The sequence below is a fragment of the Mesocricetus auratus genome, unplaced genomic scaffold (genome assembly GCF_017639785.1).
Source record: "Mesocricetus auratus isolate SY011 unplaced genomic scaffold, BCM_Maur_2.0 Super-Scaffold_100014, whole genome shotgun sequence".
NCBI classification, from domain to species: Eukaryota; Metazoa; Chordata; class Mammalia; order Rodentia; family Cricetidae; genus Mesocricetus; species Mesocricetus auratus.
The window spans coordinates 192,374-260,238 of NW_024429197.1; the positions used below are offsets into that span (position 1 = coordinate 192,374).

General features: G+C 46.6%; 1 protein-coding gene across 1 annotated transcript; it reads left to right on the forward strand.

Moving 5' to 3' along the window:
- The first annotated feature begins 21,373 nt into the window (after positions 1–21,373).
- On the forward strand, positions 21,374–57,432 carry Pdpn (podoplanin). The gene is made up of 6 exons (XM_040757469.1): positions 21,374–21,648; positions 47,375–47,490; positions 49,419–49,563; positions 53,762–53,800; positions 54,911–55,022; positions 55,836–57,432. Exons 1-6 carry the CDS (start codon positions 21,582–21,584, stop codon positions 55,840–55,842), a joined length of 486 nt encoding a protein of 161 aa, XP_040613403.1. The 5' UTR covers positions 21,374–21,581; the 3' UTR covers positions 55,843–57,432.
- The last annotated feature ends 10,433 nt before the right edge of the window (positions 57,433–67,865 follow it).

The window sequence follows — 67,865 nt, forward strand, 5'->3', positions numbered from 1 at the left end:
CCTTCAAGGGAGTTTTTGCATCAGCATCTATCCCTTCTTCTAATTGTATGTGTGACCAGCTGTCTCCAGTTTCTGCCACCATGCTTTCTCTGCTCGCAAGGACTGGAACCTTCAGCTGTGAGCCCAAACAGACTCTTCCTTCTGGAAGTCTGTCAGGATATATTATCACAGCAACAGGAAAGGAAACCAATACAGGCACTCCTCACCTTCTTCCTTCTCTCCTTTAGTGTTTTGTTGTTGTTGTTGTTTTTGAAGCAGGGTCTTGTGCAATCCTGGCGAGCCTCAACCCTGATAGGTGGGGGTGACATTGAACTTCTAATTCTAACCTAACCCAGCATTCATCTCTCTCCACTTTCTCACTCCCAGGCCCAGCATGAGCAGGTGCTTCTGCTATCACGGTGGACTGTCACCTTGAACTGTGACTCAAACCCTTCTTCCCTAACTTGTTTCTGTTAGAGATTTTGTTCAACACTAAAGACAAAAACAAAAACCTAAAGGCTGAATGGTGATGGTGCACACCTTTAATCCCAGCACTTGGGATGCAGAGGCAGACGGATCTCTGAGTTTGAGACCAGCCTGGTCTATAGAGTGAGTTCTAGGACAGGCTCCAAAGCTACACAGAAATTCTTTTTTTTTTTTCTTTTGTTTTTTCCAGACAGGATTTCTCTGTATTGCTTTGGAGTCTGTCCTAGCACTTGCTCTGTAGACCAGGCTAGTCTTGAACTCACAGAGATCCACCTGCCTCTGCCTCTGGATTGCTGGGATTAAAGGCTTGTGCCATCAACACCCCACTGAAACCCTGCTTCTTAAAACAAACGAACAAAGTAACTAATGGGGTGTGGGAAATAGAACACTTGGCTGCCTGCAGCTCCTGGTGTCCAACTTAGGGTTCTCACTCACACCCTCCTCTTCTTCATCCCTTCCATCCTCACCTCCCTCCTCCCTTCTGAGGTACTTGACACCTTGGACCTTCACCCAGTCTGGTTCTGCATTCCTGCCTGAAGGACCACAGCTCCTCCCAAGCATCCATCTCCCCAGCTCTGAGTTCCCCCTCTTCCTGGTGACCCACAGAGTGTTTACCACATGGTGATACAAGGCCCATTACTGCCATCAAGAGAAGACATTTGTCAATTCAGGCCAAGAAACAGGGCTGTGCTCTAGCCATGCAGATCTGAGCCTAGACCTTGACCTGGAAAAGGAGAGTTTATTTCTAAACACCCAGCACCTCTCCCTCTCATTAAATGTTAAAAAAAAAAAAAAAAGAGTCACAAAAAGAAAGAGAAGAAGCTGAAATCCGAGGCTGTGGCACCCAAATTGTAGGCTGTGACTATTGTTTACGCTATATTTGTCCTGTCTCCAGGCATCATCCTGGGGACAGGAAGGAAAATGTCAAGCCACTAGCTTCTCTGTCCCCAGCGCCTCTAGCAGAGTGAGTTTGTGTTGCCTCCTTGTGGCCATGATGGGAACTGCACTGACCTCCAAAGCAGAAAAAGCAGTCAGAGGTGAAGGTAAATGTTTTCCCCAGAGAGAAGGGTGAGCCATGGTAAGGGCCTCTCAGGCCGGTGGGTTCCATTAGCATGGACCACTCTTTACCCTTTGGGTTGGATCAAAATCCCAGGGCTGCCTCCACAATAGCTAGGAGAGACCTGTCCTAGACAGGCAGCTGGTAGCTCTGGCCCAAGGATGGGAACACATGGCCTTTTAAAATGGCTTTTAATGTCCCCCTTCACAAAACTCTGTTATTTACCTGCTGCGTGGATGAGGCTTCAGAAAAACCCACATTTAACGTGTAATTTAGAGCTAAGTACACAATAGATGTCCAGAGTTTTAAAATTAGCCAAGTGAACTGAACACTGGGGTGTTATTCTTGCTTTCCTGCTCCTGAGTGTCTGTCTTTCAGGGAGACATGGCCAGGGGCAGACTCTTGATAAAATAGTCAGGTTCTGTCATTCCTAGGGGAGAAGGGGGGTGTTGCTCATAACAGGACTTGTTATCTCAAACCTTCTCCAGTTAAGTCAGTGAGAAAGGCTGTCTGTATGTCCAGGGCACACACACCAGGTGCCCTGTGGTTTGCACAGATTGAAGTGAGATCCAGAATGATTTCCAAAAGAGTTTTGAATATCTGATTTTGTGAACATGTCCCATCCACTTAGCTTTCAAAACCGAGACTCTCCTCCGTCCTGATGGGGTGTGTGCAATGAAGAGGAGTATTCCCCAGTGCCTACTGATAATTCATTACAGACCTTTACATTAGCGGTCAGAGCAAAGGATATGGGGATGGCTCAGTAGGTGGTGTGCCTGTCTTGCCAGCATGGGGACCTGAGATGGACCTCCTGGTGTGTGGTGGTACATGCTTTTTAATCCCAGTTCTGTGGAGACACAGAAGGGATGACTCCTGTGGGTTGGGAATAGCCTGTTTGTTGAACTCTTCAATGGTGAGAGGGTCTGTCTCTCAAAATGTGATGGGTTCCAACCTCACATGCACATGCACATGTACATACAAGCATGCGCGCGCGCGCACACACACACACACACACACACACACACACACACACACACACACACAGTACCTGAAGTGTGAGAGGCACGTTCCCCTGTGATCTGCAATCTCAATTGTAACCAGAGGTTCTTTGTCATGGCTGGTCACGCCACCCTTTAGCCCCAAATGAACACGCAGACACTATATTAGCTATAAAACCGTTGGCCAGTAGCTTGAGCTTCTCATGGCTAGCTTTGTCTTAATTATTAACCCATTTCTATTAATCTAAGTATTTCCATGTGGTCTTATCGGAGAAGGGTCTGGACCTGTTACTCCTTTGTCGACCTGCATGGCAACTCCATCTACCTACTTTTCCCAGAATTCTCCTCACTCCTAGCCCTGCCTATACTTCCTTCCTGACCAATGGGTCAATCAGTGTTTTATTCATCAACCATTAAGAGAAACATACATACAGAAGGACAATCCCCATTACTCAGTAATTCATAGAACTTTTACAATGGATTTTCAGGGCCAATATGACCTCCATTTCTCAAAGGAAGGGGCTGAGAAATCAGAGAGGAAAAAAATGTCTACGATCACTGTCTTAGTTAGGGTTTCTATTGCTGTGAAGAGACACCACGACCACGGAAACTCTTAAAAGGAAAGCATTTCATTGGAACTTGCTTACAGGTTCAGAGGTTTGGTCCACTGTTGCCATGGAGGCATGCAGGCAGGCATGGTGCTGGAGAAAGAGCCAAGTTCTACATCCAGATCAGCAGGCAGCAGGAGGAGAGAGTGACACTGGGCTTGACTTGAGCATCTGAAAACCTCAAAGCCCACCCCCAACTTTCTCCAATAACGCCACACCTACTTCAAGAAGACCACACCTCCAACAATGCCACTCCCTATGTGTCTACTGGAGCCATTTCCTTTCAAGCCACCACAATCACAGTGGAGGAAGGTGGGACCAGGGTTCACAGTTGGACATTCCCAAGCACCCTTGGCTATTTTCTCCAAGAGCAGAGTGGAATGCAGCCAGGGGAGGTTACATCTCAGATCATACATGTGTCGTCACTGTAGGGAACCAATCACTGGCAATTCTGCGGAGTTTGATATACACTTGAGAAATATGCACCATGCTCCTGTATCCTCAAATGTGGCAGCTTCAACAACAGATGTTTATTGTCTTAGAGTCCAAAGTGGGAAAGTAGAAGATGATTGGCGGGGGTAATGATGGGACAGTGTATCCTGGGAGGCTGTGGACAAGACTCCAGCCAAGGCCGTAGTGAGCTCGGGGGCTGGGTGATTTGATTCTAAGCTCACTCTCTGGACTATGGGCATGCACCATATGCTATATAGGCTTAGCCCAGGGTGGCTCACGCTTGCAGACTGGTTTCTCCAGAGCAAGTGACAAGGGAGGGTGGGACAGAAAGGAAGGAAGGGAGGAGATTGGCAGGGAGGGAAGGAGAACTCAGAAGTGATCTACTATCTCTATTACCAGGGGAACCACCTTGATACAACATGGCACTCCTCAACAACATGAAAGGTTTTGAATGCCATTTTGGAGGGTGTCCACTTCAGAACCAGAGAGGTTGGAAAGACAGAACAAAACCATGATTTTAAAATACAGTGAACCAGCCATTGTGGCTCAGGACTGTTATTCTGGGACTTGGGAGGCAGAGGCAGGAGGATCACTGTGAGTTGAAGCCCAAGCAGGGCAACAAACTAAGGGAATATCTCAAAATTTAAAGACAAAATAAAATAACAACAACAACAAAACTCCACTAACACACATTCCAGAAGGTTAGACAGGGGAATGACCTTAAGTTTAAAGCCACCCAAGAGTACGTACTGACTACAAAACCAGCCAAGCTACATAGTGAAACTCTGTTTTTGTTTGTTTGGTTGGTTGGTTTTGGAGAGAATTTCTCTGTGTAGCCCTGGCTGTTCTGGAACTCACTCTGTAAACCAGACTAGTCTCAAACTCAGAGATCTGCCTGCCTCTGCCTTCTGAGTACTGGGATTAAAGACATAGTGGGACTCCCATCTCACAAAAATGAATACTGAAAATTAGCACCAAAGGACATGGTGCAATCCCAAGAGGCTGGGGTTGGTCTATTGCAGACCTGTGATCATCAAGACGTCCACCAGGGGATGTTTTTCTCCCTCTCCATCACTGAAGTGGTCTACCCTGTTGTTTCCCACCTCATCTCATCAAGAGCCCCTTCTCACTGGTGTGCGTGTCCCCGGAACTCATTGTGGTACACAGGACAGTTGATACCACCATCATCACCTCCCTCCTGTGCCCCCTCCACCATTGTTTAGCATGTGCTACACCACGGTCTAATTCCTTCTCGGGTGAGATCTCAGTCACTGGAATCCCCTGTGCCGGGAACTTGTGCTGGCTGCTTTCTGCCAACTTGACACAAGCTAGAAAGGGGACCTCAATGTAGAATCGCCGCCACCAGACTGGAATATGCCATGTCTGTGGGAGGTCTTCTTGATTACTGATTGATGTGGGCAGACCTCGCCCACTCTGGGTGGTGCCACGCCTTAAAAATGGAGCCTGGACTGTGTAGGAAAACAGGCTGTGCCAGCCATGAGGAACAAGCCGGTAAGCAGCGTTCTTCTGTGGTCTCTGCCTCAGTTGCTGCCTGCAGTTTTCTGCCTTGGGCCCCTGCCCTAACTTCCCTCAAGGATGGGCTGTGATCCCTAAGACAGATCAACCCCTTCCCCGCAAGCTAGCTTTGACCAGTGGTTTTCATCACAGCAACAAAAAGCAAACTAGACAGTAATACTGCTATCCCCACTTAATGGCTATGACAAGTCAGTATTGTTTTTTCAAGACAGGGTTTCTCTGTGTAGAGCCATGGCTGTCCTGGAACTTTCTGTAGACCAGGGTGGCCTCAAACTCACAGAGTTCCACCTGCCTCTGCCTCCCAAGGGATGTGACTAAAGAACTGAATCATAACCACCCAGCCTGACAAGTCAGTCTTAATAAATTACCTCAGCATGTCCACGCTCACACAGTTAACAGGTGGCTGGCCTGGGGCTGGAAGCCAGTTAGTCTGACTCCACAGTCTCGCTCCAGAGAGAGGCTGTTTTGTACATATTTGTTGAAATAGAAGAGTTGAAAAATATGGCTGAGAGGCCAACAGAGGACTGATCCAGACTCCATGAATCCCAGCAATCAGGAGGCAGAAGCAGTTAGGTCTCTGTGAGTTAGAGACAGCCTGGTCTACACAGGGAATTCCAGGCCAGACAGGGCTACATAGTGAGACCCTGGCTCAAAAAGCCTTTTGAAAGGAGACACATCATGTTACAAGAGGTAAGAGCAGGAGACATGGAGACATACCCTTCCTCTACCCCTTACTTCCAGAGAGGAGGACTGTGCTGCTGACCCCTGGGACCTCAGCAAACCAGGGCAGGCCGGCACTGTAACTCCCCACCCAGACCCAGCGCCATGTTCACACGTGGGCTCTGACCATCGGGAAATAGGGGTGGGCTTCTATTGCCCTTCTCGAGAAGTAAAATTCCACTCAGCAGTGGTGGTGGTGGTGGGTGACCATGAAACAAGAACACAATAGAGTTAGGTTCTAGGGGTTGGGGTATAACTCAGTCACAGAGTACTGGCCTAGCATCCAAAAGGGTCCATGCCCTGGGCTTCATCTCCAGCACCCAAAAGAAAAATAAATAAGTGAATTCAAGCTTAATGTTATTTCTGGTTAAGTTTTTAACCCTTGACAGATCCAAAAGAGAAGTTAAAACACAGAGACAGGTGTGTGGATACAGTTCAGGAGCGGGGTACTGGGACCCCAGGTTCCATCCCCAACTCACAGCCCAGACTAGACTTTCTCCTTGATGCAATACAAAGAGTGAAAATACAATGCCTTCCTCTTCTGGGAATATGGTGGATTTGCCTGAAAGATGTACCTGCTTCTGGGCCTTGGGAAAATCACCACAAATGTTTTCCTGTGCATTGTTAGCTTGGGAGAAAATAAGGACAACGCCCAAGGACAGTGAAGAACGGAAGGGGAACCCTGAATTGACAGTGGTTTGGAAGCCATCAGCCGGCATGGCAGCAGAGTGGACTAAGCACCCTGGGATCCTCAAGCCAAGCGGTGAGCTCCTGTCAGGGTGAAAGAGAATGCCAAGGCTCCTCTCTTAAGCTCTGGCTGATGACAGCTCAAGAGTGCCCTGGCATAGTGACAGTTCGCTGGCATGGTGCCAGTGCCCTAGTATAGTGACAGTGTCCATCTCTTCAGAATAAGTCTTCCAGGAGGAAAGCCTCCCCATGAGAAGTTTCTAGAACCCTACCGATCATGTTCAACCAACACAAGCTCTCGATAAAGAATCCCCAAATGCGCAGAGAAAGGATTGTCCTAGCAGGAGCCCCAGAAGTAACAAATGGCAGCTTTAGGATCTCATGACTTCCAACACCGAGACCTTAGGAATATGAAGTATTGAGTATGTAACATTTACAGAAAATGTCATTAAAAAAAACCAAAAACCTAGCCGGGCAGTAGTGGTGCATGCCTTTGATCCCATCACTCGGGAGGCAGAGGCAGGCAGATCTCTGTGAGTTCGAGACCAAGCCTGGTCTACCGAGCAAGTTCCAGAACAACCTTCAAAACAATACAGAGAAACCCTGTCTCGAAAAACCAAAAAAAAAAAAAAAAAAAAAAAAAAAAAAAAACCTAGACAGCAAGTCATTGAAGAGAACCCTTAAAAATTCTGATAAGGATGATGGCTTCTGTCGGGGTGAGGGCGGGGAAGGACTCAGTTTTCTTTAAGGGCCTGACCTCGGGGAGTTTGACCATGCTCCAGTGACATACGAGCAACACAAATTTAACGTTTTTTCCTTCCTTTTCTTTTCCGAGATAGGGAGGTCACAAGGGTGGAGAGGCACACCTGGGAGGACTGAAAAATGGGTGTGATCGGGGTCCCAAACAATCAGTGAATGATACTAGAAATGGGTGTGATCGGGTTCCCAACAATCAGTAAATGTTACTAAAAATAAAATGACAAAAGTCAAATGAATGCAGAACAAGAGCCCATGAAAACTGACCTGGTTGCCAGGCATTGGTGGCACACGCCTTTAATCCCAGCACTCAGGAGGCAGAGGCAGGAGGGTCTCTGTGAGTTCATGGCCAGCCTGGTCTACAAGAGCTAGTTCTAGGACAGCCTACAAAGTCACAGAGAAACCCTGTCTTAAAAAATCAAAACAACAACAAAAACAACAAAAAACCTGACCAGGCAGCCAGAGGAAGAAGCAAAACAAAAAACACAGAACTTTTAGAGGGCAGGTGGAATTGCTCAGTGGGTAGAGGAGCTTGCCCAAATCCACATGAAAGGAGAGAACTGACTCCTATACACACACACACACACACACACACACACACACACACCATACACACAAACATACACACACCATACACACACACCATACACACCATCCTGTGGCTGAGCAGTGGGAGCATCCCAGATGAGCCATTTCAAGTCCTACCATCCGTCAGTAGCCCCACAGTCGATGTCTGTAGCTCCCTGCTTGTCCACCCACCTCCTGGTCCTCTCTCATCCTCCCCATCCCTCCCCAGAGAGTAACAGCCAGTCCTCCGTCTGTCCATCCTGCCTCAGCGTCTTCCTACTGGCTCCTCCTCCCACCTGCCCATCTCCCTGGTCCTCTGTCACTCAGCAGACTCTGTCCCTCTTCAAAGAGGCCACCCTGCTTCACAAAGTTGTCCCCCATTACACTGCTCTTAGGTTTTTGAGGGGAGGTTGCCTGTTTGATAATTTTTTTATTTTGTTTTTGCCTTTGTGTTTGAAACAAGGTTTCTCTGTGCAGCCCTGGCTGTTCTAGAACTCACTCGGTAGACCAGGTTGATTTTGAACTCAGAGATCCACCTGCCTCTGTCTCCCAAGTGCTGGGATTAAAGTCATGGGCCACCACATCCGGCTTGGGCTTTGTTTTGCATAGAAACATTTTCAAGCAATTTCTAAGTGTTACATACGTACCGTACATACTTTAAAATCCTTATAGATGCCTTTTAGCTGTGGCAGCTATCTTCCTGCAATGCAACAAAACAGCAAATGCAGAGGGACAGAGGAGACCCCTGCTCTGTGTTCTCTAGACCCTCTAGAAAACATGGAGTTATTCCTTTGGCCACAGATATGTGAGACAAAAGGGTTCACATTATAGACATCAGGGGAATGCACACTGTTCAAAAAAGGAACGCCCCATAAATGTCACCAAGGCATACTTGGAGGAGTCTACAGTGTCACTCAGTATGCTGATGGCGTTATAAACAAGCAAGTTACAGGCAGAATTCTTGCCAGGAGAATTAATGTGCAGATTGAGCCTGTTAAGACCTCTAAGAACTGAGGCAGCTTCCACAAGAAGGAAAAGTCACGGAGAAAGCACCCGAGTTCCACTGAAGTGCCGGCCGGCCGGCCGGCTTCTCACAGAGAAACAGCCTTTGTGACAAGGAAAGGAGCCTGAGCAGCTGGAGCCCATTGCCTGTGAATTCACGGCTCATTGCACAAAAGCAACCCTTCAGATTCTCAGCGCTGCAAACACTGGGTATGGCATCCATCTGGGATCCCAGCACCCACTCAGCAAGTGGAGGCAGGAGGGTCAGAAATCCAAGGTCATCCTCTGCTATAGTGAGTTTGAGGACAGTCTGAGCTAAGTTAGAACCTGTCTCTAAGATGGACAGACGGACAGGCAGGCAGGCAGGCAGGCAGACAGACAGACAGACAGACTCCTTCGTCACAAGTTTAATAGCTGAAAAGATGGAACTCTCAGACTGGGCATGTGTTACAGCTTAGCCAGGTTCAAGTCCTCCTATACATCAGCAGTCCATCACTGCTGTCTGCTGTTGAGGACCAGGTCTCTATTACTCTCCCCAAGGCACTTCCCAAAACTCAGGCACCTTCCCACAGATGGCCTGATGCCATAGAGATACCCCATCGCATAGCAAAGCTTCCTTAACACCTGCACTCCCTGGCGGAATCTCCGGCTCATTGCTTATCAAACGCTTCCTGCTTCTGACAGTCCCCTGCCTCATTTCTCAGCGCCTCCTGTCTATCAACCTCCGCCCCATCCAATGCCACATTCCTCTATATAAGCTTGTATGAAACCCTCAACAAACCGGAGCTTGATCAGCCAGTTTGTGTTACTCTCATTCTTTGTGTCTCCTGTCCCCATTTGTCTCCCCCCTGGTTAACCCACGTTGACTTAGCCCCTCGGGTCGGGGCAGTCTGTAGCTGTCTGCTTCTCTGACCACTTTAACTTGTGAGGAGCTGTACTCAGCAAATAAGTAGTGGAATCCTGACCTACATATGTGAGCTCCTGAATTGGATTCTGTGTGTGTGTGTAAGCATACCCCACTATTGTATAAATGTGGACACTTCAAACTGATCTCTTTCAAATGCATCCAAGAGAATCTGAAAAGAAAATCATAGTGATATGATATCTTTCCTTGTCCACTTAAAATCACTTGATTTCTTTTGTAATGAAAAAAATCATACATTGATTATGCTAGTATAGATCTCGAAAGCATGTATTAAATTGAACATTTTAATGGTCCAATATAAAATGTTATAGATGTATTATACAGTTACATCTATAACATCGACAATTATAATCAAGAAAATACAATAATACCAATAATATTAGGACTAGGAATGCTTGCAGTTGAGTGTTTGCCTTGAATGCACAAAACCCTGAGTTCTGTCTACTGCACCACACCAGGTGAGGCGGTACACACTCGGAATCCCAGCACTCCAGAGCAGGAGACTGGAGGATCAGGAGTTCAAGGTCATCCTCTGCTACAAAGTGAATTGGAGGCTATCCTGGGCTACAGCAAACCCTGCCTCAAAAAATAAATAAACAACTCAGGGCCTGGAGAGATGGGCCAGCAGTTAAAAGCGCTTGCTGCTCTTCCAGGGGACCAAAGTTCAGTTCCCAGACCTCGCTTTGAACAGCTTACAACCACCTCTGATGCCAGCTCTAGGGGATCAGGTGCCCTCTCCTAGCCTCTGGGCACCAGCACAGATCACTCACACACACACACACACACACACACACACACACACACACACACTCATACACACACCTAGAAATAAAGTACAATTAATAATACTAATAAACTAATAAATAGTTAATCAAGATAGAAACTTCTTGACCAGACAGAGGGTTGGTTCCATTGTGTAAGGGTCAGAACTCTGAACTCTAAAAATGTGGCCAGAAGAGGGCCTCAGATTCTCTGGAACTTGAATTACAGACCATTATGAGCCACCATGTGGATGCTGGGAACCAAACCCAGATCTTCTAGAAGCGCAGCCCATGCTCTTCACTATTGGGCCCTTTCTCCAGTCTCTAGTCACACATCTTTGGAAGTTTTGTACTATTAGTAGAATAAGGTAGAAGTCGCTGTTTCTGTACATTTTTAACTTGTGACGAGCTATGCTAAAGAAGGCTGTAGGCCGTGGACACAGGCTAATATTAACCAGTTGAATAACATACACAGGCTCAGTGCTCAACCCCAAGAACTCAAAGGGGAAAAGGAAAGAATATTGAGATGGGAGGAATCTTATCTCACACCTTTGAACTCTACTTATCAAAGATAAGTATTTATTGGAGATTACATGGCATAAGTCATTAAATGATCACTTTATATGACAATTAGACTATTCTGCCTGGCTTTATTGTTTTTATTTTTGTTTGAGTGTTTTGCTCGCACGTACATCTGTGCACTGTGTGCATGCAGGGTTTGTGGAGTCCAGGAGAGGGTACCAGATCCCCTGAGACTGGAGTTACAGACAGTTGTGAGTTCTCAATTGGATGCTAGGATTGAACCCAGGTGTTCTGGAAAAAAAATGGCCAGTGCTCTTAACCACTGAGCTCTCCTGGAACTCACTCTGTAGACCAGGCTGGCCTTGAACTCAGAGATCCACCTGCCTCTCCCTCCCAAGTGCTGGGATTAAAGGCCTGTGTTGCTACCACCACCTGGCATTGCTAAGTCATTGTGTTGTTTTCAATTTCCAGAAGGAATACTCCAGGCCAGCAAAATGGCCCAGTGTGTGAAGGTTCTTGTCACCACGCCTGACAGCCTGAGGTGGGAGTCCCCAGGACCCACAGGGAAGGAAAGAACCAACCCCCCAAATGGTCTTCTAACTCTACATGTGGGGCATGGCACATGCATACAGATAAATAAATAAAAATATAGAAGTAATTAAAAAAAATAAAAAGTACAGAGAAAGAATACCTTAGAGGTATTCCCAAGAATTATTAACTGTTCTTCTGCTTAGAACATTTTAACGGATGGTCTTCCCACCCTCCCTGGTTTGTTTGTTTGTTTGTTTTTCCTCGTTTTTCGAGACAGGGTTTCTCTATGGCTTTGGAGGCTGTCCTAGAACTCCCTCTGTAGACCAGGCTGGCCTCAAACTCACAGAGATCCGCCTGCCTCTGCCTCCTGAGTGCTGGAATTAGAGGAGTTAAGTTGTTTTGATCTCCCCAGCCACTTTGCACTTAGTTATCTATTAAGCCATAGACTCTCAATGAAGCAGTAGGAAATTTCTCTTCCTAACACTCTGCTGGCAAAGCAATCTTCCTTATCAAGTGGATTGATGGATCAGACTGTCCCCTTGTCAGTCTGTCTTCACTTCCTGTCCAACATGCCATGTCACATCTCTTCTGAGACCTTTCACAAGACAGACGGCTTAGGCGGAACAGCACTGTGTGGCTCCTGTGAAGCCAGGCTGCCCCCTTCCCTGGCTTCTTGTCATCCTTTCTGCTTTGGCCACCAGAGTGCTAGACCGCCATCAGAGTCCAGAGCCAAGATACAGAAGAGGCCAAGACACAAAGTGAAAGTTATAGCCGTTCTCGCCATCTGCATTAAGAATAACCCGACCTTGGTAAAAATTCCCTATTTCAAAGCCTAATTTCACACTTAGCAGAGACATCTACTTGCCAAGAAACACACACACACACACACACCCCTGCCCCCCAAGCCTATGGAAGCTGTTGGGATACTGTGTTCCTTATGTTGCCAACAACAGGCAATTCCTCAGCCCAGGTAAACATAGTCAAGGGCTGTGTCTGGTGATGACCTTCTGAACGTCAGAATTCCAAGGTAGTATATGACCGGCAAACAGAGAAGGAGCCAAGGGTGTGCTGGTGTGCACATGCGTGCTCATGCCTGTGTGTGTGGCTGTGTGCGTCTGAGTGTGTATATGCACACCTGTGTGGTATATGTGTCTGCTATGTGGTGAGTGTGTAAGCCATGTGGTATGTGTGCACTCCTGTGTGTGTGTCTACATGTGTGGTATGTGTGCACACACCTATTGTGTGTGGCCATGTGGCATGCATGTGTGGTATATGTGGTACATGTGGTGCCTGTCACTGCATGGGTGTGCATACCTGTGTTGTGTGTGTGGTGTGTCTGTCTCTCTCTACATGCACACCTGTGTTGTGTGTGTGTAGTGATTGTGTGTGTGCTCTCTCTCTCTGTGCACATCTTGGTTGTGTGTGTGTGGTTCCTATGTGTGTATGGTGTGTATGTCTATGTATCTCTGTGTGTTCATACTTGTGTGGTGTGTATGTCTGTAGTATGTGTATTTCTGTGTGTGTACATTGTGTGCATGTCTGTGTGTTGTATGTGTGTCTGTGTGTGTTTTTTGTGATATGTGTGTATGTGCCTGTGTGTGTTGTGTGTCAAGGGTGTGCCTGTGTGTGTTGTGTGTCAAGGGTGTGTGTGTGTGTGTGTGTGTGTGTGTGTGTCCTGGGCTCTCCTTGTTACAAAATCACCAGGGTTCCATCAAGGGGCCCCACCCTGACAAGCACTTCTTCACTGCCTTCCAAAGGCGCCACCCCTGAGTGACACAATCCAGTCATTTATCCTCTCAACACCTTACAGGGAAGATGAATTTTCAACGCAGGAATCCTTTGGAGACAATTTCCAAACCACAGCACACAACAATCTTTCAAATTGTACGTTAGGTGCCCTGAGTGGGATCTGCATGCCTGGGGCAATGCTTCATCCTAGGATTAAGCGGAGCTGAGGGCTTTGTGCTTCTGTGGTGGAATCCAGAGAAAAAAGAACAGGGAAGTAGATACATGTTAGGGAAGAGAGTGTGGGTTAGCTGAGACTCTGAAACGGATGCCCTTGACTTCTCCCTGCCTGGGAGCACATTTAGGGGCTGATGCTCCTCTAGGGATTTGGTACCTAACACTCAGAAGAAAGCTGATATCTTCCACTGATGCATTTCTTCAAGGTATTCTTTTCTGCTGTTTCTATTATTGCTTTATATTACTATTTTTGCTTATCTTTTCTATTTCTGTCCCCTTCGTTTGTCTCTTTGAAACACGAGAGGCTCAGAAATGGGAACCTGAAAGGCTGGCCCCTGGCATGTCCTGGGAGCCTAGTACACTGCTGCACACTCTCTCTGCACCAGAGAAGGAAAACAGGAAAGAAAAAAATCACTTAAATAACATTTCCCATGAGACTCCTGGTGCTTCGTGATCGTCTCCAGTAAACACACTGGGGCTGTGCAAAGCAAGGGAGGCCTTGCTCATTTTACGGCCTGAAGGCTGCTGGGTAGCAAGAACCCTGCTCACACAAAGCCCACCCCCCTCCCGCTTTATTAACTTCTAAGCCTTTTCCTGTTTGCCTGTCATGGCCAAACCCACCTCTTGGCAGACAGTAAGTCTGAGTGCTTGAATCAGATTCCTGAGCAGTGATTAAAACAGATTTGGGCCCTTAACAAAGGAGGTTCTAAAACAACAACAGCAGGGGCCAGGCTATGCTGTAGGGATTGCACTCCAGCCGGTGGACCTGGGACCTGATCTCTGGGTAAGACGCTGTGTGCACTGAGGAGAACCCTCCAGGGTTGGATGAGGTCTGTGATACTGGCACTCAGCTGTCCTTGTGACAGACAGCAGCTGGCAGAATCAAGCCTTCAGTATGCAGTTGCTCCTCCAACGGGGACACCCTTGGGGACACAGAGTCATTGCCATGTTCATTTTCACAAAGTCTGCTTTCCACCCAGGGAAAGAAAGACTTCACGCGTGAAGTCTCTTCCTTTCCAGAGAGCAGTGGGGTAAACAGTAGCCCTGATGCTCTCCAGCCCATCTCACATGCTCTCCTAATCTCACCCACCCAGAAGCAGTCCCTCAGCAGAGCTTAAATCTTCACCTCACCCTGACAGGAGCCTGCTCTGATTTAGTCTGCACTGTGACAAGCGTCTACCTTCCCGGTGCTTGTCTGCTGATTTGAACTCAGCTTTGGCTCTGTGTGGCTGTGAACACTCGTCATCCCTGCCCTGGGAAGGCTGAGGCAAGCGAAGCAGAAGTTCCAGGCTAAAATGAGTTTTTTTTTTAAATTTCTCAAAGCAAAAAACCACAAACTCAGTATTCACCTCAGCCAAGTGAGCCCAGCCTGACTGGCTTCCAACCTACTCCGGGGACTCTTTCCACCCGAACCATCAGAGACCTCTGAATTCAAAGTGAATTCAGACAAGGTCTCCTTTCAGTTGGGGGAAGGGTAGTGTGTAAGTAAACAAGCCATGAGTTGCTATGACAACAACCATCAACAGCCAAGGGAGTCTTTGCCTTTCTTTGGTGCCCTGAGAAGCCAGCCTGGGTCCTTGAGTCTCCAAGATGGGGGTCTCTCACCTTCTCTTCAACGGCTCTGTTCACCTCACTGCGCCCGCCCACACAGTGTGTCCCACCTCGAGGACAAGGGCTTCCCCAGGAGTGTGAACAGCACAGAGGCCTGTTTGTCTGGATTTGAATAATTTCCTCCTCATCCCAAGTAGATATCAAACTCTTTTAGTAGATCATAGAAAGACTCCACACATTACCTCCTTCCTATGACAGCCACAGGGACTCACCTCAGTCACCAAAGACTGGGAAGACTCAACCACAGGGCTGGAGGAGTAGCATATTTGGTGTTTTTTTAAATTTCTTTTTATGTGTGTCAGTGTATTTTGCCTGAGGTATGTCTGTGTACTATGTGTGTACAGTGTCCGTAGAGACCAGAAGAGGGCGTTAGATCCTCTGGGACTGTGAGCTGCCATTGGATACTGGGAAATGGAACCTAGGTCCCCCGGAAGAGCAGCAAACACTCTTACCTGATGAGCCGTCCCTCCCTTCACACCTTATTTCTTTTTATGAAATGCTTAAGACTCTCAGCGTCTTGTTCAATCGTTCCCCTGGATCCATGGCTTCAACTAATCGCAGACTAATATTTAGAGAGCTAGGCATAGTGATGCTCACCTTTAATCCCTGCATACCTGAGACAGAAGCAGACGGATCTCCGTGATGGAGCCAGACTGGTCTCCATAGGAAGTTCCAGGCTAGTCAGAGCTCCAGTGAGACTCTGTCTCAAAAACAAGTGAGTATAGAACTTATACAGACATTTTCCTCTTTCTCTTCCCCTCTAGACAACATATTCCAGTAGGTAGTTATTAATGCATAGTATTGGTATCACTTTAGTTCTAAGATCATGGGAAGATAACCTGCAAATAAAACCCCTGTTATTTCCGCACTCACTACAAAGACTGCACCTTAAGCAGCACTGTCCCAACAGGCAACTCCACAGCTACCAGCAGCAGTTTAGGCTCAGGGCTGCAGCCAGACAGGAATTCTGTTCCCTCAGGCACCAGCTCTATCACAGTCACTAAAGGAAACCTTATCTAAAATCGCTACCCTATAAAACTCAGGATTCAAAGGTTGAGGTGAAATCCTGCTAGCTCAGAGGCTGAATAATAAATAACTCACCTTCTCTCCTTGCTCACATCTTGCGGGGGTGGGGACATCTTTCTGCTTAGCCACCACTAAAGAACCCTGGCTACACATGGTTCCTCCCTGTCACTTCCTGTCAGTTAGTTGCTGATTCAGCCTCCTGACCCCTCCCTCCCCATTAGTTTTATTTACTCAAACCAATGTAACATGTCTTTGCATGGTTAACAAAAGCAGGAGAAACAAATGTGATACACCTTTACCCAGTTAAAATAATATTCCACAACAAATCCCATTGTCCGTAGGGACTTGAGCATCTGGGGGTTATAGCATCCCTGGAACCCACCTCCGCACATACCGAAGGATGACTGTGCTTATCCAACTCTGTGATGTAAAATAGGTACCCAGCTTTTCAAAAATTCTTTGGGGAGTCTGAAAGTGAAATTGTTGTGCAACCCCACTGGAATGGAGGCATGAGATGACTTTGACAGCAAGAGGAGCAGTTGGCATCAGGGAGATCTCACAGAAGCAATGGGCTTCCTGGCACTTAGACGACAGAAGTGGGTCAGAATTCAAGCCAGTCCCCACTCACGGGACAGCAGAAGTTGGCTTCCTGGCAGGGGTCTCAGTGCAGAGTACCAGTTCATGGGTGGAACTGGGAATAAATCTAGTTCCCTTGGACTGGGCAGATTGGGAGGACCTCATAAACCAGGGTCAGGTGAAGGATGGCCAAGAAGAGAGAATGATCCCCATGCTTAACATAGTTCTCGGTAATGATCCATACCCTAGGTCAAAGAAACCAGTCCCCATAGAGCCATTTTAAAAACTTCTGCTCCTGACACCAGTGTTTGGTGACTGAGTTTCCTGGTGGACACAAACAGAGGTGGAAAGAGCCTGAGAACTCATCAGGGCCTAGTAGATACAGCCACCATCAGGATCAGGTCCTAGCTGGATGCAGAGCTCTCTGGAGTGGGAATGACACTTGTTTTAAGAATGCAGATGCAGACTCTGGTCGGGTTGTGGTAGTGCAGGCCTTTAATCTCAGCCCTTGGGAGGCAGGAGCAGGTGGATCTATGTGAGTTTGAGGCCAGCCTGGTCTACAGAGCGAGTTCCAGGACTGGTTCCATAGCTACTGAGAAACCCTGTCTTGAAAAACCAAAACAACAACAACAACAACAAAAATGCAGACTCTGGGGCTCATGTGGCCCCAGGCTCTTTCCAGCAAACCAAGGTGTCTGTCAATTCACAGCCCCAGCCCCAGCCCTAAGAAAAGACCTATTCAGGGGTCACAGAGATGCGTCATGCCCTTGAGAGTTTCAGTCCCAGAATTCTCTCTCCCCAGGCAGCCTGCAAAAGTTCAGTCAGTTCCTCTCCAGGATGGGCAGAGACCTCAAAGAATGTACCAGAGACCCAACACCAACCTCTAGCATCCCCCAGGACAAAGGGTCCCATGCTGTCTCTGTCATCTCAGCTTCTTCTATCTCATTTAAGACCCAGGATTAGCAATAGGCTCCAGACCTGTCAGCCACAGAGAGACACATCCTCCTTCCCCATCCATTTTCTGTGGGACTTGATGTGTTTTGTGGTGTGATCTAAAGAGTTGGTCTCCACGCGGGACCCCAGCTCTCCTCCTTTCAAAGAACGATAACTTTGGAATGACTGGAATGACAGAGGTGCTAGGCAGCCCTCCAGGTGAATGAGTACTAAGCCGTTTTCCTAGAATACTGTGAGCCTAGATCAAAGGTCACTGGAAGGTCAGATGAGATTGCAAGGTAAGATTTGCAAACAGTGCGTCTGTGAGGGTTATCTCAAGGTAGGCGCCTGTCTTTCTACCTCCACCTCTTTTGTTTACTTAGTTTTCACACAAGCTGTGTCAGAAGTAGGAAGCCCCCCCCTCTCCCCCCATCCCCCCCCTGCACGTAGTCAGGTCTGTCCCTGTTGTCCCTGCCTTGTCATGTGTGGTCCCCTGCTCCTCCAAGCTGGATTTCACCTTTGAGGCTTTACTGGCTGTGTATCCCTCCTGGGCATCTTTCTGCCCAGGATCAACGCATCTTCAATTTGCTGTTTGCATTGTTGTGGAATGTAACTGCCCCCCCCCCCACCTCTGTCCTTCTGTGACCCTTCTTGGGCCCAGCCACACACCTGGTTATTCAGAAGGACAACATGCAGAACCATTGTAGACTTCTCCAGTCCTGTGTCCTCTCCTTGCCCCCAGGCCCCCGACAGGATTCTGTTTCCACTTATATCGCCCTTCTCCATCCTCTACAAGAAGGTAGGGGACCAGCCTTCTACAACGTAGACACATCCCTATGACATAGCGAGAGAGGAGCAGGGGATGGATTTATTTCCCGGATTCCCAATCTACCCCTAAAATTCCCCCTATATAAGCTGTGTGTTAATGTTTCAGTTGCTAAGGTGAGCCCGTTTGCCTCTGTTACTTTGTCTAAGAGTGCATGGCACTCAGTCTATGGTACACATTACTCACACAGAAGAAATGATGTTGCAACACCAATCCAGCCAGCAGATTTCTGTTTCTCACTTCCAGAATCCACTTCATTCCTATCTTGCAGCCCCAGGACAAGCCACTGTCCCTTGAGCAATCCCTAGACATGTAAAACCTCCTGGCTACCCAGTTACACCTGCTGCTGCTGGGCTGCAGCCTCTCTCTCACCGTGGTGCTGGACACAGAAGCGCTGCTAAAAGGTACAGCTTGATAACTGACCCTGTGGGCGAGTTTTCCAGGGACACTGGTTTAAAGTAGCATTTCCCCACAAGGTCTTATTAATTAGTGAGTGGGGTGGAAGCTGAGTCTGAGCTTTCTGGTTTTTCTTTTTTTTTTTTTTCTTTCTTTTTTTTTTTTTTTTTTTGGTTTTTCGAGACAGGGTTTCTCTGTATTGTTTGGAGGCTGTCCTGGAACTCGCTCTGTAGACCAGGTTGGCCTCGAACTCACAGAGATCCACCTGCCTCTGCCTCCCGAGTGCTGGGATTAAAGGCGTGTGCCACCAACGTCCGGCTGTTTTTTCTTTTTGTTTTCTTTTCTTTCTTTCTTTCTTTTTTCTTTGAGACAGGGTTTCTCTGTGTAGTCTCCTGACTGTCCTGGAATCTCACTCCGTAAACCTGGTTGGCCTGGAACTTGCAGAGATCTGTTTGCCTCTCCTCTCTTACTGGGACTAAAGGTGTGAGCCACCATCTGCTATTAAAATAATCTTGGCACAGGAGATAAAAGGGTTTGCCTGGCAACCTGGTTTGAGCTTCAGAACCCATGTAAAGGCAGGATAGAGCTGTCCTCTGACCTCACACACATACATGGGTGCCCACACACACCATGCACACACATGTGCATGTACACACAGTAATTTCTTTTCTTTTTTTCTTTTTTCCTGAGATAGGGTTTCTCTGTGGCTTTGGAGGCTGTCCTGGAACTAGCTCTTGTAGACCAGGCTGGTCTTGACACACAGTAATTTTTAAAATCTACTCTTGTACGTCTTAAGATGAAGTCTGTTTGGAACCCAGGTCAAAGATGAAACAGCCCATTTTCTCACCCATTGGGTCACTTTGAGGAGTTTCATACTTAAGTCCTGACTTTCATTTTTTACATTGTGTGTGTATGTGTGTGAGAAAGAGAGAGAGACAGAGAGACAGAGAGACAGAGAGAGAGACAGAGAGACAGAGAGAGAGACAGAGAGACAGAGAGACAGAGAGAGACAGAGAGAGAGACAGAGAGACAGAGACTGAGACAGAGACAGAGAGAAAGACAGAGACAGAGAGACAGAGAGACAGAGAGACAGAGAGAGAGACAGAGAGACAGAGAGACAGAGAGACAGAGAGACAGAGAGACAGAGAGACAGAGAGACAGAGAGAGAGACAGAGACTGAGACAGAGAGAAAGACAGAGACAGAGAGACAGAGAGACAGAGACTGAGACAGAGACAGAGAGAAAGACAGAGACAGAGAGACAGAGAGACAGAGAGACAGAGAGACAGAGAGACAGAGAGACAGAGAGAGAGAGAGACAGAGAGACAGAGAGACAGAGAGAGAGACAGAGAGACAGAGAGACAGAGAGACAGAGAGACAGAGAGAGAGACAGAGACTGAGACAGAGACAGAGACTGAGACAGAGACAGAGAGACAGAGAGGAAGAGGCACCGCTCTGCGGTCAGTTCTTTCCTTTCACCATCGTGTGGGTCACCAGATTTTGTGACTGCATCATCTCCTCAGCCATCTTGAGATGCTTCTGTTGAATGGAATTTATGGCATCTGGGCGTGGCGCCAAGACCACCTCCCCAACCCTGCTCTTAAATTCTAACAGGTTAGAAGTGCTGATACCCACTCCCTGAGACCAAGGAGAGATTGTTTAAACAAGGAAGGGGGATTACTGGTTAAACCCTGGGATTAGCATAGATGAGCTGGAACTCTTAATCAGATGACACAGCTGCTCACATCCCCAGGTGAAGCCACAGTGTCCCCAGTATCAGGAGATCAGGAGGTATCTTGTCCTCTGCCTTTCAAAGCAAGTCTATGGAGCCAAGCACCCTGCATGGCCAAGTGCCCCACCCAGACCAGTACCCATCCTAGACAAGTATCCACAAGGCCAAGTATTGCACTGTCGGCCAGCTGTGTGTGTGTGTGTGTTGGGGGAGGCATTACCAGCCACATATCCAAGTGCCTTACTTGAGGGCTAAATTAACACGAACCGCCCCTCACCCACCCAAAGAGCCATCATTGTTTTTTCAAAACATCAGATTCAGTATTTACAAAAAAGCTTAAAAAATCCAATGTGTGGTTCTAAAACCCAAGAAAGAGCCACACAGGTCACGGTGTGAGTCTCTCTTTAGCTCAGTAAAAAAGAAAACGTAGGTTTTTGTGCTTTCCCCTTCAAAACTGAATGATAAACATAGTAGAAAAATAAATAAAATTGTAAAGCAAAACTGTTTACTACATGTGGCCTCTCTGCTGTGGTGGAACCATCAAAAAGCTTTTTTTTGATCTGGGCTGAGCTGAGCCCCAGTGACTGAGGCCCTGTAACTTTAAACCTGTCCTGAGGTCATCTTGTGATGCTGGCCAAACAGAGTCGGGGGTGGGGGCGGGGGGCGGTCCTAGATCTCTGGGCCGGGACCACCTGACGCCCACCCGCCCACCCGTTCCCGCCCCTGTCGGGAGACATAAATGCTAACTGCGCGCGGATAAGTTGCCAGCTGCCGAGTTTGCCGTGCCTTTTGTGGGGAGCGCTCTCCGGCTTTTGCTCACCGCCTTCCAGCCTTCCGCCGAGTTCTTCCCGGCTGGGTCTGTAGTTGCGAAGCCTTTTTCATCTTTTCAAAACCACAAAAACCTCTAGCTGCTGAGGCTCCCGAGAGATCAAGATGTGGACGGCGCCAGCGTTGTTCTGGGTTTTGGGGAGCGCGTGGCTGTGGCACTTTGCGCAGGGAGGTAAGCGCCCCGGCATGAGTGACTAGCAGCACTTGCCGGTGGGGATGGAGGGAGGCGGGGGATGCCTGGGATCTGAGAGTGCCCAGGAGAGGGCTGGGGCCGCTCAGATGGGGCCAAGTCCCCGGGAAGAGCCAGTGAGTGTGGCGGGAGTCGTCTGAATCCACAGGTGGTAGGGGTGCAGAAAGTGTCATGTCACGTGTCCCGTCCTTCCCCCCCATCCCTACCCTCGCTAATGGTATAGGGTGGCATGGTGACTGGACTGGCCCAAAGAGCAGTGTATGAGAGTAATGAAGAAGAGAAGAACAGGCAGGGGGACATAGGTTGGAACTCCGGGGTCCGTACCATCCTTGGAGACAGACCTGAAGACGCCTAGCTAATTAGGATGGTAACACGGGGGGGGAGGCAGGCGGAACAGCTTGGGGAAGAGTAGGGGAAGCCTAAAACCGCTGTCTTCCTAGCAGCCTTGTCTTCTCTGCCTCCTTCCTGCTTTTCTCCAGCACTGGGAATGGATGGAACCCAGGGCATCCAGCATGCTAAAGCTGTACCTCCTAGCCTGGAGGACTGCTGTGAGCATTGAGGTGTAAGTGTGTTTGAAGTCATGTATTGAACTTGGCCAAGGACTCACTGGCTGAATTAGCGTTAGTAAAAGACCAATGGAGCCTAAATGTTGGCAGAGTCCTTCCCTTGCCTGCGTGATGCCCTGGGTTTCATCCCCAGCAAGGTACAAAAGGCCAGCATAGTGATGTTCACCTGAGTGCTCTCAGCATGGGGGAAACAGAGGCAGGGGGATGAGAGTTTTCAAAACCAGCCTGGGCTTCCAGATGGTACCTGCCCTGTTCTATTTTTTGCCTTGCGTTTTTAGTTGTGTCTGTTTCCCTGGTGGAATATAAGCTCTAACCTTGTTCCAAAACATCACCTGACAAGTAAGTACAGGTGCTCACTGAATACCGACTGAAGCCTCCTCAGCACACTAGTGGTCTTTAGAGACCGGCCTTCCTGGTGAGGGAAGTGGTCTGTGTGAGACGGGTGGGCCTGGACTCCGCTTCTATAATTCTCCACAGACAACACCTTCCTAGTCTTAGGGAAATTATACAGCATGCACCGGGTGGGGCTGTCGGCTGCAGAGACACGAAGCTACTCTTTATGGGCCCCTGGGCTATTCCTGGCAGTCCTGTCTTTGAAACTTCTCCTTGTACTACGATATATACAGTTCTGCATTCCAATTTTATTTCCGGTTTGGCGAGACAGGGTGTGTAAATGGCACGACTTTTCACTCACCCGAACCACATCCGAGGAAAGCCAGAGGCTGGCAAGGGTAGGCTACGACTCTCTTAAGCCAGCTCCCAAAGTGCCCCTAGATGTAACTGCTGTTTGGTCTTGTCTAGGAAAAGTCATCTTTGTGCTATGCTAGAAACTGCCCGGCTAAAGAAAGAGAGGCCTTGCAAAGAAAGGAGTGGCCGAAGGGGATGGCCTTGTGGCCAGCTGTATGCAGCCTGTTCTGCTGCAAGATTGAGGCCTGCAGGGTTTTTGTCTGAGAATGATGAATATGGATGAGTAGCTCCATTGAGCTGAGCTGTTATTGGGGAGCCAGACTGGAGGTGATTGTGGTGTGCTGCGTCTTCTGTCGGGGGCAGGTGCCATACTGATTTACTATTATAATGCAACCCCCTTTGCTGTCTCCACGGAGGTAGTGATTCCAAAGAGGCCTGTCAACCTCACACCTGCATCTTCCTCCGTTGCCAGGCCCCATCCTCACTCTGAACTTTCATCCGAAGCCTGTCCGGTAGACAATTTTTGTAAGATTCTGAACACTGCTGCTAGCCGCTAACCCACGAGTGCTCTTCCGGGACCAGCCCAAACAGGATTAATCATGTGGTAAAGAAATCACTCTGTGATTTCCCTGAAGTCCTTGCCAGTTTTGAGGGCCCTGGAATCCTCACGGCTTGCCGAGGGTTTTTGTGGCAGAGGCCCCTGAATAAAGCTGGCTCTGAGAGGGGAAGCTTGGGCTCCTGACCCCAGACTGAGTTCAGACGAGGAAAGCATGTAGCGAGTGTCCTGCAGCAGAAAGCTGAGTGTACCTGTGACCACTAACTCAATGCTGGCACAGATAGAGACCCCAATCTTGGCATGACTGAGCATGGTCCTACCTAGTGGACAGGACGCCACTTTGCTGCGTCCCCCCCCCACTTTCTAGGAATGTCACCAGACTACTCCCTTTAATCCCCAGCAACTCCTGTAAATTATACACTATTATCTCAGAAGCTGCCGGAACCAGGATTCAAAAGCAAAGTCAAGCCCTTCACCACTGCTGATCTTAAAAAAAAAAAAGGCTGAACTTGACACCAAAGGTGGACTCACTTTCAGTCCCTTAAAACACAAATACAAACTCTCCAGACCTCCTTCAGTTATACACTCCCCAAGTTAGAAGCTGTGCTTAAAATAATTGCCTTAACTCATCCTGCATGCAGGTGCTAAATACCTCCAAGAGGGTGCGGCAGGTTGCTGGGTACAGAAAAGCCAAAAGTGTGCTCTGCCATCCTCAACAACTGAGAATGAACCTGTGCTCCGGATCACAGAATTATCTGAATTTTTGACATAGTTCTGGCTTCTGAGAGCAAGCATTCCAGGTTACAACTTGTGGAAGTATTTCGGGGGAGGCCAAGGAGGGAGCAAAATCAAATACCAGTCTTTCCTGGGAACTTGCAGAGGCTCCCAGCCCATCCCTTTGTTCAAGGAAACCCTCCTATCCTGAAAGCCCTCAGGGAAGAAACCAATGTAATCTTGTTAGAAGAGGGTCCATGATTGTGGAGAGGTTTAGATACCCCTTTAAAAAATAATTTATTTAACTTTATTTTATGTGCCTTGATGTGAGATCTCCTGGAACTGGAGTTATAGACAGTTGTGAGCTGCCATGTACGTGCTGGAAATTGAATTTAGGACCTCTCTGGAAGAGCAACCAGTGCTCTTAAACCACAAAGCCACCTGGTCAGCCCCAGTTAAGATATAATTAAAGCTGATGAGGTTGTTCACAGGATGATCATGGGGGAACACCACAGATAAATCTCCCCTTGCCTGCAATTTTGAGTAATTTCTCAAAAATTTCTTGGTGTGTGTGTGAGAGAGAAATCTTCCTCAATTCCTCTCTACCCATATTTTTTGAGACACTGTCTCATTGACCCTGGAGTTCACCAATTGCTAGACTTACTGGGCAGTGACCTTGGGGACCTGGTTACCTCTGCCTCACCAGTGTTGAGGTAAGAGATGCACACCACTTAACCCCGCTTTTTATGAGTCGGGGCTGGAACTCAGATCCTCATGTTTGCATGAAGAACACTTTACTGGGTGAGCCATCTCTCCATCCCCTGGAACGTTTTGGGAAAAGAAAGTGATTAGGCTTTTCATCCAAGATCTAACACAGGATAGAGCCAGGTTAGGAAACAGCTGGCATTCTGCCAAGCTCGTCCAGTGCAGGAAATAGAGGTGGCTGTTTCCTCCCACATGTCTAACCACAGCGCCTGGCTGTCCATCATCCTAGTCCATTCATGGCCAGCCAGGTGATAGGAAACTTTTGAACATCAACAGAAAGAGTAGAGCAGGGTTAGAGAGACAGCTGGGTGGGTAAAATGCTTGCTGTGCCAACACGAAAACCTGAGTTTACAGAACCCTTGTAAGAAAGCTGGGTAGTAGCAAGGATTTGTAATACCAGTGTAGGAGTGCAAGACACAGGGCATCCCTGAGGCTCTCTCTAGCCAGTTAGTCTAGCCCAGTCCATAAGCTCCAGGCCATTCATTGAGACACCCTGTCTCCAAAAAAATAAAAATACCTGAGGTTATCACTTGACTTGACTATACCACACACACACACACACACACACACACACACACACACACACACACAGGTAGATGGACACGTCTGTGTTTGGTCCAGTGTCTGTGCCTCAGAGAACAGTTTGTGTTTGGAGATGAGTCAGGCTAAGTTCAAAGGAAGGCTTTCAGCCTTGGCCAGCCGATCACTTACTTGGAGAAACAGAAGACAAACATTGTGGAGGCAAGGCAGAATGGATGCAGTTTCAAAAAAAACAAAAACATACGGAGAGGACAGTTGCCTTCCCAGGTAAAGATGAGCTCCAGACAACTGTCCGCATGGGCAGAAATGGCAGAAATGCCCAGAGAGGTATGGGCGGGTCAATCCTCGTCACACCAGGGCTCTGAGAGCATCTGTTAAATTGGCAGGGCACAGAGGAATGCCAATAGTGGGGAGTACAGTTGGAGACCAGGGAAGGGGGGGTGCAAAATTCGTAAACAGTACTGACGAGAGCAGGGTATTTCCCAGAGTTCATCATTGTGTTTCCACCAGAAAGAATAAGACACAGCAAACAAAGCTGTGAGCTGGAGCAGAGTGCCCTACTGGAGGGAGGGAGAGAGGACTTAGCTTGCCTGGGATCTCTAGAAAGGGAGAGACAAGGAACACTGTTTGTTGCCATGAAAGCTGCCCTGCCCAAGGAATTTGCTTACTTGACAAGTATTTATTGAGCTCTGCTGTGTGTTCAGGCTTTGGAGCTTGGTGTTGTCCTGCTTTGAGCTCCTACCGGGCTGTCCTATTTGGCAGCCTTGGATATCTGACCTCACTTTGGGTGGGTTCCTGAGAATCACAGATCTTCATTCCCTTAGTCTGGCAACGCATTCCATCCAATGTGTTTGCTCTACAGAAAACCAAACATCCCGGAACCTTTTCCACTTAAGAAGGGCATGCCACAGGTAGCGGACAAGCACATAAAGTGCAGAAAAACACGTGTGTGTGTGTGTGTCTGTGTGTGTGTGTCTGTGTGTGTACATGCGCTCGCACACACATATGCAGAGGTCAGAGGAAAATCTTTATCTTGTCGTCCTTGTTTTTCTTTTCATTTTAGGTTTGCTTTTATTTTTTTTAAGGCTCTGTGTATGCATCTGTGTCTGTGTGCACATGATTGCAGGTGACCCTAGGTCAGAGGAGTCAGATCTCTCAAGAGATGGAGTTACTGAGAATTGTGAACAATACAAATTGGTGCTTTGGAAGAAGAATAGTTTGAACTCTCAACCACTGAGCTATCTTTCCAGCCTCTACCTGGTTTCCTTGAGACAGGTTCTCTCACTGTCAAGCACATCAGGCTGGGTGGCCAGCAAGTCCCAGGGAACCACCTTGTCTCTTCTTCAGAACTAGAATAAAAGTCACACACCATCACACCCATTTGGGGGGGGGCGGCTTGGTTCTGGGGATCCAAATGAGGTTTCCATATGTGGTGCTTTGAATGAGAATGGTCCCAGAGGTTCATATGTTTGAATGTTTGGGAAGGATTAGGAGGCATGGTGTTGTTGGAAGAGGTGTGTCACAGGGTTGTGGTGGGCTTTGAGCTTTCAAAAGACCCTGCCAGGTCCAGTCTCCATCTCTCTCTGCCTCATGCTTGTGGATCAGTCTCTCAGCTACGGCTTCATTCAGCACCATGGCTGCCTGCCTTCCGCCACGCTCCCCACCATGGTGGTTAGCCTCTGGAACCAGGAATCCCTAAATTAACTGCTTTATTTTATGAAGTGCCTTGGTTACCGTGTTTTGTCACAATGATAGAAAAGTAACCAAGACAGGGGATGTGGATGGAGAAAGGATGGATGGTTAATAGGTGCACGAGTGTAGTTCATGGGCATGAGTTCTAGTGTCCTACAGCTCAGAGGGTTAGCTATGATCGGCAGCAAACGCCTGTGTGTGTAGATGCAGACAGTGGAGAGCATTTTGAGTGTTCCTGACAAGTGACACGTGTTTGAGATGATGGCAGCTAGCAGTCCTGCTGATTGTTACATACTATGGAAAAGCATTGAAATATTGTACTGTACCCCATGAATAGATTTAAGTGTATCAACTATTATTACTATCATTATTATATCATTTTTGTTTCCAGGCCTTTCTTTTTTGGTTTTGTTATTGTTTTTAAAGTGTTGCTTCCCAAATTTTATTCTTTCAAAAAGAATTTCATACACGAGTACTGTATCCATGTTATTTCCACCCTCCTTCCGTGTGTGTGTGTGTGTGTGTGTGTGTGTGTGTGTGTGTGTGCAAGCATGCACCAAAAAAAGGACATCAGTTACAGGCGGTTGTAAGGCACCCAACAAGGGTGCTGGGAACAAACTTGGTCTCTATGGAAGAGTAGCAAGTGCTCTTAACTGCTGAACCATCCCAAATTCACTATGTAATTAAACTTGACCTTAGACTCCTGATTCTCCTGCCTCTATCTCTAGTTTATGAGGCTCTGGGTATGGAACCTGGGGTTTTGTGCATGCTAGAAAAGCACTCTACCAACCAAAACAACCCTAATCTCTCTCTCTCTCTCTCTCTCTCTCTCTCTCTCTCTCTCTCTCTCTCTCTCTCTCTCTCTCTCTCTCCCTCCCTCCCTCCCTCCCTCCCTCCCTCCTTCCCTCTCTCTCTCTCTCTCTCTCTCTCTGTCTCTCTCCCTCCCTCCCTCCCTCCCTCCCTCCCTCCCTCCCTCCCTCCCTCTCTCTCTCTCTCTCTCTCTCTGTCTCTCTCCATTCTAATGAGTAGTGGGTATCTCATAATAGTTATGAATTGTCTTTCCTTCCCTAATGACAAATGAACTTGAACACCTTCTCATACTGAACATCTTGGGGAATTGTTCAACCCCTTGGCCATTTTATTTGTTTTTTTTTTGTTGTTGTTGTTGTTGTTGTTGTTGTTTTTCCGAGACAGGGTTTCTCTGTGGCTTTGGAGGCTGTTCTGGAACTCGCTTGGTAGTCCAGGCTGGTCTCGAACTCACAGAGATCCGCCTGCCTCTGCCTCCCGAGTGCTGGGATTAAACGCCCGGCCCCTTGGCCATTTTAAATTGAGATGTATTTTACTTCAATTATTTTACTAATTTGCTTTCAAGAAATTAGAGTGTATTGATTATGTGATACATATACATACATGAAAAGAGCGGGCTAAGGCTTCAGCCATTTTTAAGAGAATTATGTCAGGTGATTATGAATAGACAAATGGTTTGCACACAGGGAACAGTATTCTCTCAGGCCAAAGTGGAAGTTGGGACTAAACTGTTAAAAAAAAAAAAGCAAAGAAACAAATAATAAAATTTTGTTTCTTGGTAATCAATTTATTTCTCTAGTTTCCCCTCTGAATATCGATTACTGGCTGCACATTTTGACTTTTGGCACTTTCATTATCAATAAGTAATGCATTGTTCTTTAGAATGAGTTCTATAGATTATTTCTAGCTGTAAGATAGGAAAATTTCATGTGTCTTTGTTTTTAGTGTTGACTCATAAATTGATTTCATGGAGGCAAGCCGAAGAACAGATTATCCCCAATGTTCATTATTTCAGATTTGGGAAGCCCTAGTTGTCCTGGACCTCACTCTATAGACCAGGCTGGCCTCCCAAGTGATGAGCTTAAGGTGTGTGCCACCACTGCCCGGCTTTTCCTTTCAGATTTATTGAGGCCTGATTCGTATGGATAACATGGGGCTGGGGAAACAGCTTCAGGACTAGGAGCGCTCGCAGTGAAGGGATGAGGATCTGAATGCAAATTCCTAGAACCTGCATGAAAAGCTGAATGTGGCGACATGTTCACACCCACAGTGCACCTGTAACTCCAGGACTGGAAGGTGAGGCAGGAGGCTCTGCGGCTTGCTGGCTTGCCAGCCTTGCTCCAGGTGCAGCAAGAGACGCAAACTCAAGGGAATGAGGTAAAAAGTGGTGGGGTAGGGCTACTGATATCCTCCTCTGACCTACCTGTGCACACACGGGTGCACACGTCACACCCGCCACACACACACACTCGTTAAACTTTGTGAACGCTAAGAGAAAATGCTTTTCATGTGTCCCTGCGAATTTCACTCCAATAAAAGAAGTAGTGTGTACATTCGATTTTTTTGTTTAGTTTTGTTTTTCGAGACAGGGTTTCTCTGTGTAAGTTATTTCTGGCTGTCCTGGAACTCGCTTTTTAGACCAGGCTAGCCTTGAACTTGCAGAGATCTGCCTGCCTCTGCCTTCTGAGTGCTGGACTTAAAGGCACGTGACACCACCACCCAGCTGCATTCAATTATTTAATAATGGGATGTCTTTTAATTGTTGATCATAAAACACACTTTAACAATTTTAGGTACTGGACAGGTGTGATGGTGCATGCTTTTAATTCTAGCACTTGAGAGGCAGAGGTAGGGAGGGAGGTCTCTGTGAGTTTAAAGCTAGCCTGGTCTGGTCTATACAGTGAGTTCCAAATCAGCCAGGGCAACATAGTGAGACCCCCCATTTCAAAAAAGAAAAAGAAAAAGAAATTAAAAGTTACTGGACTGTTATTGGATAGCTAAAGACAATTCTTCCATTCCATGAATTGGGTTATTTTTTTTTAAAGTGTTCATTAAAGTACCAGGCTGACCTCTAACTCACAGAGACCCACCTGCCTCTGCCTCTCCAGTGCTGGGATTAAGGAGTGCATTACCAACACTCGGCTTTAGTCTGCTTTCTTATATACCCAGGCTAAAGCACAAGTCTTTAAGAATTTGAAGTCTGGCTTGTCTTATCTCTGCTTTTGCTGTTGGTGAAAAGTTTCTGCACCCAGATAAGCCTCTCCACCAATACAGCAATCCAAATCAGACCAAGTCAAACCTAATTTAAAAGCCCATGTTTAATGGCTAAAAGCGCTCCCAGATGGCCTTCCAGTCCCCCAGAGAGAAGATGGAAAGAGAGACCAGAAAACCACCTGTCTATTTCCTGGGGGTGGTGGGAGAGTTTAAATACCCTGTAGGAGTGGTCTTGAGCATCTCTGGGCCAGGGGGTCATCATTTGGTGGGCTTTCTGAGATGCAGCAGGGTTTGGAGGGAGATAGAGGAGGGACTTGGGAACTTCCACCTTAACAGTTGGTATCAGTGGAAGGCTGCAAAGGTTGACTCTTACATAGCATTGTTAGTTCCGGCAGCTGGGCGTTGATGTCTTTTCAATGGATTTTCGATGGTGTGAGCCATGAATTAATGACTCAGCTCCATTCTTTCCCTTGTTGCTATTCAGTTGACCCAGCACCTTCTGAGATGAAAAGATAACTCTTCCCCACTTAAGTATCGAGATGCTTTTACCCCAAATCAGCTGCCCGTGAGTTTAAAGGTTTATGTCTGGACTTGCCATTCTGTTCTGTTTGGCCTACATGCTTACCCTTATGCAAAATCTGCAGTCATTTGTAAAAACATTTCCCCATTGCTGGAATAAACGCTGGGCCTCTACAGGACGCACAAGTGCTGTGCTACTGAGCTCTGCCCCGAGCCTGTTTATATTTTATTATTTTTCTCAGATAGGGCTCTCCCTGTGCTGCATATGCTGGCCTTGAATCCCTGGCTTGATGAGATGTTCTGCTGGGCCCACAGGGACACCGTGTCCAGTTATAATCAGCCGTTTGTTTGTTTTTTCCCTGCAGATTTGTTTCACGTTTTAAAATCAGAGTACACGAGTTCTTTCTTCCACTTTGTCCTTTGAAATCAGAATACACGAGTTAGTCCACGTTGTCCCTCATCAGGATTGCTTTGTCTCTTCTAGTCACTATATTTTATTTATTTAAATATATATTTTATTTATTTTATAACCCAACCACTGTTTTCCCTCCTTCTTCTCCTCCAAGTTCCTCTCCCCATCTCCTCTTTCCCCCTCCCCCACCCACTCCTCTGCTTCATTTAGAGGAGGGCGGTCCTCTCATGGATAACAACCAAACATGGCCTATCATGGTTGGACGAGGCAACCCTGTATGAATGATAAAGGTTCCAAAAGCTGGCAAAAGAGTCAGAGACAGCCCCTGCTCCCACTGTTAGGAGTCTTACAAGACGGCCAAGCCACACGACTGTAACATATATGAGGGTGTGTGTGTGTGTGTGTGTGTGTGTGTGTGTGTGTGTGTGTGTGTGCGCGCGCCTAGGTCAGTCCCGTGCAGGCTCCCTGGTTGTCAGTTCAGTCTCTGTGAGTCCAGGTTTCATATTTTTTTAAGTGTCTGTGGCCTGTTCTGGCCTCTAAGAGAAGGGAATCATTAAAAGAACACTGGGGCTGGAGTGTAGCTCAACAGCAGGCCACTTGCCTGGCATGGGAGGCCCCACGTAAAAGCATCTGCTCAGACTCTAGTCACCATCTGTCGGGACAGAGGGCGAGCACGGAAGTGGTGTTATCCACACCTCTTAGGAAAGGCGAGCACGGAAGTGGTGTTATCCACACCTCTTAGGAAAGGCGATGAGGAAAGTAGAGTGCAGACGACAGCTCAGTAGTTCCACGCACTTCCTGCTTTTCCAGAAGACCGGACACACGTTTCCCAGAAGCCACATGGAAGTCACAACCACCAATACCTCTAGTTCTGGGGGATCCAATGTCCTCTTCTGACCTCTGACGGCACCGGGCACGTGTGCAGTACACACACATACATGTAGGCAACCATTCATGTACACAAAACGAAAATAGATGTATTTTAAAGGAAGGCAGATGCAGTGGTTACTTTTTCACCGCTATGACCAGATACCTGACTGAAAGCAACTCCGGGGAGGAAGAATTTATTTTGGCCCCTAGTTTGAGGGAGCGAGATCCATCACGGGAGGGAAGATGTGGGGACAGGAGTGTGAGGTAACCGGCCACACTGATGGTCAGGGAGCAGAGGTAGGGAGAGACGGGTGCCGTTGCTTAGCTGGCTTCCTCCTTGGCTCTTCTTATTGAGTTTCAACTCTCACTTACAGTACATGTTCCCTCCCAGGTCACTCTTCTCTATAAATACCTTTGGGGACATAGCCACAGATGTGTCTCCTGGTTGGCTCCACATTCAGTCAGGTTGACAACGAACCCATCTATGAAAATCAGGTAGGGTTGGTAAGAATGGCAGGTGTTTGCTTTTCAGGGTTAGGTTGTGAGGTGATGGAAGACATCCACCACGATACATCTTGGGGGCTCATGGAGGCCAGTGTTCCAAGAGGGTGTGAGCAGTGAACCTGGAGATGGGGCTGGATGCATGAACTTCCCACGTGCCAGGACAAAGGGAGAAAGACAGCAAGGGAAGTTCAGAAGACACCCTACTAGCCAAAGCAACTTAAAAAAAATCTAACCTACAAAGGGTGGAGATGGTTGCCTAGCACACACAAGGCCCTGGGTTTGATTCCCCAGCCCTATGGAAACAAAAGTGAGATTATCCTACAGCAAAATAAAAATCTCCCAAGATGCAGCTTCCAAGCCAGGCTGAGGAGCTAGGCCAAGGGCAGCCGTGGTCTGTACCTTCTCAAAGGCTTCCCTGTGCCCACAGCTGGGGTGTCTACACCGCAGGTCCCGTCTGAAGGGGCTCTCCTTCCTCTCTTTCGAAATCCCAGCCACTCAGCAGACTGCCCTGAGTAATCAGAGCTCAGAGTCCCCGCTCCATTCCCGGCAGATGGCAAGTGTTCCCACCCTACTGTCATGTGATACTCTGGGCAGCACCCTTAAAACATCCTCTGAGGTCAGCGCTCAGCAATCTTCCCTAGAAGGTGGCCTTTCGTGCGTGTGTCCAGCTCCTGCTGGGTTCCAGAAAAATCCTTAGGAGCTATGATTCCTGCCCACAAAACTGAGAACTCATTTCCCCTTTTACAGGAAAACCGTCTGCTCTTAGTCAAGAGCAGAATGGTCTCCCCGAGTTGAGTAATCAAGCTGAAAGCTGGTCTCAGCTGTCTCTGTTTCGCTGCTGAGGTAGTTAGGGTGAGCCGCACACTCATTCACTTCCTGGAGCCCTGAAGTGTAGCTTCACTCACCTAGTCATTCTGTGTCCTCAGGCTGTGAGAGTGACTGGGCAGCAAACTCAGGAGAATGGCAGGTTGCTTAAAAGAAGGTCTACAATAGCATAGGGAGGAAATAGTGACCGGCCCAGTGAGTGACAGGCCGGGCAGCAGAGCTCACCATCACAGGTGGATTGTTCTGCCTTTGTCCCTGCTGCCCTACAGTAGGGAAAGACGCTCACCAGCTCTACCGTGAAAGCCATGCACCCTGGGAGGGAAACAAACCCAAGGCGTAATTCAAAAGGAACCAGTTCCTTGACTGTACATATGCTTACCCATCAGTCACCCAACAGACACCTGTCAAGAACCTACCAAGGCTCTGTTAAAGTGCACCATGGTCTCCCAGAGGGAAATAAGTGAAGGCATGTCTGTGGGTGCCCAGGGTGACAGGACCAAGCCTTCCAAGAGTTGTCTAGAATAATAGAGTTGTTTAGCCCAAGTATGCTGGCTCCCAGTCTCAAAAGTCTGTGGCAGGAGGATCATGAATTCAAGACTAGCCTGTGCTAGTCTTTTGAACCTTGTCTCAAAAAGGCAGAGTGGGTTGGAGACATAGCTCGGTTAATAGTGCATTTAGTGTGAAAGGCTGAGAACCTGAGCATGAGCCCCAGAACTTGTGGAAAAATTAAAAACTTCCAGGCATGCAAGTTTAGAATCCCAGCGCTGGGGAGGAAGAAGTAGGCAGGCTTATGGCTTCCTGGCTACTCAGCTTAGTAGAATCGGCAAGTCCCCATCCAGTGAGAGACCCTGTCTCTAAAAATAAGGCAGACTATCCTGAAGAATGACCCTGAGGTTGATCTCAGATCTACACACGTGCACATGCACACACACAGACACACAAGCACACACACGCACACATGCACACACATGCACACAGGCACGCACACACACGCACACACACATTCTCACACACAAGAACATGACACTCGTACAGACACTCAAAGGAGAGAGGAGGAGGAAATTTTCCAGCGCCAATCTCTTGATCAGGTGAACAGTTTGCCAAGATGTGTGGAAAGAGAAGAGACTTTTAAAAGAAAATCCTTGACCACGCCAGGGCTGATTCTGGCTACACTGAGCAACTACCTGGTGTTGTGTTGAGGAGCATGGCTTCTGGGGAATGGCTTTTCATAACAAAGGAGCTCTATAAATATCAGCTGCAGCACTCTTATTCCAAAGAATGACTTCAACAGAGGCTGGGAGCAGGGCTAACCCACAGGCACTGAGAAGAGCGGCAAAGCTTGGTAAGCAGAGGAGAGTTCCAGGCTCTCCTCCTGGCTGCACAAACCCACTTCAGGGTAGCTGAGGGAAGAGGCAGGAGCTCCTGGGGACCCACCCAGTGAGAGGCCAGCAAGTTGATACCATCTACAGTGTGAGGCACTTTTATGTTGAGACTTGACACATTTTTAGGACACGATAGGGGAATAGGATGCAAAAGCCTCTGTTGGGGTAAAAGGAATAGAAGAGAGAGGTTGTTTTTCAAAATGGATTCTATGTGTGAGATGTAAGTGTCCGTGTGTGTGTGAGTACTGTACACACACGTGGAGGCCAAACATGCGTGGCAGCTGCCTTTCTGGATCATTCTCCACTTTTTAAAAACGATGTTGCACATGACTGAAGGAATCCAGAGTCAGAGCCCCTGGGGCTGGAGTTTCAGTCCAGCTGAATTCAATTCAACTGGATTCAATCCAGAGGGTAAAGGTGTTTTTTTGGTGGTTGTTGTTTTAGTGTTTCCTGTTAGTATTGTGTTAGTATTCTGTTAGTTTGTGTTAGATGTACATGATAAAGGTTTCATTATGGCATTTCCATACATGTAATAGTGTGTTCTGGTCATTTTTATCTCTTGCTGATCCCTTTCACAGTCCTTCGGTAGTCTCTGTTTTCTTCCAAACTAATGAACTACTCCTTTTCTGATTTCATATCCCCTCCTCTGTCTCTGTCTCTCTGTCTCTGTCTCTGTCTCACTCTCTCTCTCTCTCTCTCTCTCTCTCTGTGTGTGTGTGTGTGTGTGTGTGTGTGAGAGAGAGAGAGAGAGAGAGAGAGAGAGAGAGAGAGAGAGAGACCCAGTGAGTTTCACCAGGGCTTCCTACAGGAGCAACAGGTGGGGGTTTGCTTATGGGAGTGTGAGTACCTTACCAGTAGCTACATCACTGAAGAGATGACTGTGATTGTCCCACGGGATGCTTAGCTTTTAGGCAGGCATTGCTTGTCTGGAAAAAGGACATTAAACATCTGTCTACTCCGCAGGAATAATCCCTGCCCTCAGCCCACAGTAGCAAATGAGTCCCGAGTCAGAGCCCCTGGGGCTGGAGTTTCGGGCAGTTGTGAGTTACCCAACCTGGATGCTGAGAGTCAAACCCTGATCCTCTGAAGAGCAAGCGGTGTGCTCACTTAGCCTCAGAGTCGTCTCTCCAGCCCCTCTACCTCACTTGTTTGAGATAGGGTCTCTCAGTGGAACTCACTGATCGGCTAGCTCAGTGCTGGGATGACAGGCACATGGCCACACTGCATTTTCACTTGGGTCCTGTGTGGCAAACACTTTACTGAGACACCTCTCAAGACTTGAACATGATCTTTATCTTTTTTCTCTTTTACTCAAAAATTTTTATTGGATTTTTTTCATTTATTTTACATACCAACCACAGTTCTTCATCCCCTCCCCCCACCTCCCATCCACCACGTCCATCCACTTATCCTCTGTTCAGAAAGGGACAGGCCTCCCATGAGAGTCAGCAAAGCACGTCATACCACGTTGAAGCAGAACCAAGCTGTCTGTCTGTCTACCTACCTACCTATCCATCCATCCATCCATCCATCCATCCATCCCCGACAGGGTTTCTCTATGTAGCCCTGGCTGTCCTGGAACTCACTCTGTAGATCAGGTTGACCTGGAACTCAGAGATCTGCCTGCCTCTGTTTCCTCAAGTGCTGGGGGTTGAAGATGGTTGCCACCATCGTCCAGTTTAGGCTTACTTCTTTTTTTTTAAAGACTTTATTTATTTTATGTATGTTAGTACTCTGTCTGCATGTACACCTTTATGCCAGAAGAGGGCATAAAATCCCACTATAGATGGTTTTGAGCCACCTTGTGGTTGCTGGGAATTGAACTCAGTACTCTTAACCACTCTCCAGCTCCTTGACTTACTTTTTTAAACACTTATTTATTTACTGGGGGAGGGGCACATGCATGCCACAGGGTGTACATGGAGGTCATAGGACAACCTTTGGGAGCCATCTTGCCTTCACTGTATGGGTCCTAGGGATTAAACTCAGGTCCTAAGTCCTGGTTACAAAGTTCCTTTATTCACTGAGCCATCTCACTAACCCGGGGACTTGTTTTTCCTAATTAAAAATTTCAGGTTAGCATAGGAAATCGATGGGCATCACCATGGTGTCTGAAAACATACATGACATTTTGTTTTGTTTTCATGCTCCTCTCTATTGGCCCGCACCCCTCCAGCTGGTTCCCTTTCCTCCCCCAGTGAGTTCCTCTTTTGCTCTCCTACTATTACTATTACGTGTGTTTCTTTGCTGTCTTCATTTTCCACCTCTCCTAAGACACCTCCTCTCCCCCTCACAATTCTCTTTCGAGTTTTGTGACCTGCAAACACACACACACACACACACACACACACACACACACACACACACACACAGGAAAACAAACACACATAGAATTCTATGCTTAGGTTTAGCCCATGAGAGCAAGCATGCTGTGTGTCTTTCTAAGGCTGATTTATTTCACTAAACATAATGGTTTCCAAAGAAAACAAACCTTTAATTTTATTGTTTTTGGGTTTTGCAGGTGAGGTTGTTTTGGTCTGATTTGTCTTGTTTAAGACAAGCTCTTCCTCTGTAGCCCAGACGAGGCTCAAACTCAGTGTCCTCCTGCTTTTGCCTCCTGAATGCTGGGATCATAGGCAGGTGCCACCGAGGCCACTGATAAATGTTTTCCAAAGACACTACTTTGGAATTCAAATTGCTCCGTATGAATAGAACTTTTGAAATGTTTTAATAAGAATTATTATTTTTAATAATTTGTTTTTATTTTATGTGCATTGGTGTGCTGCCTGCATGCATGTCTGTGTGAGGGTGTCAGATCATGGAGTGACAGACAGGTGTGAGCTGCCATGTGGGTGCTGAGAATTGAACCTGAGTCCTCTGGAAGAGCAGTCAGTGCTCTTAACCACTTAGCCATAGCTCCAGCCCTGAATAAGGATTGTTTTATAAGCTTGTGTTTAATAGACTTCATCTTATGTATGTGTTTGTTTTGTTTAGAAACAGTCTTCTCTGTGTAGCTCCGGCTGCCTTGAAGTCCTTATATTCTTACCTCAGCCTCTGGGAGTGTCAGGAATTATAGATGTGCCCTACCTACCCCACCAGACCTATTTTTCAAATCTTTTCTTCAGAATTTTTAAAAAATCTTTTCAAATTCATTTTTCTATCCCATATGCAACTGGGAGCAAATAGCTTTCTTGTTGTTGTTGTTTAGCTTGCCGTTTTTTCTAAAATGCAAGACCAAAACTTGCTGATATTTTTTTTAAAGCAATCTACTTCTTTCAATAACCACAGAATCATTTCAAAGCCATTTAATCACCAGTATTCGCAGGCACGACTGCATTGAGGTGCGGTGTAGCCTTGAACGTGAAAGGCAGCCCCACTCTGTTGGCCAGCAACCACAGGTTGTCTTTGAAGATCCTGGAAGTGACTCAGCTCCTGACTCATCATTTTTAAAACCATCTTTACATTTCAAGACACGGTGCTTGGGAAACTCCCCCTCTAGTGGTCAGATTCTAACGTTACAGGGTGACCTACAGGAGGAGCCCAGTAGACAGTGAGATGACTTCAGGAGTGGAGCTGCAGCCAGCGGTGGTGACACACCTCTTTAATCCCAGCACTCAGGAGCTGGAGGCAGGTGGTCTCTGAGTTTGAGATTAGCCTGGTCTACAGAGAAACTTCCAGGGCTACACGGAGAAACCCTGTCTCAAGCCTGGTGGGGGAGCAGGGGAGGGTTGATGGTGCCTGGACCTCCAAGACTCCAGAGTTATCCTCTGACTTCTATATGCACATGGTGGCATTCATATGGCCCCTACAACAAACATATAAACAATCATAATAACAATAGCTACTTTATTAAAAAGATAAAAAAAGAAAGACACAATATTAGGGCACCCCTCGTCAGGTGGAGTTGGGAATAGAATTGGGGTTGTTTGACCTAAACTTAACTTTTCAAATCAGAGTTAACCCTCCTAAGTGACGCAGTATGGCTCCTTAGGGCGGCTGGCTTTGTGTGGGCACTCCTGAGAGATGTTAGCGGCAGAGCTGCGTCGGCTGAGTTCTCTCCAGCTCCTGGCCATGTGTATGTTTCTGTACAGAGTGATGACAGTCCCTGCCCCCCTGCCGTTGGCCTGCCCAGGTTCTTTCCTGGCTCATTCTTTCTTCAGGGCAATACACCAGTGTTTTTGTTGCAGGACATGTGATGTACAAGATTCTGGATCCTGGACGCTTTGGACCTGGGTTTCTTACCTTCGTTGTTAAGGGCTTTCTGACTGCATATTGGCAGGTATCTTCTTCCTTAGAGAGACTGAAGGGCTTTAGGGTTCTGCTAGCTCTCTTAGGCCCCAGACACAGTAGTATCAGTCAGTTCAGGAACATCCTTCTCTGCTTTTATTTTTTTTTAAACAACCACCAAGTAAAGAACACTCAGATTTTGTTGTTGTTGTTTTTGTTTTGTTGTTTCGAAACAGGGTTTCTCTGTATCTTTGGAGCCTATCCTGGCACTTGCTCTGCAGACCAGGCTGGCCTCGAACTTAAAGAGATCCACCTGCCTCTGCCTCCCGAGTGCTGGGATTATAAAGGAATGTGCCACCACCGTCTGGCCAGAACACTCAGATTGGCATTCTCCATGCATCCTTTAACAGATGCACTCTGCTGTGGACCAAGGCACCTTGCTTTGTGGGAAAACATGGCTTGTCATTCCCACAGATTTGGACTACATAACCCTTCCACTCTTCACCCAAAGCATCAGCTGCTACTTCTGTGGCCAGGCACTTGCTTATCATGGAAAGTACGAAATCTGGGTTCATCATTCACTTCAGTGAGCCTCTGACAGTCGTGGCTGGGGTGGAGAGATTCAGTTTCATCTTGGCACAGCTGTCAGTCCAGGAGGTAGCGCAGAAAAGACCCCTTCCTTACACAGATGTTTTTGCTGTTTGCTTTGAGACGGGATTTTACAGTGTGGCTTAGGGTGATCCTGAACTCACACGTTTCCTGCCTCAGCCTCCTACACTTGTGAGATTACAGGCATCAGCAGTCACCACACCCAGCTTTAAAAAAAGGCTCTTTTTCGTTTTGTTGTATGCGTGCACACAAGCAAGCATTGCTGGTTTATTTCATGTGATGCTAGGGCGTGAACCCAGACGCTGGGCAAGTGTTTGCGCTACAGATGAGCTCCATGCCTAGTCCCATGAGCTCCTGTCTTCACAGTGACAGAGAAGCAAAGGACTGTCTCTCTAAGGCTTGCAAGCTCTTAGCATACAGAACATCTTCCCTGTAGTTCAATTCCCACATACACAGGAATGTGTGGCACTGGGACACGTGACAGCTACGGCGCCACATTCGAGCGCCGTTGTAATTTTACGGACAAAGGTTGCTGTGGACTGAATCTTGTTATGTAAGGCATGCCTACACATTCCTGTTTTATGGACCACATCAAATAAACACAGACAATCAAACTATTAAATATGCAAACAGAGACTTGGGGAAGTAGGCGTGAATATTTACATAACCGGAGGAAGGGCTTTGTGAGTATGGTGTCAGAGGGAGAAAATACGATGTTTGATTACTGGCTGGGCTTGCCTTTTGCAAAAAAGATGCAAATTCCATCTATAGAAAACAGGCCGGTTGTGGTGGCGCTCACCGGTAGGATTTGCTGAAGGAGGCAGAGGCAGGAGGATCATGAGTTCGAGGCCAACCTGGACTACACTTGCCGGGCGTTGGTGGCGCATGCCTTTAATCCCAGCACTTGGGAGGCAGAGGCAGGTGGATCTCTGAGTTCGAGGCCAGCCTGGTCTACAGAGCGAGTTCCAGGACAGCTTCCAAAACAATACAGAGATACCCTGTCTTCAAAAAACCAAAAAAAAAAAAAAAAAAAAGAAAGAAAGAAAGAAAGAAAGAAAAAGAAAAACAGGCTATAGCATCTAATGTAAAGAGTAGTGTGTGTGCATGCACACGTGTGCACGCGTGTGTGCGTGTGCCTGTATACTTGTACATGTATAAGGCTGATATTGGGTTTCTATCTCAGGTACTCTATTTTCTATTTTTGAGACAGTGTCTCTCACTGAGACTGGTTCTGCTAGACTGGATGGCCTGTAAGCTCCAGGGATCCTCCCATCTCTTCTTTCCACTAGCACTGAGGTTACAAATGTGTGTCACCATACTCAGCATTCTTTTTTTAAGATGTATTTATTTATTTTATGTGTATGCGTGTGCCTTTATGTGATGTGTATATGCATGTGAGTGTAATATCCATGGAGGCCAGAAGAGGGCATCAGATCCCATAGAACTGGAATTACAGGCAGGTGTGAGCTGCCACACAGGTGCTGAGAACTGAACCTGAGTTCCCTTCAAGAACAGCAAGTGCCCTTAGACACTGAGCTACCTGCCCAACCTCCATTTTCAGCTTTTGTGTGGGTGCTGGGGATCAGTGCTCAAGTCCCCCCATGCTTTCATAGCAAGCACTTTACCAACTGAGCCTTCTCTCCAGAGAAAATGTCACTGAAGAAGACATTCCTGATGGCCAGAAGACACATGGGACCACTTGTTACCATAAATTAAAGAAATATAAGTCAAATAAAAAGACTGAACTGTGGCACGAATTCTAATTGGTGTTAATAATAAAAAAAAAACCTAGAATCAGATATTGGGGAGGGAGGAGCTGAAAGATATGAGAAGCAAGCCCCCCACTAGTTTTTTTTTTTTTTTTTTTTGGTTTTACAAGACAGGGTTTCTCTGTTTTGGAGGCTGTCGGTCCAGCCTGGCCTCGAACTCACAGAGATCCGCCTGCCTCTGCCTCCCGAGTGCTGGGATTAAAGGCGTGCGCCACCAACGCCCGGCCAGCCACTAGTTCTTACCTCTATGGAATCCTCAGACCAAAGGGGCGATCCTGTCTCTGGGAATCCTCAGACTGATTGCCTAGACTGCATCTGTCTTGTCTCCTCCCTCTCTGCTTCGTCATATCACTCCTGTCTCCATCTCCCTAGTGCTAGGATTAAAGGGGTGGGATCCCCTTTGTTTGAGCTATGTTGTTCTTTTATACAGATTCAATCTTGTATGGCTTGGGGTGGCCTTGAACTCACAGAGATCCATCTGTCTGTGTCTCCCAAGTGCTGGGATTAAAGGTGCCTGGCCTCTATGGTTACCTAGTGTGGCTAGCTTTGCACTCTGATCTTCAGGCAAGCTTTATTTGTTAGATCATAAACAAAACAACACCACACTGAACACAAATTCAAAATATTTTAATAAAGATTTGTGACTGCAACATTGTGCCTACTACAATCTCCAGTATAACAAACTATCAGATTCTACAACTTTTAAAACAAATATCAGCACCAGGTATGGTAAAAACTTGTAATCCAGCACTTAACAGGCTGAGGCAGGAGGATTTCTAGGAGTTTAAGGCCAGCCTGAACTACATAGAGAGATCCCATCCCCAAGCAAATGAAAAGATGAAAAGAAATGCTATTGGAAAATATGTCCTTATTTGAATAATTTAAGATTTATTTTTTGTTATTTTAGTAGTAGTAGTGTGTGTGTGTGTGTGTGTGTGTGTGTGTGTGTGTGTGTGTGTGTGTGTGTGTATGAATGTCATGTGTATGCAGATGTCCTCAAGCCAGAAGTGGACATGGGAGCCCCAGGAATTTTAAGTTACAGGTGGTTATAAGCTGCCTAATATGGATGCTGGGAACTGAGCCTGGTCCCTCCACATGAGCAGTAAACGCCCTTAACTGCTGAGCTATCTCTCCAGCCCCTTAAATAATTTATTAAAACTCTTTTAGATAGAAATGTTTCCAGAACTTTCCTGGCTAGGTAGGCTGTGAGCATTGGTTGACTATAGATCCTTCACTCTCCACCTACATAAGCATTTGTATGCGAACATGGACGTGCAACCCTGAATGTGTGTCTGTGCTGGTGTATGTATCCTAGGAGGACACGTGAGTGCGAAGACATCAATCCATGACTTGAAGGTTATAAGAAAAGAGAAAAGGAGATGTCAACTGCTGGCTGGAAACTCGGCAGCTGGCCTAGTAGACACTCTCCATCAGGGAAAACCTTCTGCCAAAATAATTGAGAATCTTGTAAAGATAACTTTCCCATGGAGCCAAAAAGAATGCTGGGCCAGAGAGACAAAAGACACGCATGGTAATCTTAACGGTCATTCATAAAACACCCTTTGTCTATTCAGGGAGACTTCTGTACTGAGCTCTGTGGGCCAAGGGGAAGAAAGAACAAGGAGGAATTTTTATCGAGTTACTCTTTCAGTGAACTGAGCTTTCTATGAAGGAATTGAAGCCAACTTCATTCATTCAGTACTTTTGCTTTTAAAGCAAAGCTTGTTTTAAGTTAAGAGATACCATATATGGAAAATGAATTTTCTGAATGGTTCCTGGAAACTTTTTAACAGTTGATAGTTTTTAAAAACTGAATTCAATCCAGGGGATAAAGTTTTTTTTGTTGCTGTTGTTTTAGTGTTCTATTATTATTGTGTTAATATTCTGTTAGCTTGTATTAACTGTACATGATAAATGTTTCATTATGACATTTTCATACATGTAGTAGTGTGTTCTGGCCATATTTACTCTTGCTGATCCCTTTCACAGTCCTTCTATAGTCTCTGTTCTTCTGTTCTCTCCCAAACTAATGAACTACCCCCTTTCTGATCCTCTCTGTCTCTCTCTGTCTCCCTCTCTCTCTCTCTCTCTCTCTCTCTCTCTCTCTCTCTCTCTCTCTCTCTCTCTCTCTCTCTCTCTCTCTCTGTGTGTGTGTGTGTGTGTGTGTGTGTGTGTTGTGAGACCCAGTGAGTTGCAACAGGTGGGGGTTTGCTTATGGGAGTGTGAGTACCTTACCAGTAGCTACATCACTGAAGAGATGACTGTGACTGTCCCACGGGATGCTTAGCTTTTAGGTAGGGATTGCTTGTCTGGAAAAAGGACATTAAACATCTGTCTACTCCACAGACATACTCCCTGCCCTCAGCCCACAGTAGCAAATGATCACAAGAGGAAGCCTGCCATTTGAATGCACTGAGTTTTTAAAGGTTTCGAGGCTTTTTCCTGAGTGTTTTTTAATTAAATTTATGAGTTTTTCTTTAATTAAATTTATTTATTTGACATCCCAACCGCAGTTTCCTGTCCCTCCTTTCCTCCTGTTCCTTTCCCCCATCTTCCCCTGCTTCTGTTAGAAAAGGACAGACCTCCTATAGGTATCAACAAAGCATGGCGTATCAAGTTGCAGTAAGACTAAGCACCTCCCCTGTATTAAGGCGGGACAAAGCAAAGCAGCCAAAGTGTTAGGGACAGCCTCTGCTCCCACTTTTAGGAATACCACAAGTAGACCAAGCTGCACAACTATCACATATATGTAGAGGGACTCAGTCAGTTCCATGCGGGCTCTATTGCTGGTGAGAGTGAAAAACTGTATAATCACTTTGGAAATCAATATGGTGGTTTCTCAGAAATTTGAGAACCAATGTACCTCAAGGCACAGTTTTTTTGTTGGTTTTGTTTTGGCTTTTTGGGTTTGCTGTTGTTTGTTTTGGTTTTTTTCTCTTTTTTTAAGGATTCATATCTTTAAGAATTCATATGCTAGGTAGTTCATCTGAAGCTATCCATCTGCAACAGGAAGGAGGCCAGCTTCAAAGAGAAGTCTCTGGAACAGAGCAGCATTCCTCCAGAGGCCTCCCACCCTGTTGGCCTCAGCAGTGGAGTTATGAGCAAATAGTTATTAGTCGTGCCTCTGGCTGGGCTCCCAGCAGAGGAGAAATAAAGTATAGAAGGAAGGACTGCTCATCAGAGCAGCATCCCAGACGTGGGCGACCGTCTACTCTTTAATGCCACCGGGCACTTTCCAGGCACCCCTCCCTCCTGTTCTCGTGATGCCTGCTTTTCTTTCACAACTGCATTTAGTTAGTCATGGCATTTCCAGAGCAGCTCCATCTAGGGAGGAAGCCGGCAGCCAGTGAGTCAGATTTGTAACTCGTGAAAGGGATTACATGAATTAAGAGCAGATGCCCTGGTGTAGTTAGTCTAGAGGCAGTTAGAGGATGGCACTCTCGTCTCGCACACCATTTGAGTCCATCTTATTTCCCATTGCTGTAACAAAATCCCCCAAACCATGAGATTTACGAAGAACAGATGTTTCTTCTCCCCATGGCTCTGAAGGCTGGGAAGTTCAATTGCATGGTGCCCGTCTCTGCTAGCACCTTCTTAAGGTCGTAGCTTTGCAGAAGACGTCACAGTAAGAGTGCATGTGTCAGGTCAGGTCTACCTTCCTCTTACTCACCCACCAGTCACCTCTTGAGGACCCCGTCCTGATGGCCTCATTCAGTCCTTACACACACCCCAACCACCCAAGCCCCGCAAGCCCTAGCCTCAAACACCATTGACCTATGAGTGTGGGGATTCAATTTCTACCCCTTGGGATCTGCGGAGGTAGATGCAAGCTGTGACACCCCACCACAGTGGAATTCTACCTGCTGCTGCCCCATCCCATCCACCAGTCCCCAGTCATTCATCCAAGTGCGAGTTCCAGCAAGTCAGGGTCAGAGCTGGGGAGGTGACTCGGTGGATAAGTCACTTGCCAATCACTTGCCGCGTGTCTCAGCTTGCCTCTCTGCTGTTATGAGAAACCGTCGACCGAAGTACAGTGTGGAGAGGAAAGGGTTTACATATTACAACCATCATCAAGGGATGCTTCAGGGCAGAAACCTAGAGGCTGCAACTCCACTGCTCCACTGCTTACTGGCTTGCTCTCCAAGGCCCACTTTCTCCCCCCCCCATCCTTTTCTCGTAAAACAGAGTTTCTGGGTGGTGGTGGCACACATCTTTAATCCCACTGCCACTTGGGAGGCAGAGGCAGGCATATCTTTGTGAGTTCCAGGGAAAAAAAAAGGCAGGGTCTCTCTGTGTAGCCCCTAGCTGGCCAGGAAGGCACTATAAGTCACTATGTAGGCCCAAGTCTGCCTTCTTATACAACCCAGGACTATCTGCCCAGGGGTAGCACCTTCCACAGTGTACTGGACTATACCACATCCATCTTTAACGAAGAAGATGCCCTATAGACATGCACAGGGACCAGTCTGGCAGAGGTAGTTCCTTCCCTGGATGACTCTACTTTATGTCAGATGGACAGAAACTAACTATCGTGTCATGCCAGCATGGCAATCTGAGTTTGAAGCCCCAGAGCCCACAGATGCAGTAGCACATATCTGTGGCTTTAGTGCGTCCACAAAGAGATGGAGACAGGAGAATCCACAACTCACAGGTCAGCTAGCTTGACATGTACAGTAGCAAACAGCAAGAGACCCTGTCTCAAACACTGTAGAAGCAGAGAACTGACAACTGAGGCTGCCCTCTGACCTCTACATACACACAGCACACCATATGTTTGCCTACACACTCACACACTTTCATATAAGCTAGGGAGGGCAGTGGGGTCAAATAAGTTTAGCTTTTGATACTAAGCATCCTCTTGGCATTTCAGCATCTTTAAGTGTACTGCCGACTCCATTTGTAATTTGGTGGTGCATGCATTTAATCCCAGCACTCAGAAGGCAGAGGCAGGTGGATCTCTGTGAGTTCAAGGTCAGCCTGGTCTCCACAATGAGTTTCAGGACAGCCAAGGATGTGTAGAGAAACCCTGTCTCAAAAAAGTTGAAATCAATCTATGAGGTCAGTGGGTTGGTGATATGAATTATCCAAGTGAGCAGCAATCTCAGTTAAATGGTTATGGAGATTAGGATCATTGTTGTTGTCTTAAATTTTATTACACCCTATTTTTTTTTTTTTTTTTTTTTTTTTTGGTTTTTCGAGACAGGGTTTCTCTGTATTGTTTTGGAGGCTCTCCTGGAACTCGCTTTGTAGACCAGGATGGCCTCGAACTCACAGAGACCCGCCTGCCTCTGCCTCCCCAGTGCTGTGATTAAAGGTGTGCGCCACCAACGCCCAGCTTACACCCTGTTTCTTTATTGGGGAGGGGCATGTGTTACGGCACACATGTGACCATCGGAGAACAACTTGCAAAATTTGGTCCTAGGTTTGAACTCAGATTACCAGGCTTAGCAGCAAGCACCTTTACCTTCTCAGCCATTTTGCCAGTCCTGTGATTTTTCTTTTGATTGATTAATTAATGTTTTGGTGCTGGGAATTGAGACCAGCACCTTGGGCAAACCAAGCATGTGCTCTACTGCTAGGCTACACCCCTAACCCTGAGATTTTGATTGTAAAAATCGAACAGACATTTATTTTGTTGGACACCGTAGGTTTGCACAGAACATGGAGCCAGGTATACTAAAAAAAAACTTTGTAAATGATTCTATGGAGTTTTTCTGGTCTACACAATACTCTGCCCAACTGAATGCATTAGTCGGGAAGACACTGGCTCTTTACTGGAAAGGGAAGAGTAGGCATGTACTTGTCCAGCTCTATCTGGCAGCTTCACCATGTGTCTCCGTTTTCCTTTGCATCTTAGTGGAGACAACCAGGCCATGGAGTATGTCAGAGGCACCCCAAGGACAGTGGTGTGGGCCCTGGTACTGTAACAGGTCAGAAAGGACCACACTGTACACAGTGCAAGAAACATAATTGGGTGTGGCTCTAGGTGACCAATTGCCTTCACCCACATTGTTTGAGTACTGCATCCCTGACTGGCCTTTCTTTTTCAGGGCTAGAAGATGATATTGTGACCCCAGGTGCAAGAGATGGCATGGTGACCCCAGGGCTAGAAGACAGAACCACAACCACAGGAGGACTGAATGAACCTACTGGCAAGGCACCTCTGGTGAGTGTCTAGGGAAAGGGGGAGTTGGCTCGAAAGGCAGGCTGTCACATGTCACAGTATGATGGATACTTACATATGAAATCAGCTGCTGTACAACAGAATAGTGGTGTGGCTCAGGACAGAAGGTACGTCTCATCCAGGGACACGGGAGCTGGTGTGGTGGGCACAGGCAATTTGAGAGCAGTAGACCATGTCGTCTCAAAGCAGTAAGAAATCAGCTGAAGCCAGGTCTAGTGGCACATGTGTTTAATTCCACTACCGGGTGGAGGGGTGGGCAGAGACAGGCAGATCTATGTAAATATGGGCCAGCCTGGTCTACATGGTGAGTTCCAGAACAGCCAGAGATACACAGTGAGGCTCTGTCACATAAATAAACACACAAACAAACAAACTAAAAAGGTCTAGATTCAGGGACATTTGGTAGGTCCTTGGGGAGGTGGGAGGGGTTCTCCCAGAGGAAGCATGAAAGCCCCAAGCCAGTTGCTCCACAATCTAACTCTGTGTATCTCTTCATCCAGATCATTTGCTCTGTCCTCAGTGATGAACAATGAAAACGTTAAAAAGCCAACATCGGGCTGGGGAAATGGCTCAGTTAGTAACATGCATGCCTTGCAAGCATGAGGACCTGAGTTCAATCCCTAGAACCCATGAAAAAGCCAGAGAGGATGGTACCCTCGCTCTGGAGATGCAGAGAAAGGAGGATCTCTAGGGTCTGCTGGCCAGCTAGTGTAGCCTAATAAGCATGCCCCAGGCCAGCGGTAGACCTGTCTCTTGAAACAACAAACACACATTCACACATGTCCACTGTGTAGATGGATTTTTTTTCTTTGAGCCAGCAGCTCACAAAAACTGACATGGAGACTTATTAATTATGAAAGCTTGGCCTAGAGTTTAGGATTATCCCACTAGCTCTTACAACTTAAATAAACCCATTTTTTATGAATCTACATTTTGTCTCATGGCTTTTTAACCTCTGTTCCATCTTGTACCTCCTGTGTCCTCTCAGTCTCCCGGTGTCCCTCTTGTGCCTGGATTCATCTCCTCTTCTTTTCTCTCTATCCAGAAGTCCCGCCTAACCTCTTCCTGCCTAGCTATTGGCCATTCAGCTCCTGATTAAACCAATCACAGTGACGCATCTTTACACAACATAAAGGAATATTCCACAACAGCCCACCCCCTCTCCTACATGCAGTTACAGCTAAAATCAGAAGCACTTCCTAGCCTCCGCTGTCACAGAATGTCTGTGAGGGATCTTTCCTGCAGGAAGTCAGCTCACAATGATGAAACCTTCAGCTTTGTTATTGAGTTTACTCTAAAAGTTGCCTGTGGTATACTGAGAATATTGAGAATGTATTTAAAGGGCCTGGTGCAAAGGAAACTGTCATGTCCCCCTTCACATAGTTCTGACAAATCGATGCTACGAGAGGAAAGCGCTATTCCAATTCTAGGGAGAGGAGATATAAGGTGTGTGTGAGCCAGGGTTTTGTTTTTTGTTTTTTTGTTTTTTGTTTTTTGTTTTTTTTAGGAACTAAGGGACAGGAACTATGCATGCTGAACATTTAAAAGTTTATTTCTGGGTTGAACCTGGTTTTACCCCATCTCTTTTTTTTTTTTTTTTTTTTTTTTTTTTTTTTGGTCAAGAACAGGGTTTTTCTGTGTAGCCCTAGCTGTCCTGGAACTCACTCTGTAGATTAGGCTGTCCTTGAACTCCCAGAGGTCCGCCTGCCCCCGGTTCCCAAGTAGTGGGATCAAAGGCGTGCGCCACCACTGCCCGGCCCCATCTCCACTCTTGTTTGTTTGTTTGTTTGCTTGTTTCCATCTGGGATTTATTCCTGTGTGTTTTGAATACATGCTACCTTGAAATATTTCCACTGTATGTTTTAAACCCGAGGCTTTATTTTCTCTCTTGCCTCGCTCACTCCTAACAGGTACCAACACACGCAAAGATTCCCTTTGAGGAACTGTCAACCCCAGGAGTCTCAGACCATGATGACAAAGAACATAAGAGTACAACCACTGTCAGAATGGTGACTAGTCACTCTTCGGACAAGGAAACAAGTCACCCCAACATAGGTGAGTCCACTCTTACAGAATCTATGAAACCCAGAAACAGAAGAGTCAGAGACTTGAGGGACTGAGAGTATAAATTCCATGCTGGTCTTTGTGTGCTGGGTACAGAATCCAATATCAACTTTAGTTTACTGGCTTTCTGGGAATATCTCTCAACCTTGAATAGTAACTAGTGGCAACTCCCTGCAAGGGCCTGTTGCACTGCTGACTCCGTGGTAAGAACCTTGTGTTAATGCATATTTCCAGGTCCAGTCACCAGTTTGGCTTTAAGAACTCTACAGTACTTCTAAGGATTTAAAAAGCGATCTTGCATCCAGGTGTGGTGGCACATGTCCATAATGCTCACGTTCTAAGGCACAAGGATGGCAAATTAGACACCAGCCTGGGCTACATAGTAAGAGTTCATTTGTCAAGACAAAATAATGGCATGGGACTACATGAGATGCTGCTTCAAGTACAAAACAAAACCTTTCACATTGGTTTGCCTGTGTACAGACCACTACCCACAATATTTAACACATGGAAGCAACTCAGTATTCACAAACAAGTGAATGGATAAGAAAATATAATACGTACGTACACACACACACACACACACACACACACACACACACACACACACACACACAGTGGAATATTGCTTATCCCTAAAAGAGAAATGGATGCGGACAGATGCTATAACATATGTGAGGCAAGTTTAGCCAGACAACAAGAACAATATGGTATGAGTCCACTTGCATAAGGTACCTAGAGGTGCTGAAATCAGACAAGTGTAGACAGCAGAATGGTGCCTTCTAGGAGCTAAGGGAGGGGTAAGTGAAGAGTTACCGTTTAGTGTGTGTAATGTCCCCACTTTGCACAATGGGAAGGATCCGTGTTTTGAGAATGTGGTTCAGTAGCAGAATGCTTGCCTAGCATGGCTGAGGTCTTGGGTCCGGGCCCTGGCGCGCGCGCACGCGCGCACACACACACACACAGAAGTTCAGTAAATGGATGGAAGTGATGGTTGTACATGACTGAGCTGCACCCTTAAAAAATTAATATTGGCCAGGCATGGTAGTACACAGCTTTAATCCCTGCACTCAGGAGGCAGAGGCAGATAGATCTCTGTGAGTGTGAGGGCAGTATGGTCTACAAAGTGAGTTCTAGGCGAACCGGGGCTGCACAGTGTGATCCTGTCTCAAAACAAAAATGTCATAACTTTCTTGTCATGTATATTTTGTTCCTATTGTTTTTGTCAAGTGGGGTGGGGGGCTTGTTTACATGCTTGGTTGGTTGGGAATTTTGGGGTTCTCTGGATCTAATCTAGCACCTTCCTCGTGGCTAGGCAAGTACTCTACCATTGAGCTACATCCTTCAAAGTACTTTGAAGTGAATGAAAATCTTGCTGCATGCTGTTAAGAAAATGCTAACATTAACTACCAGGCAGAGCCAAGTCAGCCTCAGCAAGGAAAGAATATGAATGTCAGAACAGACCTCAAAATTGTAGAGGATTTCTCTTATTCAATAGGAGTCAGCAGCCAATTAGCAGAAAACACAGCTTTCCCCATTTGTTGAGCATTCCTGCTATCGAGCCAGCTCTTGGGTGCTGGAAGCAAGCCTCAGTGTTTGAGAAGACTTGCTGTTTTGCAGAGGATCCTGGTTCAGCTCCCAGAAACCACATAACTGTAACCACCAGTTATTCCAGTTCCTGGAGATCCCGAACCCTTTTCTGGCCACTGCAGGCAAATGACGCACATTAACTCATGCAGGTGCACGTATGTGTGCATGTGAGTGCACAGACACACACATTATAAATAAACCTTTAAAATAAGAAATAGTTGGGCATAGTGGTATAACTTGTAATCCCAGCATGGAGAAGAGGAGGCAGAAAGATCAGGAGGTCAAGGTCAGCCTCAGCTGCATAGGGAGTTAGAATCTAGCCTGGGCTACAGTAGAAAGATGCCTAACTTCTACACCCTCTTCTGGCTATACCCTCTTCAGGGTCCATGTGTTCAGCTATCTAAAAGTTCTCCAAACTCTCCTTTCAGGTTTTTGTGGATATGGTATTGCAGATGTATGATTAAAGTATGGGCAGCCATGTCGAACTGTGATTGAGCAAGCAGTCTGATTTATGCTAACAGACTGGGCAGGGACCCAGTAGGCAGGCTGGCCTATTTCTACTCTCCTTGATCTCTCCGTACAGCATTCGTTTGCCCAGAGTCCAAGTATATGAGGCAGGACCCCTCTGGAATAAGGAAGGTCTTTAAACTTGCTGTGGCTCAGCTAGGAGGTGGCATACGCCTTTAACCTCAGCACTTGGGAGGCAGAGACAGGTAGATCTCTCTGAGTTCCAGGGCAGCCTGGTCTACAAAGTGAGTTCCAGGATAACCAAGGACGGCTACGCAAAGAAACCTTGTCTCCAAAAACCAAAACAAAACAAAACTTACTATGACACGAAAGGAGAGAGAGTTTCTTTGTGGCCTGTTCCAAGATAGAAAACCTGTGGGGTAGGGTTAGAGTTTGGATTAATCCTTGCCTCACTGCTGGCTCAAACTATCTGATGAGAAGCAGCTTAAGGGAGGAAGGGTTTGTTCCGATTTACAGGTCAAGGGGATGTGGTTCGTCATGGCAGGCAAGGCATGGAGGCAGGAGGGGTAGGATGCTAGCCACATTGCATCTGCAGGTAGGAGGCAGAGCGCAGACCGGAAATGGAGTAGGGTATACATCTCAAGCCTGCCCTTAGTAACCAACTTCCTCTAGCAAAGCCTTGTGCCCTAGAGATTTCACAACTTCCCTAATGATGCCACCGATGGGGGGAGGGGGAACGGGACAGGGATGGGACGGGACAGTGTCAGACTCAACAGCCTATTGGGGAGACTTCACATCTAAACCACTACATTTTCTTAGGACTTTTTTTTCCTCACATGTGCGGTGCTAAGTCTGAGATGCACTTGGCATGCTAGGATGCTAACTTAGCATTCTATCTCTGTCCCGTATCCTTAGCCTGTGAGTACAGCTTTGTTAGTCGGCCTTGGAAAAGAATTCTAGTTCATACGACTTGCTTCAGGAAGGGTGTTAAGAGCCAAGAACTATGAATGAAAGTCGCCCCCCCCACACACACCACACACAGCACATCATAGCCAGTTTTACTTTTGAAAACTGTTGAACCTCTAGGGCACTGGTTCTCAACCTTCCTAATGCTGTGACCCTTTAATACAGTTCCCCAAGTTGTGATGACCTCAACCACTAAATTATTTCATTGCTACTTCATAACTAATTTTGCTACTGCTATGAATTGTAATGTAAATATCTGATATTCGACCCCTTTGGGGTCGAGACCCACAGGTTGAGAACCTTTGCTCTAGGGTATTTTTGAAAGCTGTGAGCTAAGATTGTAGAGAAAGTCTGATCTTCCCATCTCTCCAGCTTCTCACCGGATGGTGGTCATCGTCTACAGCCGAGGCAAATAGCCACCCTCAACTCCACAGAATTAAGGGGCTCTGTGTAAAGTGACTAATGGGAGAGACTAAGTAAAGCACCTTTGTTCTGAAAGAGGGGTGTGGGAAACTATTCACGAGGAACTCAGGTGGAGAGTATGTGTTGTGGCTATCAGGCTGGACTAGAATGCTGCTGGAAACCCTCGCTAATGGGTGGGAGTCACAAAGGACCAGTTTTCATTCATCCTAGCAGGGCAGGCTGCTGCCCCATGATGTACAGATCTGACCACCAAAGAAGAGCAGAGGAATAGATAACAGATGACCCACAGCCCGGGCTACCTCTTCCCAAATGTACAGCCTGCTCTGAAAATGCTTAGATGACCTTACACTTCCTGGGTTTGCCAGGATCTTGATAACAGGTGAAGTAGCCACACCTGTATTCCTTTGCTCTCCCGGTATCTCAAAGTTCCCAACCATTCATTTCGCAGCTCTGTGGCTCGGTGGCCTTGACACTTAAAAGATAAAATCCAGTCAGTGGGTGCAAAGGTACAGAGAACCCGTAGGTGGGAAGTAACAGTCGCCAATTGACGATAAACGATAATCCTTACAAGGACAGCCATCTGTCAGAGCTGGCTTCCGAACTCTCTATCAGGTTTGTGGAGGAAATTGTCCTCCTTGCATTTGTTTTGTTACATTCCACTTAAGGTAAATTCATCTGCCAACTGTTAAATTATAGTCATTAGATCCTAATGATTCTCTATCATGCATTTTTCTCTTTCCAGATAACACAGCTGACGAAACACAGACAACAGATAAGAGAGGTAAATGAGAGTGTGGTCCTTTGGGAGCTGAAAAGAAAGTTTCTTTGAACCTAATTTTCGAGAAGCATCTTCCAAAAAAGATGATGTCTTTCCTCCTTCCTTTCATTCCTCCTCCCCCTCCCTCCTCTCTTCCTTGCTTTTTGAAGTGCTGGGGATTGAACCCAGCTCCTTATGCATACTAAATTGATTCTCTACCACTAAGTAACATCCCCAGCCCACTTTAACTTTTTTACTTTGAGACAGAATATCACTAAGTTTTGCCCAGGCTGGCCACTCTGTAGCCCAGGCTACAGAGATTGAATTTGCAATCCCCCTGCCTCATCTTCACAGATAGCAGGAGCATAGGACTGATCTGCAGGCCTGGTACCTTCAATTTTATAATTATTAAGAGAGAAAAGGAAATTCCATATATTTGAAAGGAAGTAGGACTAAAGGAATACTTCAGTTGTAAAGCGCTTTGATGGTATGGGACCCCATATGCATACACACAGACACTCTCTGTCCCCAGCCCACGAACACCTTTCTCTTCTCTGTCTCTCTCACATACATGCAACTCTCTCTCTCTCTGTCTCTCTCTCTGTCTCTGTCTCTGTCTCTCTCTCTCTCTCACGCACACACAGTGTATTTACTTAATGACAGCTGTGGAGAATGACAACACATCACAGTTTAGTGTTATTTTATTGTATTGAATAAGCCAGGCATCCTTGTACTTCATTGTTATGGAAATAATTTGAGGTTTTCCCACTTAAATGATGTTAGCTGTGGGTTTGTCATACAGAGCCTTTATTATGTTGACTAACCATATTGTCATTGACTAGCCATAAAAAAGCGTGCCCATCAAGAGTGAAGCCAGCGGGTTATGTGTGACAAATTCAGAGACTGAGAAGCCTCTTGGGATTAGATTGGAGCAGGGGCTGGAGCCTGGTGGCACCGTGCACACTCAAGACTGGGGTTTGCTCCCTGGCACCAAGAAGAGAAAAATGGCTTCTGCACTTGACTTGGGCTCAGCTGTATTTGGGAGATGAGCAGAGACCCCTCAGTGCTGAGCATGGCAGGGCAGTGCCATTGTTTGCATCTGTTAAACTCATGGTTCTTTTCCCTTCCATTCAGATGGCTTGGCAGTAGTGACCCTGGTTGGAATCATAGTTGGAGTCTTGCTAGCCATTGGCTTCGTTGGAGGGATCATCATTTTGGTTATGAGGAAAATTTCTGGAAGGTTCTCGTAAGTAACTTCTTATCCCATGTGATACGTGAACACAGGCAGTCCTGCTCACCACTCTAGAAACCTCTGCACATCTTCAGCACCCATCACCCCCACAGGTGCAGCCTCTGATATTTTCCAGGGACAGATGTCAGTGTTTCTAAAAACACACTCAAAGCCCGAAACTGACTTTCCTTGGAGGTCTGAGCAGATTGGATCTCTCATCTTATTTTTCCAACTACCCAAACTTGAAAGAAAATCCAAACCAAGTTTTAACTTGTTTCCTAATCTCCTTGTGCTGGGGGAAAGCACCTGTCACAGTGCCAGGCCCCCACTCTGATGAGTTGGAGTGTGTGTGTGAGTGTGTGAGTGTGTGTGTGTGTGTTGGGGGGGTCTTTTGTATTTCTATCGCTCCATCACACCTGTTGTGCACACCCTACAACCACACAGGTCAGGTCATTGCGTCTTCCTGACATTGGCTTTAGGAGGGAAGAGCCTTACTCCTGGCTTAGCTTCCTTCGCGATGCTCCAACTCAGCACCACAGAAAAACCAGAGAAATATGATGATGGGAGGGGAGGGGAGAGGATGAGTCATCTACGACTGGGAGGTACCCTGATAGACATCTGTCAATGCATCGTGTTTGGAAATGTCTGGACTCCTGACCCTGCCTTTGTAAGGATTAGGTGTGGAGGGGAATATCCTGGGAAGAGGGGCACAGGGTTCTGGGACAGAAACCACAGAACAGGACAATAGGCTCAGTGACTATGGGGCAGGTGGTGACTAGTCCCAACAACAGTAAAAGGAGTAATAAATAATTCTCTTTATTTTCACAGGCCCTAAGGAACTGAACAGATCAAGCTGTTCTCCCAACATATCTGAAAATAAGAGTGCTTCCAATTTCCCCTGCTCCCCATCCTCTGCTTGTGGAGGAAGATGACCCATGGGATGCCCCCTGCAGCCATGGTGACTCCTCCACTTGCCAGAGGTGCCAAAGGACAGACACGTGATAAGCCATGGCCCCTGGAGTCATATGCCTTTGGAAGATAGACATTTTTAATATAAGTTTTGTAATAAATGGTTCAAAAGACAACATGCGTAGAAAATGGAACAAAACTATGTAAACTGACTTGTAACCAAGACAGTATAATCAGTTGGCTATAGCTGATTTAAGAGGCAAAAGAGTCTGGAAATGTTTATTAAATCTGTGAAGTAGTTGGCTCCGGTGTTATGTCAGAGAAGCACGGGCCTTTTTGCAGTTACTGACCTGTTGATATGTACACAGTCCGGGCTGGTGGGGTCTGTGTTTAAATATGTTTGAGTCATAGAGTTGAAAATGTAAACTTAAAGTCAGGCATGATGAGCCACCCCTTATGGGAGTCTGGCTGGACCATTTCAGAAGCATTGATTGTGGCTTCACTTCCAGGAAGATACTTCGCTGTTTACAATTCTCTAAGCCATGATGCCTTCGTGGCCCAGAGGTCTGTCCCCTCCACTTCCATTGGGTAATAGAAAACCCAAGTTAAGGAGTCACGTCCTTACCTCCCTAGACCCAGATCTTCAGAGGATCTGCTTCTTTCTGGACTGTGGAGGTCTTATCCCAGATGCTGAGAAGGCTGTTGGATGTTGCAGGATGCCAGAGGCTCAGCAGCTATAGCCCCAAGAACGGAACTTGGTCCTTAAGCAAAGGAGACTCCTGAGCGCACTTTGGTGTAGGAAATAAACCGACCAGTTTCTAGCATCTGCCTTCTGCCACTGAGGAAAGTCAGGGAAAGCAAAAAGAAATCTCGTGCAATCTTAGTTGCTTTTATGCAGCTGGGATGTCAAGGTCTGGTTTTAAGATAATGACGCTTCCGGTCTTCATGGCATACCACATCTTGCCGTGGGTTCAATTGAAAAGGTCCCAGTAATGATCCACAGGGACATCCTGTCTCTACCACCCAGCTCGACACTTCTCTTCCTGTGGATGTATTGAGTTCTGCTGCACAGTATTGAACACTGGCCTGGCCAGATACTCTGAAGACTGTGATTATACGACCTTTACTCCTCTAGCCTAGGAGAGTCCACAAGATGGGGAGAAAAGTAAATCAATGTGGCTGTGTGTTGACCCGCCCAGCTGGCCCAGCAGGTTGCAGACTCACCCATCAGCTGGCTAAGAGAAGCAGATTAGAGGGGTCCTGTGAATGAAACATCTTCTATCCCATCAGTCAGATTCCAAACTGGAGTTAAGAATAATGCCCATTTCTTCTTTCTATCCTTTCCCTTCTCGCCTCCACCCCACCCCCTCACTGTGGAAAAATAACAGTCCAACCCAAGCTATACATGGGAGTTGGTGCCTGCTGGGACAGGGCTGTGTTTGTGTTGTCTTGTTCACCTGTGTTACTCTCAATACAGTGTAGAAATCTTTTCAAATAAAACATGATTGTGTACAAACATGAGTCCGACCTTTGGATAATTCCACCGAGTCTGGATGTCATCTCTGCTAATACTATAACACACATTGATTTGTTTGTTTATGGTTTTTTGAGACAGGGTTTCTCTGTGTAGCCCCTGCCTATCCTGGAACTTTCTTTGTAGACCAGGTTGGCCAGGAACTGCCACACAGCCACTAAGATTATACCTTTTATATCCAGCTGCCCATTGACTTAAGGGAGAAAGAGTATCCATGATCACGGGACGTTTATCCCTGGGAAAGAAAGGCAACCACAGCTTTCACCAATATCTACTGAAGTAGAGAGTCCAAGGCCAAGGAGAGAAATAGATGAAAAGTAGGTGACATCTTAGGTCTTTGAGCAATTTTATCTTGCTTTCAACACTCCAGGCCTCCCTAGGAACCTGACTTTGGATCCAGGGCTCAGAACAGAAGGTGATAGAAGGGAAGGCCCCACAGACCTGGGCAGTGATACCACCATACTGAACCCGCTTCTCACTTGTTCCCCTGCACGGGGGGGGGCTGGTTCCTCTGATATCCACTCATACTCACATCTGCACACAATAATAAATGAAGTCTTAAATCAATAAAAGAAATATAGCTTGGATATCACTTATTTCTAAAACACCTAGGATCTTTTTTTTTTAGTGTCCTCAGGTTTTATCCAGTTGGGGACTGTTGAGCTTGCTGGACATCAGGAATCCCAGCTGCCACCTAGGATCTTTTTTTTTTAGTGTCCTCAGGTTTTATCCAGTTGGGGACTGTTGAGCTTGCTGGACATCAGGAATCCCAGCTGCCAGGTTCCGAAGGGAAGACTGAGATTTTGGTCCACCCATTGCCATTTTTATAGATGCAACTCCATGGGCAGGCCATTTAACCTTTGAGGTTCATTTGTAACTACTTCTGGAGACAATGCAGAAAGGTCTTGTCTCATGGAAGACTAACCATGCCTTCTCCTCTCACGACCCCCCAAAGGGAAAGTGGACCCTCCAGTTTGTCTGGTGCACTTTTGTTTTCCATTGTAAACACTCCCAGGGGAGTGCTAGAAAGCAGCGGGTCTGCCAAGGACATGGAATGTTTAAGGAAATGACTTTGCTCCTCCATCCCAGACATGCGCATGTCTGTAACCTACCATTGTAGTAAGAGTCCATGAAAGCCCGAATAAAGGGAAGTCAGTATTTACTGGGGAATCTTATGATAACAAAGCAAGGCAGAGAACCACAGAGGTCTCCTGCCCTTAGGTGATGAATGCTGCCAGGATATAGCACCAAGGGGCTCAGTACCTCAACAAATCTGTGTACATGTGATCTGGTGCCTACAGAAACCAGAAGAGAGTGTTGAATCCCCTGGACTGAAGTTACAGGTGGTTGTGGGCCAACCAACGGAGGTGTCAGGAACTGAGCTCAAGTCTTCTGTAAAAGCAAAAGGTGTTCCTAACTGCTGAGCCACCTCCAGCACCTGCCACGCAACTGAAAAAAAAAAAATACACATTCAGCATCTTTCTTGTAAACTTGCTTCTAAGGTCTGAATTAACTGGACTTCCACAGCCAATAACTTCATAATGATCCTTTCTATTTCCCTTTATATGAATATCTGTGTGACTGTTTTTATATGAACTTATTTGGCTAAAACATGTTTATTATTTCTTTTCAAAATGATACAAATGTCTTATTTACATTCCATAAAATTCGTTTTGGGCTGGTAACTTAATATAATTACAACTCAGTGAAATTGAAGGACTGCATTTGTTTTTAAAGTATAATTTATCAAAAACTGGGAGAGATTTTCTTCCGTTTGGCAGGGGTTGTGTGAGTGTGTGTGTGTGAGAGAGAATTTGTGTGGTGTATACACACATGCTTGATGTGTGTGTGAATTTGTGTGGTATATACACATATGTTTGGCGTGTGTGTGTGTGTGTGTGTGTGTGTGTGTGTGTGTGTGTGTGCTTGCTGTGTGTGTGGTGCTGTGTGTGAATGTATATCAGGCATGGGAAACCTTCCTTCCATTTGTTGGTCAAGAGACTCCCAAAACAATACAGGATACTGACATTGCTCTAGTTGTCTCCTTTAATTTAAAAAAGCCCCTATTGTTAAAGATACCACACACTACAGACACAGGACATGGAGGAATCGAGCTGGGACTGATCTGGAAGCCTCCCTTCTCAGGACTAGCTCTCAGGGAATCAGAAAGAGCCATGCAAGCTGCCAAGGGAGAAAAGCAAACAGTCGCCCCACCCAGCTGTAAAACCTACAAACCACAGCACTGGCCTAGTGCCATAGCTCCAAAGACGCAGTAGTGGCACTTATGTTTGGGGTGTAACGAACGGCTATCTAACTTATCAAATTCATGCCTGGTACAGTAAATCTGGCTACAGAGGTCATAGACACTAAAGGAGGAAATACTGCTGCCCTATTCCTAAATCAATACAGCGTTCAACTGTGTTCTAAATAGTCACCCACATTCTCACAGATAGATTTTCTTCCAGGGATAAGTGTCCTGACAGGTTGTCTAATCCCAAGCGGTCAACCCTAAATAGTATATATAAACAACACTAAATGGACTCTCTAAGTTAGGTGTATAAATTTAACAATAGTAATTATAGAAGAAGAGGTCACAAATTTAAAAGGGAGGAGGGTAGAGCACAGGAGAATTTGGAGAGGCGAGAGAGGGTGGAAATAATGCAAATACAGTACTCATCTGAAATTAAACAAAACGAGCAAAAAATTCAGGGATTGTATCGGGCACCTGTAGTGTGGTACCACAAGCTAACTCTTGCATGGAGCCCCCAGAAGCTAGAGGTGACTAGACCTTTCTTCTGCCCCCTCTCGCTTGCAGGTGCGAATCCTCCGGAAATGGGAGAGAGAAAACTGTTGTTTCCACCCCACTCATTCTGTCCCAGCTGCCCTGGGAAGTCAACGCCCCTGTGAGTAACCCACCTCCAGGGAGGAAGCTCCCCACTCCTGTCCAGCCCATCTCAGATGGAAAGCAACCCTAACCTCTTCACTTTTGACCTTCAGCCATTCACCTGATGCTTCCAAACAATGGGCTGGCAGGCAATGTATTTCCTTTGTGACTGACAGATGTTGACTAGGCTTTGCCAGACTGTCATTCCAGTTTATTGTTAATGATGGAGGAATCCATGTTGAAAGACATATGGCCTAGAACAACAGGCATAGCCAACCCTGTAATGGGTAGGAGAATTCAGGGCAGACCAAACTGCACCAGCTTCTATACTTATCATCTTCCCTGGTCAAAGCTCAGTTTGAATGTATGATTCACGCCATGAAACATTCGCGTGTAAGCAAAATTCCAACACCTACTCAACAAGCACTCAACAGATAGTACCTGAGGTCCAATGACAAACGTGTTAGTGATGGGATGGCATTATTCTAATCAAAGTGTGTGGGACCCGTTGTTCTTTGGGTCTGGCTAACAGGGCAAGTTTCTCAGGGATGAGGACTTTCTTCATTCACAAATCCCTGAGCAGGCGAATTTGTAAAAGTGATTGTTGACTGCCTCAGGCCAAGGAGCTTACAGTTGAATGTAAATATGCACCCTGACTGGCAGACAGACAGGGAAAGAGGCCAAGGGTCAACAACCTGGCAACCTTCTAGCTTCTTCACTAAAAACCAAGTGCCACTGGCAGGGTCTCCCTTCCTCCTGATGGGCCACAATGTCCCAAAGGTCAACCCAGGAGAGTCTTAGCTCGCATAAAACAGATCCCTCTTCTTCGTCTAAGCTAGCCAATCCAGATCAAGAAGGGGAGACCAACCTTACACCAAAAGGCTCTTAAAAGACCCAGGCCCTCCAGATAGACTTGGCTTTGGGTTTCTGAATCCCTTGTCTACTTGTGGGGAGTCTGTCCATCTGTGTGTGTGCACGGGTGCTTCCTCCCTTTTAATAATAGTTTGTTGCCTTCTGTGCCTAAGGTACGTACTGCCTTTTAATGCCTTAATTGGCAGAGAAAACAAAGCCAATCAGGATGCCTAGACAGTTAAGGCAATGATCATCTGCACAAGTGGTTCTTGTTAGTATCAGGCATTATGCTGGCCTGCCCCTGTCACCTGGCAGAATGCACTCAGGCAGTACTCTGGTCAGCCCAGGGTTCCATGAGTACTAGTCTGCACCCAGTTGCAAAAGATCCCTTTAAAAGAAAGACCCCCCCCCCCCGCAAACTTACGCTCTTTTTCCAGCTCTGCTCTCTTTCTGGCTCTTCTCACGCTGCCACCCCCTCCCCCTTCTCTTTCTGTCCTTTTCCAGTTCTCTTCCTGCTCTCTCTTTCCCATTTTCCCCCGGAACACACAGGACTTTCCTGTCTCCCTCTTCTCTTCTGTCCTCTCTCTGTGTCTCTACCTCTTTTCTCTTCCCTTCCCCCTCCCCTTTCTAATACAACTTCTCACTTAAGCTCTGTCTGTCTGTGTTTGTCCCCTGCCTCTGCCACCCTCGCCTTCCAAGCTCTGTCTGCTAGGCAAGTTTGTCCCCCGCCTCTGTCACCCTTGCCTGCCATGGAATCCCATGGTCCCCACACAAGGACCTCCTTGAGCTTTATCCTAACAGCTCTAAAAGCCAAGAAGAACTGTCTTGCTGCCTTCCTCCCGGCTGGTTGGTCCCTACTGTCCGCAGTCTCTGGTGTTGCCTGGTGCCGGGAGCCCACCCTCAACCAGGTGCCGGGAGCCCCCCCTCAGTAGGTTGCCAATGGATCCTGCTAAAGGGAGAGTTAAGTAGAGAGAGCTCAGAGTCGGGCAGACTCGAGTGCCGCTTATGTACGGTGCATTTCCTGTCTGTAAAATAGAAATACTGTCACAGTCCAGCTCGGAAGACCACACCTGGAACAAGTAGACAGTGCTTGTGACTGTATTCTATTTGAAGCCAGGTGCCTCAGCTTTTAGCCTCTGGCTCTGCTGCTGCCTCAGCGTCACTTCCTAAAGTCCTCTCCACCGCTCCCTCCAGATAAGGCTCCGAGGCATCAACACACCCTGCATCTTCACAGCTACTGTCACTACTGCGCAGTTGTGACTTTCTGTGTGCGTACCCGTGCAATAGCCTTTCCCCAGCTGGACTGTAAATTCCCATATTAATTGCCTATGGCCGGTGCAACAGAAAGGCCATTGGAAAACCTTAAACAACAAGGTTTTGTCCGTTTACAGCTCCAGAGGCCACAGGTCTGGATTCACTGTGTTAGCAGGGCTGCCGTGGCATTGGAGACCCAGAGGAAACGCTTGTCTCTGCCCTGCAAGTGTCTGGCTGTTGCTGGTGCTCCGTGGCCTGTGGCTGTATTGTGTCACTCTCCAATCTGCCTGTGTCCTTGTCCCCTGTGGGTATGTCCCCACACTTCCTCCACATCGCCCTTCCCAGAACGCAGGTGCCTGCGCGGAAGCCCCACTCAGACCACCCAGGCCAAGCTCCTCCCCTCAAGAGCCTTAATTTGGGGCTGTGGAGATGACTCAATAGGTAAAGCGCTTGTCTTGTAAAAAATGAGGACCTGAGTTCGATTCCCGGAACCTATGTTAAAAGCTGGGCACAGTGTGGATGTTTACAATCTGAGCCAAGAAGGGAAGCACAGACAGACAGACAGACAGACAGACAGACAGACAGACAGACAGACTCCTGAAGCTCACTGGTCAGCTAGATTAGCCTACTCAGGAAAGTTCCAGGCCAATGAGTAACCCCGTCTCAAACCTAAAGGGAAAAAGCCCCTGAGGAATGACACCTGGGTTTGTTTTCTGATCTCCACACACATGTGCACACGTACACCTACACCGACACACACATGAATACTCATGCACACATGTGCATGCATGTACCCGCACATGTACCACCCCCATGCATACACATATGAACTTTGTCAGCCTTATTAATTGCCTCTTTGGGCATAAAAGATAATATTCACATGTTCTGAGCATTAGACAGCTGAGTTCAGGACCTAACTGTGTGTCCCATTCTCACCGTATCCAAGAGAAGACAAGGTCCACAGGCACTGAGTCCTGGATCCCTTTGTTTGGGAAAGTTAGTATCTCCGGTTTTTGTTTGTTAGTTTTGTTTTTGTTTTTTTCTGTCAGTGTCACTGACTACCACAGACTGGGTAGTTTAAAGAGAGCAGAGATCCATTTGTCCCAGTGTCACGGAGACTGGGAAGTTCATGAGCATGGTGACAACATCTTGGGAGGTCTTCTTGCTGCATTGTAACAAGATGGAAGACAACATGTTTGGAAAAGAGAGCAAGCATGCCAGAGAGTTTGATTGCAGGACAAATCCACTCGGGTGATAACTCATTAATCTTTATGAAGACAGAGTCCACATGACAAGTAACTTTCCCAACAGTGCCATGTTGGGGACCAAGTTGACACTGAAGGACATCAAGTTGTGTGCTGTAGTTTGACTACAACCCCCTCCCCTGACTCACGTGTTTGAATACTTGGCCCCCAGCTGCAGTGCTGTTCGGGAGGATTCTGGAATCTCTTCATGGAGGAGCCTTAGGGGGTCCTGAGACTGCACCACCCACCCCTGCCTCCTGTCCTTGTCTGCTTCCTGAGTTCAGAAGCAACGCAACCAATCAACCTGCTTTCAGCTGGTGCCACCAAGTCTACTCCTCACTGCCACGCCTTCCCTGCCCACTGCCCTCCCTTCCCTGCCTGCTGCCATGCCTACTGCCATGTCTTCAATGCTATGGTGCACCGTATCTTTTAGGAACTGTAAACCAAAATAAGATCTTTCTCCCTTAAGTCGCTTTTGTAACCTAGCAATAAGAAAGTAACTAAGATAGCACAGTAGTTAGATAGACAACATATGGAATCCTCCCTTTATGCCTCCTCTTTGTCACCATTATCATTGTCCCTAAGTGATGTGGCTGTCCTGGAACTCACTCTGTAGACTAAGCTGGCCTTGAACTCACAGAGATCCACCTGACTCTGCCTCCCAAGTGTTGGGATTAAAGGTGTGTGCCACCACCACCCGGTGACACTAACTTTTTGATTCCTAACTGTAGTTTTAATTGCTGAAATGAGTTATGAACCTGCTGTATGCACACAGTGGCTGCTAACATCAGCTTTGCTACTTATAAGAAGACTGATGGTGGCAGTTTACATTTTCTTTGCAGCTGGCTGTCTTTTGACCCTGGAATGTATTCCACTAATGATGGGCACTCTACCAGCTGGATCTGAAGGAAACTTGAAATAAGCCTTTCATCTTAAGAGTACACCTTCAACTCAATACATAATTTAGTACTTGTTTTGACTTCTTTTCAGTTCTTAGGCGATGCTTTCTTCTCTTTCTTTTGAGTTACTCTGAAAATTTTGAATGCATAAAATTTTTAAGCAATTCCAAAATCAAAGCTTTCCAGAGAGATACATTCAGAAATACCTTATTTCCTTTCCCCCTGGGTCCTTCCTCTGGCTGATCTTTCTTGTTAGCTTTTGAAAATGTGAGAAAATGTTTTTGTATATGCATGTGGGTATCCATGTACTGTTTTTGTTTTGATTTGCTTTTTGAGACAGAGTTTCTCTGTACACCTTTGGCTGTCCTGGAACTCCCAATGTAGAATGGGCTGGCCTTGAACTCAGAGATATTCCTGTGTCTTTCTCCTGAATGCTGGCAGAAGCAGGTAGATTCTGTGTGATTTATTTAGGAGCTGGGTGATGGGGACCCCCCAAAAGACCAAAGACTGTGCCACCATGTTGGGGAAGTCCTGTTATTTGCCTGTGCATTTGTCAATAAAGTACTGTCTGGCCAATAGAAAACCTAGATAGGAGGGACTAGGAGTCGAGGAGGATTCTGGGAAGGGGAAACACAAGAGAGTCGACATGTAATGCCGGGTAGGAGCCCGGAAACTTCTCCGGTAAGAGACATACTTAGATTAACAATTATGGGGTAATTACTTAAAGCAGAGCTAGCCAGTAAGAGACAAGCAAGGCCAACAGCTTCATAATTCATATAGCCTCCTGTGTGTTTATTTGGGACTGACGCGGCAGAGCCCAGGCGACTGGCGGGGGATAAACCAAAGCGGCTAGCAAAAGAAAAAGCTTCTCTTAACACCACCATGCCTGGCTTCTTTCTCCCTCTGTGTGTTATACCAGACACACATCTTGTGGGTGGAAGTTTCTTCTATGGAAATACATTGACTAACATTCCCATTAACTCCACATAGAAAGGAGGTCAGCCTGGCATGGTTTCAAGGCCTGGATCTCTCATGTAAGAGCACCAGAACAAGAAGGCATTTCTACTAACTGACTTAGCAGGTGGGGGGAGGAGGGGATGCCCCCAATTACAAACACCCAGCTAGCAGATTAGTTACACAACTAAGAACCTCCCATCAGACCATCCCCAAGGTCGTCAACCACCCAGCTGTGTAATCAGGTGAAGAGAAGCTCACTGCTTACACTGCTGCGCTGGGCTCTCCAACCCACTTCTCTGCCAGCTGCTCTCGGCTCACATATTTTTGTCAAGTTTGTTTCACATTCCATACCAATGTCCAAATGTTTTAAGTGGGTCCTTTTTTCCCCCAAAGGGAAAAACTGGCAAAATGAATTCTGTTGTTTTAAGGTGTGTCAAGGGCAGACAGTTAGTCTTTCCAGTTCTCTGTTGGTTTCGGGATGAAAACTCACAGGTCTGGGAGGTTGATGCAGCAGGCCTGTTGAGAAACTGGAAATCTCGAACCGACTGTTTTCCTTCTTTCTCAGGCTCTAGATTCGATGACATCAAGGGTCAGGAACACTGATTTAGGAGATCTCACTCAAACTGGCTTAGGTAGGCTCCCATGGTCTCAGGTTCAGTTTTTCTCTGCTCCATGCATCTCACCACATGGTCTGAGAGCTGCCGAAGCTTTATTCTTTTCCTGCAAGAAAACACAAACATGTCCTCGACCCCAAATTAGGGTCTTCTCCACTGTCTAGTGCATGGATGTCTCCATTTGACCTGAGCAATAGTTGCTCAAGTTCCATCATGCCAGAATCTGTCTGAAGCAGATTGCTCTCTGGCATTCACATTTAAAAAATTTTTTAAATGAGGAGTGTATTATTTGATGAGTCATGTGGGGACTGGGGACATTACTCCCCCTTTTTTGTTTTCTAAATTTTGTTTGAACTGTTGAAGCTGGACCATAACAGTAGAAGGATTTGTCTACCTTCCTTAGTTAACTATCTAGGTGAATTGGGATCACTATCTAGATTATTAGTAGATGCTCTTTAAAAAGGGCATATCCATTAGGTATTTCCAAAAAACTTCTGAAAATCACTCAAAGATTGTAAACTATACTGTGTCCCAAATAACATTTTGAAAATTATTTGAAGTCTGTGAGCAGTCTTTCCCAATCTGACCTAGAGCTCTCACTAGCTGACAAGGCCTCATTTACATTTTAACATTTCTGTTAAGACAATAACCAACTGGCTGGGTGTTCCTTTTGGCTATATCTAAAGCAATTTAGGTAGCTTTTTAACTATTTTTGAAGGGAATAAGTATTCTTTTAATCATATAAGCAGTTCACACTCATGCATTCACAATCACATTTCATATATACCGGTGTGGCCACACCATACATTCAGAACATACATGCATCTTTCGGTCATCCTTTTTCCCTAGGTCATGATTCGTCTGTTGAAATGAAGCTTCCTTAATTGAAATCTATGTAAAAGAACAACTCCAGCCAATCCTTGAACTAAAAAGGTTAAAAAGTCCTGTATGCCCCTCATCATTCCTCCATTTGAGCTACAGTCATGGGGTACAGCCGTACCTACTCCTTGTAACTCTGTAGATGCAAGGTGGAGAGGCCAGGATTTTGGCCAAAAGTTTTTAGAGATGACTCACAAAATAGAACTTAAATGCAAACAGAATTTTCCATTTTATATAGCTTTGTCTTTGTCTTTTTCTTTACTTAATACCAGTACCTCTTTACTGTTACCAATTTTTTTGATTCACCCATTTTTTTTTTGAGACAGGGTTTCTCTGTATTGTTTGGAGGCTGTCCTGGAACTTGCTCTGTAGACCAGGCTGGCCTTGAACTCAAGAGATCTGCCTGCCTGTGCCTCCCGAGTGCTGGGATTAAAGGCACGTGCCGCCAACGCCTGGCTATTCACCCATTTTCAATCCATCCTCCAACCCAGGATGTTCCCTTAGGCAAAAAGCCTTAAGATTTACACAATCCATCCTCCAACTGAGGGCAATCTCTCAGGTTCCCCTTTCTTTCCCAACCTTGGTGTCAGGCTGAGGCCTAGAGATTTAATGTAATCCACCCTCCAACTGAGGGCAACCTCTCAATTTTTCTTTCTTACTGGAGATTTAATCCAATCTACCCTCCAACTGAGGGAGATCTCTCAGGTTCCCCTTTCTTTCCTGACCTTTGTCAGGTGAAGGCCTGGAGATTTAATCTGGTACCCCTAGCTTGGTACCCCTTTTTAACACATCCACATAGCCTTACTTACTGGCCAGCCTTTTAGATCTCTGT

Excerpts from the sequence above, each read along its gene's own strand:
- Pdpn (XM_040757469.1), top strand. The coding sequence starts at position 21,582 with ATGTGGACGGCGCCAGCGTTGTTCTGGGTTTTGGGGAGCGCGTGGCTG. Across the intron at positions 47,491-49,418 it reads CTACTGGCAAGGCACCTCTG|GTACCAACACACGCAAAGAT; the intron begins GTGAGTGTCTAG and ends CACTCCTAACAG. Across the intron at positions 49,564-53,761 it reads AACAAGTCACCCCAACATAG|ATAACACAGCTGACGAAACA; the intron begins GTGAGTCCACTC and ends TTCTCTTTCCAG.